General features: G+C 40.9%; 1 protein-coding gene across 1 annotated transcript; it reads right to left on the reverse strand.

The window, feature by feature from the left end:
* CD28 (CD28 molecule) lies at window positions 23,590–59,672 on the reverse strand. The gene is made up of 4 exons (XM_005676403.3): window positions 59,519–59,672; window positions 32,158–32,511; window positions 31,782–31,906; window positions 23,590–25,703 (listed from the first exon to the last, which is right to left on the reverse strand). Exons 1-4 carry the CDS (start codon window positions 59,571–59,573, stop codon window positions 25,575–25,577), a joined length of 663 nt encoding a protein of 220 aa, XP_005676460.1. The 5' UTR covers window positions 59,574–59,672; the 3' UTR covers window positions 23,590–25,574.

A 72,089-nucleotide genomic window follows, 5' to 3' on the forward strand; every position in this document is an offset into this window, starting at 1 on the left:
TGAATAAAAGTTGATTACATTACTATATATCAGTAATAAAACATCAGAAAAATATATCTATAATAAAGGTTTATATCTCCTTTAAGTTATTATATTGACTATTTTCTCTAGATTTATTCCTGGATACATTTTATTTTTTAAAATGGTATATTTTAGGAAACTTACTATTATAAATATGCTAATTCTCCCCAAACTGACCTTTAAATTCAATGAAACTGCAATCCAATTCCTAGCAAGATTTCTCATAAACTTGACAAACTAAAATTAATATAGAAGACCAAATAGCTAAGGTACCCCTGACGAAGAGGGTCAGAAAGCAAGATTATAGAGCCATTATCATTAGGGGCGGGTAGTTTTAGCTCATCAAAATAGACAACTGGACAATTGGAGCAAAGTAGAGAGCCCATAAATAGATCCATACCCATATGGAAGCCTGATGAAAAGGCAGTGCTGAATATCAGTGTAATAATCCTGGGACAAATGGGATCTATTCAGAAGAAAATAAGATTGTATCCCAGCCTCATGCTATTTTCAAAAATCAATTTCAAATCAATTGTGAACTTAAATGTAAAAAGCAAAATTTAAGAACTTTTAGAAGAAAATATATTTGTGATCTCAGGTGAGAGAAAAAATTTTTTAATGAGAAAAAGAAAACACAAAACTGAAGGGAAAGACTTATAAACATAAGTTATCCATTTTATCTTAGCCAAATTTATAAGGAGACACCATAAAAATCAGGCAGAGGTAAGCTACAAGATGATGGGAGAATATATTTATAACACACATAAACAATGGAGAACTGGGATTCAGAAAATATAAAGAATTTTTTTTAGATAAATGAGAAAACAACCCTCCAAAATTTTTTAATGGAGCTATTTCACAGAAGGAAAACCAGAAATGGTCCCCCAAATCGAAGAAAATGTGCTCAGTTGTAATCTGAAAAATACAAGTAAAACACATTAAAATACTATTTTATACCCATAAGACTAGCAAAAATTAAATGACAATGGTGTTGGCCATGGTATGGAGAAACCGAAGTCCTAAACATTGCTGATGGGAACGAAAATTGGCACAATAACTGGAAACATGTACCACTATTTGAAGAAAATTAGTATAACCAATAACACAACAATTCCTCTCCTAGGTGTATATATTTTTGGAAGAAAATCTTACATGCACACACAAAAAGATAATAGCCTTATCCTTAAAATGGGAGGGGAGGAACTCAGAAAACAACTTAAATGAGAGACTGGGCTGATAAATCGTCAAGACAATAGAAAAAACTGTAATTTAGTGAAAATGAATAGCATAAAAATGGAGAAATATCTCATCTAATAATGAGCAAATTGCACTATGAAACATACAACATGACTCTAAATAAAGGCCAAAAACATAAAAAATTTAAAAATATATTGTTTAAAGAGGCATACATACATGATAAAATTAAAACAAAACAAGAATATGACAAAAACACAAGCCAATATTTTTCTCTGGCAAGGAGAGACAGAGGTAGAAGAGGAGGGATACAGGAAGCTTCCAGAATACTGGTCATGTTCTAGTTCTTATTCTAGGACAGCTACACACAGGTCTTCATTGTATATTTTAGTTTGAACCACATGTATTGTGACCCAGAAGAATGTGCCTGCAGCCAGGCTGGAATTAAATGCCAGGTGGATCGCATGTCCTTTCCATGTGGCTGCTCCCTGGATGGCTGTGGCAACATGGCTGGGCAACACGGATTGAATTGAATCCAGTACGGGTCTGGACTCATTACCTCCACACCATCATGAAGCTGGAGCTGGAGAACAAGCGGCAGGTGAGCCGCCCGCCAGCCCCAGACGAGGAGCCCTCTCCCACCACCAGCTGCAGCCTGGCAGCAGCACAGGGTGCGGAAACACGAGACTTCCAGGAGTTCATTACTGAGAACCAGACGACGGTGATGCACCTGCAGAGCGCAGAGGAACTGGAGCAGCTCAAGGCGGAGGAGGACTCCAGCGGCTCCAGTACCAGCCTGGACTCCCGCATCGAGAGCCTGGAAGTGTGCATCCCACGTGTCTGTATATACGCAGACACACACATACTGCATTTACATTATTTGAACACTTTTGTAAGTATGATGTATTTCACAGTAAATACAACACTTAAATAAGACAGGAACTTCCCTGGAAGTTCAGTGGTTAAGACCTCCCCTCCAATACAGGAGGTATGGGTTCAATCCTTGGTCAGGGAACTAAGATCCCACATGCCTCCTGGCCAAAAAAAAAAAAAAAAAAACAGAAGCAATATTGTAACAAATTCAATGAAGACTTTTAAAATGAAAAAAGAAACACTTGAAAGACAAGCTCATGAACGCTTTTGCCCCTTCAATCTTCTTTCAGAATATTACACAAGCATGATTCAAGAAATGAAGCAAATAACATAAAACTTGGAGACAACAGCCATGTGCTAAAGATGGTGGCACAGGAGGATAGAATAAGCCTGGTTTTGAACACGTGTTTGGGCTCCTGTACCATCCCTGCACAGCCTAGGAAACTTCTGATGATGGGAGCAATTTGTTATTGAAGCAGGACTGTCTTTCACTCACAACTGAATGAAATCTTAGGAGATAGAGTATTAATGAAACTCTGAGAATTCCAGTGCCTACTAGAGTCTTCAGTCTGGATGCTCTGATCACATTCATGTCAAATAAAAATGTTTTAAAAATAAACAATTTAAAAAATAAATAAATAAATAAATAAAGTTTTCAGTCATCTTCCCAATAGCAGAGGAAAAGATGTTTTAAAGGGAACTACATTACTACATTTAGTATTATAATACTAAATACATATATACATAATATATAATATTAAAAATGATCAGACTGACTTCATATGATGCCTTTTACATATTATTATTAAATTATATTCAAATTCAAAAAAAAATGTGATATATGGGCTTCCCAGGTGGCTCAGTGGTAAAGAATCCACCTGCCGTTGTAGGATACATGGGTTCAATCCCTGGGTTGGGAAGATCCCCTGGAGAAGGACGTGGCAACCCACTTCAGTATTCTTGCCTGGGAAATTCCACAGACAGAAGAAACTGGTGGGCTACAGTCCATGGGATCGCAAAAGAGCTGGACACAACTTAGCAACTAAACAACAACCACATTCTTGTATCAAATCTGACAGCACACACAAATTACAACATATCCCCAGTTTCTCTTCCCCAAGTTCCATTTTAACCCAAACTTTCTAATTCAACCACTTGTCTAGTTAACTGTGTCTCTATTGGTATAGTTCATTATACTCCTGAATGTTATTACATATATTCCATGCAAATGCTGAAAATTCAGAAAAACTCAGCAAAGCTTGTATAGAATACATTTTAGAATATTATCTTCAAACTATCTCCTAGGAAAGACCTCCATAAAGTGGTTTTTATATGTATAAAGATGATATTTTTAAAGATCTCCTTACCTGAGGCAGGAAAAACGTGTGGCTTCTGGGCTTAGTGTGACCTGAATTTCTCTCCTCCATTATTCATAAGTCTTTTCCTTTTTATGGTTGTTTTTTGATTCATACTATGAAAATTCCTCCCACCCTTGAATTCAATAGGTTGACCTAAAAAAGTATATTTCTTGACTCATGAAGATCCCATACTCTTAACTTATCATGCCTAACACAGCTATAGAAAGACATATTCACATTTGCACACACACAGAGGCACATGCATATGTATTAAAGATTAAACTTTTGATTCTTGAGAACACTATTATGCAACTTTAAGTTTCACATACCATTAAGAATTTTTGTTCAAAATGTTTCGCTCTGACCATTCAGAAATCCTACTGGAACCTAACAAACATTACTGTCCTTGTTTTAGCCATCATCTAATTACGGTACGGTGGTAGAGAACCCTCCTGCCAATGCAGGAAATCCTACTGGAAACTAACAAACATTACTGTCCTTGTTTTAGCCATCATCTAATTATGGTACGGTGGTAGAGAACCCTCAGGAGATGTAAGAAAGGCAGACTGGATCCCTGTGTTGGGAAGATCCCCTGGAGAAGGGAATAGCAACCCACTCCAGTATTCTCTGTTTTTCACTCCAGTATTCTTGCCTGGAGAATCCCATGGATAGAGGAGCCTTGTGGGCTACAGTCCATGGGATCCCAAAGAGTTGAACACAACTGAAGTGACTTAGCACATACAATTACCGAATATAGGAATAAGACAGTCTGCAATTCAGCAGCAGTTCTTGGCATGTTCTTTCTTCCCAATGACTAAACTGTTTAGATTTTAAAATTTAAGATTGATTAATTCAAATCATAATAAGCATGGAGTCATTATGGAATCCATGTTAATGTGCGTGAGTCACTCAGTTGTGTCTGACTCTTTGCGACCCCTGAAGATTGTAGCCCACCAGGCTCCTCTGTCCATAGAATTCTCCAGTCAAGAATACTGGAGTAGGTTGCCATTTCCTTCTCCAGGAGATCTTCCTGACCCAGGGATCGAACCCACATGTCCTGCACTGCAGAATTTTTTCCCATCTGAGAGTTTAAGAAATTGTTTTAAATTAAGAGAAGAGTAGGCTGGGCTGCTCCGGAAGGGCTGACCAAAGGACGCAGAGTCTGCCCATCTTCAATATCTCTTCTCTCCTTAAACTGTTAAACACTTTGGTCTTCTTCAAAGCAATTCCCCAAAGGTGGATCCTGACCTGAGAAGGACAAGAAATCTCTAGCTGGGAGTGTTGATCATCCAAAGAGAGACTGGGCTGTTCACTGATATATATGTAGCTACACACTTCTCTCTCCTATCTCTCATCAATCTCCACCCAAATCAGTTACATTTGTTTAATCAGGTTAGTAGATTCACAAGAAACATTTTCAATAGCATGGCCAATATGGGCTTGTCATTTAGATGCAGAAGACTAGGGTTCAGCCCTTTTCTCATCTGCGTGTGTTACCATGACAATTTCTTAAACTCTCTATGCCTTGGTTTCCTGGGCTTCCCAGGTGGTGCTAGTGGTAAAGAACCCACCTGCCAATGCAGGAGACATAAGAGGCCTGGGTCAGGAAGATCCCCTGGAGAAGAGAATGGCAACTCACTCCAGTATTCTTGCTTGAAGAATCCCATGGACAGAGGAATCTGGCAGGCTATAGTCCATAGCATCACAAAGAGTCAGACAACTGAAGCGACTTAGCGTGAATGCCTTAGTTTCCTCACCTATAAAATCAAAACAACAACGTCTACCTCAGCGTGTTTCCTTGAAGATCAACAGGGAAAGTGTATGTGACAGCATTTCACAAACTAAAAAATGCAATATGACATTATTATTATTATTATATTAATAATCAGCTTCAAATAGAGTAAGACTAGCAACCTTCTAAAGAGGTCAAGGGTAGAACCAAAGAGAGTCCCAGACCAAAATCCCCAAATACGGTACAGAACACTAGTTCCATGAGTTATTAATAGATATTGTGTATGTGTGTGTGTTTTAAGTAAAAGAATCAAAATTAGATAGGAAATACTTGTTTAAAAGATAAATCAGGGTTTTTTTTTTAATTACAGGACTTCTCAGAACCTTTAATATGCAATGTACGCAGTGATGCTCTGAAAGAAATATCATCTGTAGTGTTTACTCCCAATTTTTGCACCCTCCCCATTTTCTTTTTGCAAAATGCAAACTTTAGGAAGTACAATTTTATCTTTTGCCCACTCTCTTCCATGTCTGCACTCCTATTTTCTTTTTTTATTTTATTTTTATTTGAAATATAAATTTATTTATTTTAATTGAAGGCTAATTACTTTACAATATTGTATTGGTTTTGCCCTACATCAACATGTATCCACAGCAGGTATACACGTGTTCCCCATCCTGAACCCTCCTCCCACCTCCCTCCCCATGCCATCCCTCTGGTTCGTCCCAGTGCATCAGCCCCAAGCATCCTGTGTCCTGCATCGAAACTAGACTGGTGATTCATTTCTTATATGATATTATACATGCTTCAATGCCATTCTCCCAGATCATCCCACCCTCGCCCTCTCCCACAGAGTCCAACAGTCTGTTCTATACATCTGTGTCTCTTTTGCTGTCTTGCATACAGGGTTATTGTTACCATCTTTCTAAATTCCATATATACGTGTTAGTATACTGTATTGGTGTTTTTCTTTCTGGCTTACTTCACTCTGTATAATAGGCTCCAGTTTCATCCACCTCATTAGAATTGATTCAAATGTATTCTTTTTAATGGCTGAGTAATATTCCATTGTGTATATGTACCACAGCTTTCTTATCCATTCGTCTGCTGATGGACATCTAGGTTGTTTCCATGTCCTGGCTATTATAAACAGTGTTGCGAAGAACATTGGGGTACACGTGTCTCTTTAAATTCTGGGTTCCTCAGTGTGTATGCCCAGCAGTGGGATTGCTGGGTCATGTGGCAGTTCTATTTCCAGTTTTTTAAGGAATCTCCACACTGTTCTCCATAGTGGCTGTACTAGTTTGCATTCCCACCAACAGTGTAGGAGGGTTCCCTTTTCTCCACACCCTCTCTAGCATTTATCGCTTGTAGACTTTTGGAATCCAGCCATTCTGACTGGTGTGAAATGGTACCTCATTGTGATTTTGATTTGCATTTCTCTGATAATGAGTAATGTTGAGCATCTTTTCATGTGTTTGTTAGCCATCTGTATGTCTTCTTTGGAGAAATGTCTATTTAGTTCTTTGGACCATTTTTTCATTGGGTCTCTTATTTTTCTGGAATTGCGCTGGAGGAGTTGCTTGTGTATTTTTGAGATTAGTTCATTGTCAGTTGCTTCTTTTGCTATTATTTTCTCCCATTCCAAGGGCTGTCTTTTCACCTTGCTTATAGTTTCCTTTGTTGTGCAGAAGCTTTTAATTTTAATCAGATCCCATTTGTTTATTTTTGCTTTTATTTCTGGTATTCTGGGAGGTGGGTCATAGAGGATCCTGCTGTGATGTATGTTGGAGAGTGTTTTGCCTATGTTCTCCTCTAGGAGTTTTATAGTTTCTGGTCTTACGTTTAGATCTTTAATCCATTTTGAGTTTATTTTTGTGTATGGTGTTAAAAAGTGTTCTAGTTTCATTCTTTTACCAGTGGTTGACCAGTTTTCCCAGCACCACTTGTTAAAGAGATTATCTTTAATCCATTGTATATTCTTGCCTCCTTTTGTTGAAGATAAGGTGTCCACAGGTGTGTGAATTTATCTCTGGGCTTTCTATTTTGTTCCATTGATCTATATTTCTGTCTTTGTGCACTCCTATTTTCTGTTTCTTAACTATTAGAGCACTTTCTCTAATTTCTGTTTTGTTGGATTTCTGTTAGCAGGTGGAGAATAACAGATTTTTCCAAAACAGTGTTTTATTGGAGCAAAAACCCCATGGCTAAGCCCACTCTATATACTACAGTTACAGGAACTCAAGGGAACAAAATATTAACAGGAAACCAAAGCCATCAAAAACATGAATTGTACTGTAGCAATACCCACCCCTCTCTGACCTACAAAGCAGGTTTTTGTAAAGGTAATTAATCAACCATCACTATTTATACTTAATTATTCTTTCCTATGAAGCAATACTATTATATGAAATCTTCACATGTCTCTTTATGCTAGATTTTTAAGACCTACCATCTCAGCTACATGTTTTCAAGTTCCATGGTAATTTTAGGAGCTTGTACTGTTTGACATGGAGCTCTTACAGGCACTGGTTTTACACTAATATAAAAACAGAGTGCAGAGTAAGTTTTTTCACATGGCATATTTTAGGCCTTAGCATAGCCTAAGTGACACTCACTTCCTTATTTGGGGCATGAAAAGGTTCTAGCACACTGTCAAAGTCATCAACTTGCTGTACTCTGCATGCATTCATATCTGCCTGAAGCACACACCTTCCTCTGCTCTCAAATGTTTTCACATCTATGAGTCAGATCTCAAGTTCTTGGGCCAAACTCAACTCCCCTACCCCTCTTTTTTTCCTTTTGTATCATATTTAGTATTACTTATAATCCTTCCCAAACACCCAGAGGCCACCCAGGTGTGGAGTGTCTCTGATCGTGGCAGTTGTCTTTCTAAACTTCACCTACACCTCCCCCAGTGCGACCCCCACACCCCCACAGACCCTCATGGCTCATTTTCTCCACTCCCTTTAGGGCAGCCAGACACAAGCTCCACCTAATTTATAAATGACTACATCTGCAAAAGTCTGTCTAGAGTCAGAAAACAACTTGGGTTTGATTTGAGTGTGAAAACCAATGTACTCACTTGTTTGTTAAAAGATTTATGAAGCTGTATTAATCATTTCAATTTCTGGACCCCCCCTACATCCCCTAAAAATGAAGGAAAAAACAAGTGGGAAGGAAACCTACAGTATTGTTTCATCTCCCTTTGCTACTGTGCCTTGACACAAAAGTTCACAGACTTGTAGAATCTCTGAATGAGAAGGTCAAGATGGTTTAAGCACCTAACCCACGATGAGATCAACATGTGTACTAGTGAAAAGAAAGTAGGCCTTAAAGCCACACAAAATGGGCTGGCTTTGCTGCTTCCTAGTCAAATGGCCTTAGACAAGCTACTTAACTTCCCTGAGTCTCAACTTCCTCAAATGAAAAATGAAGAAAGTAATGTGCAAAGGTTATAAGGAAAATATGAGGTTACATACTTGAGATGCTTAAAGTTGTGCCAAGCACCAAACAAATGGTAGCTATGATCTCATTTATTTAGCTATTTAATTTCTACATATTTGATAAATGATCATCCTGCTGTCTTAACTTCAGAGATGAGAAACTCTGTGCTTCCTTAGTCAGCCCATTCCATCTTTGGAAAGTCCTCCAAGAAATACAAAGTAGCTCCTTATTGTTGGGATTGCCAAATTTCCAAGGAAGAAGAGATTGGGGTAAATGGTAGAGAGGGCTACATTAAAGAATAGCAGAGGAGGCTGTGGATTCAGATTGATCAGAAAAGAAAAAAATTCAGGCTCAGTCAGGTCAGTGTGTTCATTAACTCTCCTATTTGTGCATGCTGAGACACTGCAATCATGTCCGACTTTGTGTGTCCCTATGGACCACCAGGCTTCTTGGTCCATGAGATTCTCCTGACAAGAATACCGGAGCGGGTTGCCATGCACCTTTCCAGCTCTCCTACACATGTATGCGTACCTATCTCTCAAGCCCCAAAGACTTGTTCAAAGAAAGTTCACTCTCCAGCCGTTTCTGTGTGGATGGATTGGAGGGGGAAAGGCAGCTTCAATTAAAGCTGTTTAGTCACTCAGTTGTGTTCGACTCTCCATGGCCCCGTGGACTGTAGCCCACCAGGCTCCTCTGTCCATGGGATTTTCCAGGTAATAATACTGCAGTGGGTTGTCATTCCCTCCTCCAGGGGATCTTCCCAACCCAGGGATCAAACCTACATCTTTCATGCTCCTACATTGGCAGGTGGATTCTTCCCCACTAGCGCCACCTGAGAAGCCTCAGCAAGGAATCATTATTTCCCATACTGCCATCCGAGGAAGTTTTGAAGGCATTTAGGAGATACTAGCTATTTGTCCCTCTTACAAGGCATGAGTTTTTAGCCAAAGCTCTGATGTCAAATAGGTGAATACTCATCCGAAGTCATTAGTAAGATCAGGCGACTTCCCCTATCACTTTGGCTTGGAGTAAGGAATTTGAGGACCTTGCATCCTGGTCCCACGTATTAAACAGATTACCTCTCCTGAGCCCAACCAAACCACCACATTCTTGCTTTAAACAACATATATCTTTTGCCATTTTGGAATGAAAGGGACAGAGGCTTCAATAATCTTTCTGAATTTAAATTGATTCCTCTAGGATTTCAACTCATTGGTCCTTATTCTATTTAGCCCCTGGGTCACACGCACAAAAAAGTCGAAACTCCTTGGCAGAGCTCATTCTCTAGGTAAGTGGGGGAAATTATCATATTCTTGCCTAAGAACAATTACAAATTACTACAAGACATGGGCCTTGATGGTTCTCAACAAGTTGAAAGAAAAAGACCATGTAAAGCAAAATGATTAAAAATGTGGCTCTGGAAAGATTAAAACTTTAATCTTTAATTTAAAAGATTAAATGATTAAAAACTCTGGCTCTGAGTTTGAATCCTTGACAAGTCATTTAGATTCTCTAAGTCTTAGTTTCATAGACTATAAAATAAACAAAATACTCTAATAACAAAGCCAAGTGCATAGATGAGTTGCAATGATTGGATAAAACCCTGTGTGTAATGCACATGTTATGGTGCTTCTCTAAACATGGACCATAATATTATGATGGAAGCTTCAAATGTTTGCTTCTTGAATGCCAGGATATGAAAGCTATACTTATATACATGGCATTTGAAAGGAATTTAGAATTTATAGGAGCTTCTGAATGCCAGTGAAGGGTTTCCAGCCAACACTGACTTTTATGTTGTCTTTTGACATCTCTCCCTCCAAGGTTTAAGGCATGGAGAGTGTTAAAATGATCTTACACAGCAAATTAGTATCACCAAGTTAAGTCCTCTGACTCCAAATTCTATGACCTATCTACTTTGCTTGTTTCATGGCACTGTTGTTGATTTGGGATATAGCTATTTAAAAATTCTTTCCCCCTCCTTCCATCTTGAGCTAGGGACTAATTCTCTTGCTTTTGAATATGAGTTGGTCTTAGTGACTCAATTCTAACTTCTAAGGCAAACTACTTCTGTCTGGATCTCTCAAAGGATCCTTGCCCTTAAATCCCAACTGCCATACTATTAGGAAGCCCAGGGCTGCCGGAGAGGCTCTACATAGGCCAACAGCCTCCAGCTAACAGCATTCTCTGAAACTCCAACTGGAAGCCAACATCAGCTGCCAGATTCTACAAAGAATCTTTCAAGATGGCCCCAGAGACCCAAGAGAGGATTATTAAACTGAACCTAGTCAATCCTCAAACTGTAAGACACAGTAATAATATATTGTTGTTGTTGTGCGCCACTAAGTCTGGGATGGTTTGTTACACATCAACAGTTATGTAGGTAACAGAATGGAAACAGTGGTGCAGAGGGAGGAGACGGCACTCACGCCTTCGGGTACCATTTGTAGATGTAGGCAAGAGCCTTCAAAAAGCCAACTGATCCCATGAAGGGAAGGCTCCACTGCTCTTCCCACACGTAAAAGGAATATAGTGCAAGCTCTGATGGTTTGTCTTTGCCCCTGTAATATCAAATCACCCTGTGCGCTTTGCACCCAGAGAAGAATAGAAGAGCTTGCTTTGCAGGAAGCAAATCCCCCACAGTCCATTCATTGCCTAGTTCAGCAAAAAAATAAAAAAGAGTTGAGAGCAAATGAATGCAATAGCCTTTACCCACATGCTAAAAGTAATGATGCCCACTGCACCTTGCCTATATGTGTATGGGTAAGAAGGAGACCAGCAACCCTCTCCAGGCCAAGATTCTTATTCCTCCCTCCCTACTGTCTCACCTTCTCCAACTCTACCACCCCACCTCAGTGCTCAAGAGTCTTTTTCCATCTGTTATTTTCTCTTATTCTTTCAGCTTTCATTTCTCTGTTTCTACTAGACGCCCCCTGTCCTTAGACAGCTTAAATATTTGCCTTCTAACATCAGCAAAACTTTCCTTCACCTTATCATTTTCCTCTTGCTCTCCAATCAACAAATACTTGTAAGCCTACCATGGCCTCCGTTATTGCATCGTGTGCTAGACTTTGGAAATACCACCAAGGAGTTCCCAGACCAATAAAGGTGCCAAGAAGCTTCTCTTCACAAAAAAATGTTTTGCCATAAGTTCTGCTCTTTTGACCTCCTGTTCTTCATTGTCTGATCACAATTTTCCCTGCTAGGACCTCACTTCTAGCCTCACTATCCCACTGAAACCAGTCTTGCCAAGGTCTTAGTTGCTAATTACAAGAGCTGATTCATCGCTTATCTCACTTACCTAAAGTGTTGAGCACACTCTCAGATTTAGGATTTTCTTCTTTTTTTTCTTCTTTACATTGAACTACATGAAGTAACAGTTTCAGTAAATCAAAAACAGTCAAATAGTCAGGATTTGGGGGAAAGAAAGGATGAGTAGGTGGACCATGTGAATTTTTTAGGGAAGTGAAACTATCCATATATTATAATGATGCATGTGTTCAGTCATGTCTGACTGTTTGCAGCCTCATGGACTATCGCCCACCAGGCTCTTCTGTCCTGGAATTTTCCAGGCAAGAATACTGGAGTAGTTGCCATTTCCTGCTCCAGGGGATCTTCCCAACCCCAGGATCAAACCTATGTCTCTTGCATCTCCTGCCTTGGCAACTGGATTCTTTACCACTGGCGCCACCTGGGAAGCCCAATGTTGCATACATATCACTATTTATTTGTCAGAAATCTGTGGAAAGTATAAAGGCAAGAGTGAACTCTAATATGAACTATGGATTTGGCTGGTAATGATGTGTCAGTGATGGTTCATTGATTGCAATAAATGTACCACTCTGGAGGGAGAAGCTGATGATGCAATAAGCTGTATGGGGTGAGGTAAAGCAGGGGTGGGGAGAATTTATGAGGACTTCCTGTACTTTGACTCAATTTTGCATTAAATTTAACAGTGCTTTTCAAAGTGAGTCTATTAATTTTTTTAAATAAAAGGTCAAATGTCAGCAGTTTTACGTGGTTCAACCTAACAGTTCTACTTGCTTCCTCTGGCTACTCCTGCTAGGTCGTTTTAGGCTTACCTCCCTCAGTTCCTGTCTTAGCTGTTGGTGTTCCCCAGGGTTCTGTATTTTCATCTCACTATGAAAACCCCCACGGGAAAAAGAATTCTGGCCTGAGAATTCTGCATATCAGGCTCCAGAAAATGCTCTTCCACATCTCTTGACCTATGACCTCAAAATACTGGGCAACTGCCCTCCAAATGCCATAAATTCTGTAGTTTGCCCCTCTGCCAATCTCAGACAGAAGTTTGGGGAGGACCGAGAGCCGGAAACTTTTCATCAAAGGAAAGGGAAAAGTAGCCTTTTAAATTCTTCCTCTCAGATAGCATGAATGCAATGGATTCTTTTACGAGAAGATATCACTTCCCACTACTGCTAAACATCCTTTTTCTTGTTTCTCTTTGGGCTCCAATTTGCAGTTCCAGAGGTTCTCACAAAGTAGCACAGTGTTTGCTACAGTTTCACGTGATATTTTGGACCATTTTGCAATATAAAGCCATTTAAATGATCTAAAATATGTAAATCTGTAAACCTAGAGAGCATACACGAAAGCTGATGCTGGTTTTTTACTATCATAGGTTTAGTTTCCTGGGACCAAACTCTGAGAGCCTGAAATTTATTAGAGTTTTTACAAGGAAAAAATGCTCAGTGGAAAAGAGCAGTGAAGGAAGCAGGATGGGGCCCAGGGAGAAATTGAACTGTGGAGCAGTCACTGTTAAAACAGAGCCGTGGTCAATACTATCACAAGTTTCAGAACACTGGGGGCTGGTCCTTTAGCATTATCCCAACGGTGGTACCGCCAAACCGACCTAGCACTGAATAAAGTCTGCTCCCAGGAAGAAGGCATAACTCAGGGTGAGTCAGGTCCTTGCAGGAGAGAGCAGTTCTTGGAGAGGGGACCATCAGAAGCAAACACAGCAAGCCGCAGAAATGAGGCCTCAGTCCTGCATGGGGTCTGGATGGCACTTCTTTGTGTCCATCATGTTGACATGGCAACTAAATGGAAGTTAGATGGAAGAATTGCAAATTCTTATCTATTTAAATGTTTAAATTTAAAAGTTTTTGTGATAAAAGTCATATAATATAAAACATACTGTTTTAGCCCTATTTAGCTGTACAATTCAAAGGCACGAAGTGTATTCACACTGCTGTGCAATTCTCGCTATTGTCCAACTCCTGAAGTTTTCACCCTCCTAAACTGAAACTCTGTCCCCATGAAACACCAAGTCCCCAGTTCCCCTTTTCACCACTCCCCTGACCCCTGACATCTACCAGTGTACTTCTGATGCTATCAATTTGGCAAGTCTATGTATCTCATATAAGTGGAATCAAACACTATTGTCTGTACCTAATGTATATGGGAATACATTTTTAAGGTTAACTTAATATATGTCCTGGAGGAGGGCATGGCAACCCACTCGAGTATTCTTGCCTGAAAAACCCCATGGACAGAGGAGCCTGGCCAGCTACAGTTTATGGGGTTTCAAAGAGTCAGACATGACTGAGCTACTAAGCACAGCACAGCACAGTATATGTCCTACAAACAGATTTTTTCCCTGTGCTGTATGGTAGGTTCTCATTAGTTATCTATTTTACACAAAGTATATATATGTGTGTGTGTGTGTGTATGTGTATTATATATACATGTTTATTTAAATCTTCAAAAAATTAAACAATTTTAGCTTTATTTTGTTCTTTTTTTTTTATTGTAAAAGGAAAGCCTAGGAAAGTGACACTAACGAGGTTGAAAATAAAAATGTATACAAGCCAGAATTTTGGCCAGAAATACAAAAGTCACATATGTCTCACTGTTTATATTTGGCACTGTGAGTTGTGAGTTCAAATGTGTGGAAAATAATGACATTCTTTGGAAAAACTCAAAGATTATGCACAGTGTTATATGGATCTTCTAAAACAGAGAAAGTGAAAGTCTCTCAGTTGTGTCCAGCTCTTTGCAACTCCAGGCTAGAATACTGGCATGGGTAGCTGGTCCCTTCTCCAGGGGATCTTCTCAACCCAGATCTCCTGCTTGACAGGTAGATTCTTTACCACTGAGCCACCTGGGAAGCCCTCCTGGAAAGGAGAAGGGGATGACAGAGGATGAAATGGTTGGATGGCATCACTGATTTGGTGGACAAGCTCTGGGAACTGGTGATGGACAGGGAAGCCTGAGGTGCTGTAGTCCGTGGGTTTGAAAAGAGTTGGACATGACTGAGTGACTAAATTGAACTTATAAGAGAGAAATCTTGGTGAAATACATAGCAAATTCAACCTTATAACTGCTTTGAGTATTTGATGAGAATGGCAACAAAATACTATTAATATTGCACTGAAGCAAATAGACTTAGATAAGTCTCAAACAGGTAACACATTAGAAGAATTATGTGAAACAATAGAGATCCTCAAGTAAAGAGCAAATTGTGGTCTTTGTTAGAAAATGAAATTAATTCTGTACTTGTTCTGGTTATTTGGCATGAAATATTGCCTATCATTTATTACAAAAATAAAGAAATCTTAATGTGGATGTTTTATTTTTAAAACTAATTTAAAGTATTTTCATTTTAGAGTAAATTATTTTTCTAGATGAAAAGAATGCAAATGTGAAAAAAGAGGCATTTTAACAAAATATAAAGAAACTAGAACAAAAAGCAAAACTGTTTGCATGGACATGAAGGAAAAGATTCACATATAAATAATCCTGAAGCTAAATTCTCTAGGGACTACTTTCTGGCCATTTGAGATAAAGACACAATCTCAATTGAGACTAAGAATGACAATGAATACAGATAAGTTATTTCATTTAATCAGAACCCCAAGGAAAATGAGTATTGCCTGGGGATCCAGTAAGAGTAGCTAAGAGAGACTGAAAAGATGAGGGGCCAGGCCTGTAAACTGACTGTGACTTTCTGATAAGATTATATTAGGAGAAAAATGGAGATAAATTCTGCCACTTGGAAAAAAAAATATAATTGGAGGACTTCCCTGATGGTCCAGTGATTAAGAATCCACCTACCAGTGCAGGGGACCTGGGTTTGGTTCCTGGTGAGGGAACTAAGATCCCACAGGCCTTGGGGCACCTAAGCCTGTGCACCACAGCTACAGAAGCCCATGTGCCCTAGAGCCAATGCTCTGCAACAAGAGAAACAACCGCAATGAGAAGCCGGTGCACAGCAACTAAAGAGTAGCCCCCAGTAGCCTTGCAACTAGAGAAAACCCACTCACAGCAGCAAAGAGCCTGCGAGCCACAGTGAAGACTCAGTGAAGCCACTAGAAAACGAAAAGGGAAAGAAAAGTTTAAGCCACTGATCTAGATTAACAATGTGATTTTTTATTTTATATTTTCATACATTTTTAATTTTAAAATCTAATATATTTTTAAAATATTTATTATTTTATACTTTCTAAGGCCTGTCTTTCCTACTTATTTAATAAATTATTAAATTTAAAAGTTATAGGAAACTTTAGCTTTATTCCAATAAACCTGATTGACAAATATCAAACATAAAATATTTATATCTATAAGACTTAGGAATGTGATGATGGGAGAAAAGCCAAAACAATGGCATTTATTTTGGGGAAATTATCCTGGAAGAGTTATAACAAAAAATTTGAAAACTCATCGGAATTAAATTTGAGGTTATTTGGTCTAGCCCCTTGACCTACTACTGATAACCATGAAACAAGAGAAGACTCTGCCATTAAGTGAAAAATTTCAGGGACATCCTAAGAGTAAACCCCAATCCTGATACTCTCCAGGTCGCAAAAATTTGTTTTCCTCTGAAACCTGAACCAGGAAGTTTCTTCTCACATTACTCCTAAAAGACAACCCCACCAGATGAATGTCAAGAAAAACCAACCAATTGAATTAAACTCTGTAGAAATGCAGGAAAGAAAAGACTATAGAGAAGGGCCCCCAGAGAGAAGTTGTTATGGTATGCCAAGTTTTTTTTAACTATTGTTCATCCTGGATCATTCCTGTTTTGAGATAAGGATCTAACCTATTCCATAAAGAACTCAGTAATCAAGCTTCAGAAAGTCAAGCATTCTATTAGGACTTCAATAGCCCTTCAGTTTCAGTTCAGTTCAGTTCAGTCGCTCAGTTGTGTCCGACTCTTTGCGACCCCATGAATCGCAGCACACCAGGCCTCCCTGTCCATCACCAACTTCCGGAGTTCACTCAGATTCACGGCCATTGAGTCAGTGATGCCATCCAGCCATCTCATCCTCTGTCGTCCCCTTCTCCTCCTGCCCCCAATCCCTCCCAGCATCACAGTCTTTTCCAGTGAGTCAACTCTTCGCATGAGGTGGCCAAAGTACCGGAGCTTCAGCTTCAGCATCATTTCTTCCAAAGAAATCCCAGGGTTGATCTCCTTCAGAATGGACTGGTTGGATCTCCTTGCAGTCCAAGGGACTCTCAAGAGTCTTCTCCAACACCACAGTTCAAAAGCATCAATTCTTCAGCATTCAGCTTTCTTCACAGTCCAACTCTCACATCCATACATGACCACTGGAAAAACCATAGTCTTGACTAGACCTTAGACGTTGTCATTACAGAAAAGTGCCCTTTTCAGGTGGGCATAGCTCTTCTAGGGGAGTAGCTTATTTTGTTGTCCTTCAGTTGCTAAGTAGTGTCCAACTCTTTGTAACCCCACGGACTGCAGCATGCCAGGCTTCCCTGTCCTTCACCATCTCCCAGAGTTTGCTCAAACCCAGGTCCACTGAGTCAGTGATGCCATCCAACCATCTCATCCTCTGTCATCCCCTTCTCTTCCTGACTTAATCTTTCCCAGCATCAGGGGCTTTTCCAATGAGTCTGCTCTTCACATCAGGTGGCCAAGGGATTGGAGCTTCAGTTTTAGCATCAGTCCTTCCGACTGATATTTGAGGTTGATTTCCTTTAGGACTGACTGCTTTGATCAGACCCTGACTGTGTCTTAGCCTCCTCATCCCTTTGGCTAGAGTCCTCGCACAGGGCATGCAGCACATAAGAGTTCACGGTGGCCCTGTGTGCTGGAGAAGAAAACTCTTGGAATTCCTGCAGCTATTCACCCAGACCCAGAACTTGAATGCCATGTACGAAGTGAGGATAAATCCATTCTACCAGAATCTGTTTTCATTGCTGGCATCCTTGACTGTTGGCACAGTCATCTTAATCATCTGACCTTTTAGAGGCGATTTCCTCATCTTGGCTGGATAGCTCAGGCTAAATGCTACATTTGGCCCTATTTTTAAATTGCCCAGATGGTGTGAATGGGTGTGTGGCTCAGGGTCCACACACAGGCTGGGGCTACTTCCAAGGACTATTTGTACCTTGGGTGTAACCAGCAGCTGTAGACAGAAGGGAATGGAGGTGAGGGAATGGTAAGGGTCAGGTCAGGGCCTTTCTCATCTGAATACAAGTGATTTCACCAGTTACTTGGGAAATGCTGAGTCTCAGTTTGAATTTCAGAGGGATCACTCTTGGTCACCCATTAAATGGCAGCCAAGTGCAGACTGAAAGAACAGACAGAAAATAGGAGGCCAATGTTGTGCCAGCTGCTTCTGATCTCTGTCATTCCCCCCCACCCAAGTTGGATTTGAGGGGGCTGGGTGTGGATGAATTAACAGGAAAATGGTCAGTCCCTTTCATTACATAGGACACAGGTCATTTTTTGCCCCTTCGTGCTGTGACTCAAAATGTACTTTGTTTCCCTGGAGATTAAACTGATGTGATGCTGAGAAAAGAAGAGAAAGAGCAAACAGGACAAGAGAGAAGAGGAGCCACAGTTCCTAAGATTGGTAAGCTTTTAGCCGTAATGTCCAGGGCCACTATATCCCCAACTGGCTTCTCTCCCTGTTTATTTATAATTTCCTATCTCTATCAAAAGTTATTTTCCCTCAGAGGAAGTTTCTTCTTCTTCTTCCACTGATCCAGGTCCTTGTTTCAAAACAGATACTTACCATTCACCACTCCCAAGTTCACACATATCCAAACTAACTCCTTCCAGCTCCAAAAGTATGGAGAGTGACTGGAACTCAAAGACAAGCTTGTAGCTAAAACTATGGCTTGGATCCAAGTCCAGAGGCAGCAAAGGCCAAATCCAGCCCACCATCTGCCTCTGAGCAGCCCCTGAGCTAAGAGTCGGTTTTACATTATGAGTGGCTGGGGGTGGGGGTGGGCAGACTCAAAAGAATATTAATATTGCGTGATGTGCAAAAGTTACATGAAATTCAAATATCCACAAATAAAGATGAGAACATAGACATGTTCACTAGTTTCCATATTGTCTGTGGCTGCCTTTGGACTCCAGTGGCAGAACTGACTGCAAGAGACCGTATGATCACAAAGCTTAAAATATTTGCTATCGGGCCATTTCCAGGAAAAAAATTTGTCAATCCTGAGCTAAGATGTGAAACACGTTTGAGATGGGAAATAAGAACATCTCAAAAAAATGTTTCAAGCAAACCTCAAATCAAATAGCCACATTCAGGTCTGAACACATAGTTAAGAATAAGTGGTATTATCCTGATTAGGGTATTTTTAAAAAGAAGAGACATACAACATCTACACTCTGTACTTGGTGAGCATCGAGATAGTAACATTGTGTTGCCTGCTGCCACGTGCCCATCCTAGCCTACTTCTTAGAGCTGGGCAAGTGCTCATTAAATAGTTATAAAGTGGATGGGGAAAAAAGAGAAGAGGAAGAGATACAGAACAAGTGAAACAAGAGTTGCATAGGGTTGGGAATACAAAGGGAACCCCAAGAAAACCTCAGATTTGTCTACTTGTCCATATTCATGGAATATGTCACAGGTTCTTGAAAGTTAGCAAGAATGCACATTTTGGAAGCTAACATATCAAATGCTAAGTGTGTGCCCAGGAGACCAAGATATGACTAAGTAACCATGGTAATTGTCATGACGCCTACTCAAGCCCACCTTGTCCCACCCCCTTCCTCAGTCACCAGACACTCATCTATTTAGTCCACAGACTAAATTCAGACTTGGAGATTAGCAAGGGGAAGGAAGTCAAATCTGACGCTCACGAAATAAACAGCACCACTTGTCGCTGTTGATCTTTGATTAACTGGCTCTTCTTTCCGAACCAAGGCCTTTCTTTCTCTCTCTCTTTCTCTGTGCTTGCAGGTGACACCCACACATATCCTTCAGTGTTGGCAGAGATGCTCACTCAGATAACAACTGGAGTTCATGCTGCACATTTTCATCGTCGTGTGTCATCATCACCAAGCAAAACCACAACTATAGGAAAACAAAGCTGTTTGCTGCTCTTCTGTCTCAACTGACATTTCCACCTAGCTCTCACAATGTGTTCTTTGGAGCTAGAGGAGTGTTTCAATCTGCCACTGAGATAGCTCTGCCTGTTGAAGTGTAAGTAGAATCCAATCCACCCTTACGCAAAGATAAATTCACCTTTCTGTGACATTTTGTCCCCTCAAATTCCCAGCATTCCAAAACTTTTCACCGAGTTTACACAGGCAAATAAGATAAGGAAATGGACTTAGGAAGCACACATTCTGGCCTTTAGAGTGGCCTAAATAATGAGATTAGCTCAAAACAGATGACATATTCTTGGATCACCCATATTTCATCCTTAGTGTTTTTCAAGCATGGAGTCCAGTGTCTGTACTCTGAAAGGAACAAAAGTCACCCTGAGGAAGTGAGCTCCACATTGCCCTGGACAGTGGCCTGGATCTCTAAGTGCTGAGAGCCTGGGAATCTTCAAAGAGAAAGCCACACATTCCTTTGGGATGCCAAATCTGAGAACCACCCACTGAGATTCATTCCAGAAGAGCTAAACTTCTGAGCACCACTGCTGAAAAGCTAAGAGTTGGTGCCTCAGCTAAAGAGACACAGATAACATGACCAGCTAGTTTCTGGTAACTCCCAGATCATCGCATTTACTACTGCTTAAGTTGGTGGTCAAGCCACCAGAGAAGCCCAGGGTAGGGGTTAGGGCCCCTATGATGATTGATCCAGAAGTTTCTTTGATTTTTTTCTCACTCATCCATTATCTCTGTTCCGCACAAGGAGAGGAGAAAGTGTTCTGCTTTAAAAGGAATCAATCTCTCTTATCAGACTGGATTTTAAAAAGTGAATTCAGGGCTGTGGCACACTAGTTACATAGTTAGAACAAGGTGGGAGGTCTGTTAGGTAAAGTCATAAAAAGTTTGCAATTTATTTCATTTTGTGCTTGAGTTACAAAGGGCTGAAACCTTTTCACAGAACCAGATTATACTATTTTTATTAGCCCAGTAAAGGAATATTTATTAAGTCTATTCATTTAATGCCTGATTTTCTTTTACCAACTTATCCTTTTCTGGTTGATTTGGTCTGAGTTACTAGCTAAGTTGAATCTTTCTTGGAGTAGGAGATTTTGGTTATCTTAAAGTTTAATGAGCTCCATTTCCACAAAGAAAATAGTCCATTTGGAGATGAAGTCATAGCACACCTAGGCCACACTCAAAGCACAATTTGCAATCAAGTAGTGGTAGCTATTACATGAAGTAATAGCTTGTGTCTCTTGTGCAAGGGCCTTTCCCTACCCCCAAGAGGGTAGCACTGTGTGTGGTGATTAATATACTTATTTGAATTTTTCAACTTGCTCCAAATGCCACAATTTTGTTTATTTTTCTACTTTTAAACTATTGCATGCCATCGCCTGTTCAGTTAAGACAAGAGTATGACAGGAGAAGAAGCTTAAACTGTCTGTCCTCAGCATCCTTGAGTTCTTTTAGAATCATAGCCAGGCAAGGCATTTATAGAATTTAGTGGGTCAAGAAAAAAGGAAAAGAAAGAGCAGCGATTTTGTAGTAGGATGAGATTTTAACAGCAAAGCCAACATTTTCAGATTATTTATACTGAATGCATGTTTAAAACATAGTCAGTACTCCATTAAGAGGCGATTTGGAGACTTCAATGAGAAATCGACTTAATCTCTAACTTAGCGTGACTTTTTAAGATGACTCTAACAGTATTGGTTTTTCTCACTGCACAAATATTTCTAAAATGTAAATGAACTTATAGCTATCAGGTTTTCTTTCACCAGGTTTGGCTGTGTATATGTTTTACTTCCTGTCTCATGAATAAAGTAGATGTTTGAGCTTACTAATAGGAAAGTGGAAAACAGAACTGGCTCTCTTCTTCTCAGAGTCTGATTACTTTCTTTAGACTGGCCGTTAATTTATGAAGGCTGGTGAAATTCATTCATTCGGTCAATCAATATCTGTTAAACACCAGGCTCTGTTCTGGGCACTGGAGATATGACAACAAACAAAACAGTCAAAGCACCATCCCTCTTAGATCTAGTTTGGGGAAATAGGCAGGAAACAAATAAGTTTAAAAATCATGTGAAAGAAATCGTGAAACGCTATGGGAAAAAAAACAAGCAAGAAAAGCAGGTGTTTCTTGGAGGGATTTCACAATGGTAGAAAGTGACTCTTGAGCAGGGACCTGAAGAAAAGGAAGGAGGAAGCCAGGTAGATATCTGGGGAAGACGTTTCAGACAGAGGAAACAATATGTGTAAAGGCCCTGAGGCTGGAACGTGTCTGTGATATTTGAGGAGGAGTGCATCAGAAAGTATACATATACTTATAAGAAAGAGATTTCCTGAGCCTCAAGTGCCCTTACAGACACCAAGCCCCGTATAGTAACAAGTCTACAGCAGTGATGCCCTTGGTTCCAGGTTCATCACTGCCACCATCTCAACCTCCAGCATGCAGTTAAATTTAGCGCTGTGGAGTCAGTCCCCAGGCCTGCCATGGTTCCTGTACAGCAGTACAGAAGGCTGAGATGAGGGATCTGATATCCATTTAACCACCAACATCCCCATTAAATTAACCATGAGAACTAGTGGCTCAGTTAGTTAACCTGAGGAACAGACAGAATCAAGGCTGAAGTTTGATCTTTCTGATTCAGCATTTACATCACATAGAATGCACAGGTAAGCCCTGCCTGACATCTCAGAGACATAAACTATTGCTCTGATGAGAAGCTGTGACTAAAGCCATGCAAATAATCCAAAAGTGTACTTCCCTTTGAAGTAAAACTAATATTTAAAAGTCTGGATTTTTTTTAAAGGTTAAACTGGAGATTTACTAGAAGGGTTTATCCCATCCTTTTTTTAAATAACAGATTTTCTCCAGATTCATCACCAAAAGTAAAGCATATCTGCTCTACCCAGTTAAAGCACAAATTTTTTTAAAAAGCACATGGTAGTTCAGTAGTTTTATCACTGAACACAGAACATCATGTACACTAAGTCTCTTTAAATTGGCATGTTCATCCCCAAATAAGTGAGCTCACAATCAAAAATTACAGAAACATTGTTAATTATAAGACTCTTACAAAAATAGCAGCAAATGGCATTGTTTTCTTCACAACTGCCATATCTGAAACTGTAAAAGCCTTGCTCCAACCACTGTTTTTAAACCATTTCTTGGTTCATAGTAATAGTGAAAACGGACTTCCCTGTTAACATTTCTACTCTGGTTCTGTTCAGAGTGAGTAAGAGAAATCTAAAGTATGATTCACCTTCAGTAGACCTATTTTTCCCATCAGAAAATAAAACCATGTATTACCAAAGAGCAAATCTTTCCATTTTTTAATTTATTTTTTGCCATTGCCCTTTCTAAACATTCTCTAGCTCTGTCCTTTTCTAATTCAATCTGATAACTTGGATTAAGGAACTCTGTATGCCAAGAGCCTGGCAGTGTGTCATGTGCATCACATAAATTCAACAGTTCTTCATCACCCAAGTACCGCTAGGTTTGACCTTCTTTAAAAATAATTAAACTCATGGAATGGAAACCCATTTTAAAATCAACCGAAGTAGAATATCCTCTGTCTGGAATTATAAGATTTCTATTCTTCCATATGTTACCAAAAAAAGTTAGAGGAGACCTCTTTATATACATAAAAGTGGGAGGCAGAACGCTGTACATTTTTATTACAAGCTAAAGTATTTTGAAAGAGGGAATGCGAGGGAGTTTAGAGGCTCTCAAATTTTGTAGCACCTCATCCCTGGGTAGTGGGTTTAAATTTGTGTTATAACAGTCTCTTCTTTCTCAGGTCATTGCCCGGCTTAATTTTTATACATAGGTTATCTACACGACAATAATAATAATAGCTAACATATGTCAGGCATGGTACTACGTGTCAGGGACAAGCAGGAAAAAAAAAGACAAACTTGGGACATGCCCTCATGGAAATGATAGTATAAAAACAAACTTTTTTGATCATTATCTTCATTTTATAGTTGGGGAATCAGAGTTTTAGAAAGGCAGGGACTCTCCTGAGGCCAACTAGCAATAGAACTTGAACCAGGTCTGCTGCTGCTGCTAAGTCGCTTCAGTCGTGTCCAACTCTGTGTGACCCCATGGACTGCCAGGCTCCTCCATCCATGGGATTTTCCAGGCAAGAATACTGGAGTGGGTAGCCACTGCCTTCTCCGTGAACCAGGTCTACCTGCCTCTAAAACCTGGACTTCTCCAACATCTGAATGAATCAAAGCACTGAACAAATTATAACGGCAACAGTAAAGCTGTTCTTCAAGGTCCCCAGACATACTCCAGTTGACCCAAACTGGAACCAGAAAAATATCCATAGTGTGTCCAGGGTCTGGCCTTGCAGAGTGTCTTGAGAACTTTGATGCTATCTCAAAAGCATCAAATATTTTTCCATGTTGAAGGATCTCCAGGGTAAACAGGCAGCCGAACCACAGATTTCTGGAGCTCTGAGCCCTAAAGCCAAAAAATCCCAGAAAGGAGCTCTCATCATGGCTCTTTCTGCGTGTTGTTTCTGGAAAACTCCCACCAAATGCTGGCCATCCCTTCAGCACATGGCAAGAATTGTGTCATTCCCTTCTGTTCTCCCTCCTTCAGAGGTTTCTCAGGACTCATCCCTCCTGTTCTAATGGACGCTAACATCCTTCTTTCACAATATCTTTACTTCTCTCTCTGGACACGCCCTCTGCATCCCACCTTAGATTTCATGCAAACAATAAAGAAACCAACTGTGCAGATCTAAAATACATGAAACAGAAGAGGCCCCTGTATGATTGGACTGAAATGAGCGGCTGAATAAATAGCCCTTCATCATATTCAAATAATTTTTGACCTAAAGCGACCTTATTTCCTGACACATTCTTCCTTGGTGTGGGAGGACTACTTTATTCTTTCAAAATCATATTGTGAAGACTACATTGAGTTCCCATCATAGGGAGTAAGGAAAGCAAGTTGGTTTGCCTCCCATGACTCTGAAGAAAATCTCTTGGTCAAAATGACCAAATAGGACCAGAATTCAAAAAGAGTATCTACATCTTTACAAACTAAAACAGCATTAAATAGGAACTAAGTGGCTCATTTCATGAGTGAGAGACAGTGTTTTAATGGTTTTAAAAATGTTTACGTCTCACCACTCCCTCCCCATTTCTAACCTATCCCCACCTTAAATCCCCATTTTTTCAAAGGGAGTGATTTCCTAACTTCTTCTCCATCTAAAATGTCTTTCAATATCACACTTCGCTTGACCACAACGTGTGGGTGAGTTAGAAAGGAGTGGAACTGGAGGCAGATTTCAAGGCTTAACAGAATGCACTCACTTTTGGTTTTCTACCCTAACCTCTCAATCCAGTCAATAAATACACGGTGAGTTTGAATTTGGACTGTGGCACTAGGAGATAGAGACTGCCACAGTAGTCTTCCTTCACTTCATCTCAGAGTCTCAAAATGACGTTCTTCGGTTTAGCCATTCAAGAAAATTTGGCATCAGTGGCCTAACAGGAGGCCACGGTGGCTGGCTGAAGACAAGGCAGGCCTTTCCTATCCAGAGCAGTGGTGTTGAGCAGGTGAAGAGGGGCCAGCCGGCTTGCATCTGGATAGGCGTCCGTGTCAGGAGCGGTAGGCCGCAAAGTCTCGTGTTGGCGCATAGGGCTGGTAGTGCCTTCGGGTGGGCCCTGGCCTGCGGGGGGTCATGTTCATGTAGTCGCTCTGATGCATCCTGTTTCTCTTACTCTTCATCTGTGAAAAAAAAAAAAGAAGTGTCAATGTGAAGGGGGCAGGACACAGAGAGAGGTGTCTGGGGAGGAGTTCTACGATTTGGGGACAACCACTCAGAGCATGGCCAGTCAAATGAAGCCATGAATTCACTGAGCACCTTGGAGTTCGATGGTTAATCCAACCCAACTACTTTGGACTCTTCCAAATTAACTTGAAAATTTTGAATCGAAGAAAGTGTTTTAGAGAAAGGCACCCCTGTTATTCTCAATGCAGCCATGTGGATGAATTCCAAAAGCATGTCTAATTAACATATCAACCGTTGATATGTGAATATTCTTAAAGGTCCTTCCTCCTTTGAAAAGGTTAAGCATCCCCATGGCAATCTTCTTATGTTAACCATTTGCTTAAATAAGCTATTTTTCCCCATAATTAACCAGAGGAACTTCAGCCCTCCAGAGTCTGGAATAGTCACAAATATATAGCAGTGGAGTCCAAATTAATTGAGTGTCACATTCTAGGCAACTAGTGACATTCCTGTTCCTTTATGTGTATGTACATTTCCATTCGGGTTTCCCTGGTGACTCAGGTGGTAAAGAATCCACCTGCAATGTGGGAGACCTGGGTTCAATCCCTGGGTTTGGAAGATCCCCTGGAGGAGGGCATGGCAACTCACTCCATTAAAGACAATGGCATCATTCATCTCCATTCCTCAGACTCAGCTCCCTCTGGATGAATTTCTACCAGGGCTGGGGGAAATAAGGGTGATACTAACCCTGGAACAAGAGCTATATACACCATGAACCTTAGCAAAGTTTTGGCTGAGGGTTAAGAACATCTTTTCTGGATCAATGTGCTGGTAAAATTTACTTGTTTCATAAAAGACCCATAAAAATTCTAAAAATAGAAAGCCATCCAGATTTCTGGATTTAGAGTTCTCTAAAATGAAAAAAAAAAATGTCTATTTCTTGGCATATAGGCCTGATGCAAAAGTGAATACATTGGACAGGAATGTCATGAACACTTGAATAAGTAAGCAAAAGACTGGCCTTGTTTCCATGCACTCCTACCTGAGCCCTTCCCATCTTCTTTGTGAAAGGGCCATGAGTTAAGTGCTGAAAGTTGGCAAAACACTTGTTTTCAGGCCTCATCTTTTGAACTCTCAGCTGCATTCTAGATGATCCATTATTCTCTCCTTTCTGAAACGCTCTGTGAGATGGTACTTCCAGGTTTCATCCTACCTTGAAGAAGGATGGCCACTGTCTCCTTGCCTCCTTTGCAAACTCATTCTTCCTTAACTAGACATTCAGTGTTAGAGTTCCTCACGGTCCTAGGCATTCTCCTCTACTCATCCTCTCTCCTAGGCAACTTCATGCATATTCACAGCTTCAGTTATCACCTATTCACCTGAATTTATATCTCTGGATTAGACCTCAAAGGTGCTTTAAACTCAACATGTTCAAAGGCATGAAGGCTGGTCCCTTCTAGTGTTTCTCATCCCAATGAGTGACACTGTCCTACGTATAGTTGCCCAAGCTAGACCTCCTAAGCTTCATCCTCGATACCTCCAGTTCCCTTATCCCCTGTTCCAGGGGACATCTGACAACATCTGAAGACATTCTGGGTTGTCACAACTAGGATGAGTGCTACTGGTCTCTAGTGGGTCGAGGCCAAGGATGCTGCTCAACATCCTACATTGTACAAGGCAGCTCCTGACGACAAAGTCTTATCCAGCTCAAAATGTCAGTAGTGCCAAGACCAAGAAATCCTGGTCTGAAGAGTCTGATCATGAAAAAGAAAGGAATGAAAAGGAAGCAATGGATACAAATACATCATCAAGTTAGAGTGAGTTTTGTTAGACTGTTCGGGTCCTCCTTCTTGCTCATACTCAGAGATGGCTGATGATCGGAGCCCGGGTGACCAGAAGGATAGTGTTTCATCCACAGGTATAAGGCAAGAAGAGAGGTGAAGTAGGTTTGAGAGTGGCTCTCAATTCAGTTTCTGTTATTTGGGATTTGAGATGATGGATGGATTATCTAGCTGGAAATAAGAAGAGGACAGCATTAAACAGACATAACTGGGGGATTCATTCAGAGAGAGATAGCTATGGAAACCAAGCGTGTGAGGGAAGTTGCCCTTGAAACATCTTGGTTCTACATCCTTTCGATAAATAAAAGAGTAGAGTCCTCTTGAGCACAGGGTTATGGCAGGGAAGGAATGACACAAGAACTGCCCTGAAATAAATGTGAAAGGCTACTGCTGATATCGTGGGAGGCAGGATAATACTTAGTAAGTTAGTACTTACTCTAACTCTGAGGACTCCTCTTGCCAGACTTCTAAGGACAGTTTTTGCCTCTGGACACTCAAATTAAACTATAGCCAATTAGAAGGATCCCCATAATGAAGATGTCTTGATTCTGAAGTTCTCTGGAGTGCACCAAAATTATGAAAAATCTGCTTCAGTCTGCTCCCATGCTTACCCTCTTGCTGTTATCAGATAGAAGATTTAGTCATTTTCACCCCAACTGCAAATACAACAGTGGGGTAGAAATGACACATGCATGGCTGGGAACAGCAAACAGAGCCCACAGTGTCCCTGAGCATGTAGCATATGTGTATGTGTGTGCAGAGCACTCACTTTACATGCCTGGGTGACTAAGTCATCCAACCCTTCACCATTCACTCTATGCCACAGACATGTGATTTTTATTTCAGAACCACTCCTCCCTTTCTCTTCCTCCTATCCCATCCTTACCCATTCATTTCTTGGAAGCAGCAGAAAGACACAGGTAAACATAAGACAATATATTTAAAAGACATGGTCTTCAACAACCCACTGGAGGGACTTCCCTGGTGGCCCAGTGGTTAAGAATCCACGTTACAATTCAGGGGATACAGGTTTGATCCCTGGTCAGGGACTGAAGATTCCACATACTGTTGAGCAACTAAGCCCAGGTGCAGCAAGTACTGAAGCCCAAACTACAGGTCCATGTGCTGCAATGTAAGATCCCACATGATGCAACTGAGACCCATTGCAGCCAAATTAATTCATTATTAATAATCGATTTTTAAAAGCATATCCACTGGATTTAAAGACAGATACTACCGTATACACACTCCCCACATTCCCCACAGTGTGATTTATAGAGGAGAAAACTGTTTTTTAAGTGTTCCTTTAGACTAAGAAGGAGAGTGGGTTTACCAGCTCCATGGAGCAAATGGAGGATTGAGTGAGGGTGACAGGTGCTGGTCTGTGGCCGCCTGGCAGAGGAGAGCTCTTTGTTTACTCAAATGTCAGCAACAGGTCAAGAAGTGAGATAGCATCTGCAGCTGCTCCCAAAAACCCACTCAGCCTAGAACTGCTTAAGGCAGTACATCACAGGTCCTCAGGAAGTTCCGGAAAACAGCAGCTTACACCAAGGCACAGTGCAGACCAGCCAAAAATAGGATCCTAGAAAAGTACCCCCGAAATGGCTAAACTCTAGGGATCCCTAATGATCTGCCTGCCTATCTCAGTAAAGTGCTGGTTGCTTGAGCAGTAACAGTATTGGACGAGCCCAGGTAAAAATCCTGTGTTATTCAATGAAATATGCATGTATATTTATTCCGTCCCCTTTTGGTCAGAGAGTACAAACACCTATGTTTGAGATGAGAATAAAGGGTACTTCTTATTGAGTAACCTCATTAACCACAAGAGGCCACAGAAGAAGATAAGGTATACCAAGCACTGAGACTTCCCAATTTTCAGGGAGCTTATGAGACAGAAAGAGACCAGAATAGGTTTGCTCAAGACAAAGCAAGATGACCCTCGCTAGGAGTTAGTGTTAGTCAGTCATGTCCGACTCTATGTAACCCCATGGACTGTAGCCCATCAGGTTCCTCTGTCCATGGAATTCTCCAGGCAAGAACACTGGACTGGGTAGCCATTCCCTTTTCCAGGGGATCCTCCTGACCCAGAGATCAAACCCAGGTCTCCCACACTGCAGGCAGATTCTTTATCATCTGAGCCACCAGGGAAGCCCTAGGAATTAGTAGTGCTGCCAAAGAAAAATGTATTGCATTATGATATTTCCAAGTTGAAAATCTACTTTTTAAACTCATTAAAAATGAGAAGCCACTTTTGTCCGTTTGGGTAATTCGAGCCACTTAGTATATTAGTTATATAATATATAACTGCTTATATATTATATTATAATATATAATTATATTATAGTTATATAATATATAACCAGTTATATATTATAGTTATATAATATATAATTAGTTATATAATATATAACCTAGTTATAATAACTGATACTCTAGTGCATATTGACAATACATTTTAAATGGTGAGTAATACCCTTCTGGCCTCAAAAAGTTAAAACAGTTTCCAAAATTACTTTTCACAAAGCTAGGAAAGTACATTGACCTAGGTCAGCATGGTACAGGGGAGTACCTGTCCTAAAATGTACCCCCAAAAGACACTGCACCTGGATTTTAATTAAGAAGTTGTTATTCTAAGGGGATCAAGATAAAAACAGGAACTGAGTTTCTAAATTATATCATTGACAAACTCCACAGAGGTTCAAAAATAGAAGGTATCTTGGATGAAGATAGCAAGATCCACAAAGATGAAGGGACTCAACTAACATCAGAGAAAGAACTTGGGCAATATTTTACTACATAAAAGGCCCCCATCAGGGCTGGGCAACTTGCAGAAGGCAAGGCAGGCACATTCTCAAGATAATATCTGGTATAAAGGATTTCCAGGAACAAGCAGCCACTTTGGTGCTTACAGATCTTGCTGGAGGTACAGATTAGGCAACAGGCTGCCTAACAAATGTCCATCTGTCCCTTGGTCTCCCCAAACGGGAGAAGCATGCGGGAAACAAGGGAGAGGCAAACTTTGGCCATAGACCAACAAGAGTTTAAAAGGATTACAGGCTGAATTCATCCTGGGCATGACTGTGAACCCAACTGCCCTCCCCGCCCCACTCATGCCCTGCCCAGCACCAAGGCAATAGTAAATAGGATGGCTTCAACATGACATGACTCCCAGAAATCACTGATTCATGTACAAATCAGATGTATGGACTGTGCCTTCAAGAAGAGTATGGTGCTCCAAGCATACTCATTTAAGTCCTTAGTTTGGCCTCTCTAGGGGTTATCAATTCATAGGTAGTCTATAAACACTAAACTAAGTGTATTTAATACCAGAGGGATGGTGAATATCCAGAGAAATAGTCTTTATCCTTGAGGAACATACATCTCTTGTTGAGGAAATGATTGATGCATGCATCTAACTACTAGAAAAAAAAATTCAAAGACAATATGGAATGAATGCCATCCTGTGTACATAAGAACAGCAAGCTTCTGAGTAAGAAAAAGGAAAGAAAATAAGGAGGTCCCTGATTCACAGTATATATGGTTATCAATATGTGTTCAAACCTAGGCCGAAACTTCAATACTGAAGAAGATAGAGAAAAACACTATAAGTTAATTGTGTGAACAATTGCAAAACTTTGTAAACTCCAATTCAGCAGTGAGAGCTCAGAACAGTCTAACTCCCATTATAGTTTCATAATGACAGCACCATACTTGGCCTCACAAAATTTAACTGCTTCAGAAGAGATAAAATATGACTCAGATAAACAGACCTAGTTTCTTTGCTAGGTTTGAATGTGTAATTTCAGTAGTCAAATTTCTCATGATTTTTGACCATGAACAAAAATTATTCATTGGCTTCAGTTGCTTAGATTCCCAAGTCACTTATGTTTTTATACATATTTTATATGTCATAATGACATTGCAAAATGGCAAGAAGAAAACTAACTTTCTACCTTACTTTGTCCCCCACCCTAATTTGCCTGTTTAGCTTCTCACTTGCCTAGCCACCTAATCAATGGCTTCTGGAACATAAAACTCACATCAGATTTTTATTTCAGGTAAAACTGAATAGTCTAAAAGAGAATCTAGCAGGGAAACCTACTCAAACCTAGCAGAGAAAAAGAAAATAATCACATGTTAAATGGAAAATAAGCCACATAGGCAAAATTCTTGAATATGTCCAATTGCTTATGCAATAGAAAAGTTACATGAAAGCAATGCTGTTTCTCTTACCCAGCAGTTAGAAAGAGCCACTGTTACTAGCAAGCTATAGAAAACTAGCACTCCGTTTACCACCACCAAGGCCCAAAATGGCTTAGAAGACTCAGGAGACTGGGGAGATGGACAAAGATGTTTCTCTGAAAAACAGAATAGAGTAGATTAAATGATATGGGAATGGCATTTGAGTACGTTTCCTTCCTTCTTCCCAGGGCAGAATGTGAGATGAAACAAAATACGCAAAATATAACTAGCTTAACATATGTAGACCTCCTCTCTGGTTTTCCTCTTTGAGAGTTAGCCAACCCCCACCACTGATCATGACCTAGTTTTCAAGACTGTAGTTGAAAACTGTTACTTGAGAGCAGACATTGGCCAAGTGGTACATTACCTTTCACATGGATAATGGTGCCATTACTCTTCTCATTGTCTATGTAAGGAGGAGGATAAAGAACCTCAAGTTTGCAGAAATAAATATCTGTTTGGTTGACATACAGATCCTGGAGGTAGAAAGTCACTGTTTCATTGCCTACTTTCACGGTGCAGTTGAATTCCTTATTTGTTGACTGAAGTGGATGGGAGTGGTTTCCATTCACAGCACAGACCTCCACAGCGCTATCTGCTCCCTTATAAAGGGATGCCCGGAACTCCTTTGAGAAGAGGTTGTACGTGTACTTGCAGCTGAGATTGACCTCATTGTCGTTTACCACAAGCATGGGCGACTGCTTCACCAAAATCTTGTTTTCTGGAGGGGGAGAAAATTATTTGCTTAAAAAAAGAGTATGCTAAGTCACTTCAGTCATGTCCGACTCTGTGCGACCCCGTAGATGGCAGCCCACCAGGCTCCCCCGTCCCTGGGATTCTCCAGGCAAGAACACTGGAATGGGTTGCCATTTCCTTCTCCAATGCATGAAAGTGAAAAGTGAAAGTGAAGTTGCTCAGTCATGTCCGACTCTTCGCTACCCCATGGACTGCAGCCCACCAGGCTCCTCTGTCCATGGGATTTTCCAAGCAAGAGTACTGGAGTTGGGTGCCATTGCCTTCTGCAAAAAAGAGTATAAAGACTTAAGAAAGATAAAGAGAGAGATAGGGATAAGAGGAGAGACAGAAGGGGAGAAGAAAGCACTGATAGTTTGGACTCCATCCTAAGTTCTATTTGTTTGTCACTAGCTTGCTTCATGGGCTTCTCAGGTGGCTCAGTGGTAAAGAATACACTTACCAACATAGGAGATGCAGGTTTGATCCCTGGGTTGGGAAGATCCCCTGGAGAAAGAAATGTCAACCCACTCCACTATTCTTGCCTGGGAAATCCCATAGGCAGGCTACAGTTCACAGGGTTGAAAAAGAATCAGACATGACTTAGCGAATAAACAACAACAGCTTGCTTCATAAGTTGCTTCCTGTCTTTAGTCTCAATTTTTTAATACACCGTGACTGCTGAGCAAAATAAAAATTCTAGGTTTATTAACTTTCTCTAAGTGAAAAATGGGTGAGAAATGGGATGTTAAGGTTATTCAAAAGTTAATATAGGTAACATATATAACTACTATTAATAATTAATAATAGTATCTTTGTATGATTTCTTAGATTTCAAAGCACTTTTCAATATAACATCTCATTTTTTTCTTCCTCCAGTTCCACAAGGAAGGAGGGCATGTATCATAAGATGAAACTGAGAACCAGGGCTACTTTGTAGTAGAATTGGGACTTAAAGACTAGCTCTGACTCTAACAAACCATGCTAAATTTCTAATTTGTAAGTAATTAAAGTAATGGAACACACCAGAAAAAAGAATATAAGGACTTTTTTTTTTTTTTTCTGAAATCAAGATATGTTAATTAACAAACAGATCTCCAGCAAAGACTTTCTCTTGGCAGACAAAGACACAGGAGCTCTTTGGGAGATAATTGTACTGAATGTTTACATTTTGATATTATTTTCATTCTCCTTCGAATGGAACAGTGGAGTAAGTTGGAAGGCACTTGGAAGACAGAAAGTGGCCTTCTGTTGCTACTGAACACCACAGCTATGCATTTGGAATTTTTTAATCTATGCTGAGATTTCTAACATGCTAATCATGCTTAATTGTATTAATTTACTAATCAAGTGGTTTACTTGAAAGTGGCTTTTAACACCTGACGTAAATAAACAAGTAGATTTGTATTGATATTTTAAGCTATGATTCATCCTTTTATGAAGGAATTTAAGTGTTTTGAAACATTTTTATTTTATTGTCCATTCCAAGAATAGGATAAAGAAGTAACAAAAATGTTACCCAATGAATTTATCCTCCATAGCAAATTCTGAAGGCAACCTTCCAAGACACTTGCATATTTATTTCTTTAAATCACAGAAGATGGAAGAGGCCCAAGAGGCCCACAAGTTATTTCTCTAGTCTGTCTTCTACCTTTATGTTATCCTCAGTAAATGATCAAAGAATTTGGAGACCACCTAGTTCAGTGTCTTCACTTTTAAGCAAAGAACCTGAAATCTGCATAAGGGAAGAAAGCGTATCTATTCTATCTTGTTTTTTCCCCACTATATCCCCATTCCCTAGTACATGACATTATATTCCCTTTTGGGGTAGTGACTACATGAGGCCTAGAAACACTGGATGATCTACCTAATATCACTGAGCAGATGGTGAGCAAAGTGAAGACTAAATCCCAAGTAAATTGCAATCACTTGAAAAATAGGCCACTGAGGCACTGAGAATCAACTTTGCAACCAAGACTTTCCAAAATTATCTAAAGCAATAAATCACTTGGTGTCTTTGATTCAAATTTCCACACAAAATACTTTCTTTTTCCTATTGCTTTGAGGTATACTAACAATTGTCTACCTATTTGCATTTTTTGAAAAGGGTTATTTGAAGCAATACACCCACATATCCATACTGAAGGGTCAATAAAATAATCTCTTACAATGAAATTTACAGTTGAAACTGGATTTGAATCCTTGAAAGTTATGACCAACCTAGATAGCATATTCAAAAGCAGAGACATTACTTTGCCAACAAGGTCCATCTAGTCAAGGCTATGGTTTTTCCAGTGGTCATATACGGACATGAGAGTTGGATTGTGAAGAAAGCTGAGTGCTGAAGCATTGATGCTTTTGAACTGTGGTGTTGGAGAAGACTCTTGAGAGTCCCTTGGATTGCAAGGAGATCCAACCAGTCCATTCTAAAGGAGATCAGTCCTGGGTGTTCATTGGAAGGAATGATGCTGAAGCTGAAACTCCAATACTTTGGCCAACTCATGTGAAGAGTTGACTCACTGGAAAAGACTCTGATGCTGGGAGGGATTGGGGGCAGGAAGAGAAGGGGACGACAGAGAATGAGATGGCTGGATGGAATCACCGACTCGATGGACATGAGTTTGGGTGAACTCCAGGAGTTGGTGATGGATAGGGAGGCCTGGCATGCTGAGATCCATGGGGTCACAAAGAGTCGGACACGACTGAGCGACTGAACTGAACTGAACTGAACTCAAGTATTTTGTTTCTGCTTTGGGGAAAACAAAGCTGCATAGATCACTAATAGATTTTCATCTCCTACACGTGCCTGCATGCTCGGTCATGGCTGACTTTTTGTGACCCCCATGGACTATATAGCCTACCAGGCTCCTCTGTCCATGAAATTTTCCAGGCAAGAATAATGAAGTAGGCTGACATTTCCTTCTCCCAGAGGTCATCCCAACCCAGGAATTGAACTTGCATCTCCTGCATTGGCAGATGGATTCTTTACCACTAAGCCACGACATCGTTCTCAGCCCTAGTTGTACACCAAGAATCTGTCCCTGGGGACTTCCCAGGGAGAAGTGGTTGAGAATCTGCCTTGCAATGCAGGGGACTCTGGTTTGATCCCTGGTTGGGCAACTAAGATCCCACATGCTGTGGAACAACTGAACCCAAGTGCCCCGAAGCCTAAACGCCACCGCTAAAGAGTCCATGTGCTGCATGGAAGATCTTGCCTGCCCAACTAAGACCCAACACAGTCAAATAAACAAATAAATAAAATTTGTCACAAAAGAAGAAAAATATGTGCCTGACTCCCATTCCCAGAAATTGTAATTTAATTGGTTAATGCTGGTGGAGGATAGATTGATTTTTTCATTTTTTATTTTTTATAGCTTATTAAGATATAATTCAGCTTCCCTGATAGCTCAGTTGGTAAAGAATCCACCTGGAATGCAGGAGACCCTGGTTCAATTCCTGGGTCAGGAAGATCTCCTGGAGAAGGAATAGGCTACCCACTCCGGTATTCTTAGACTTCCCTTGTGGCTCAGCTGGTAAAGAATCTGTCTGCAATGCAGGAGACATAGGTTTGATCCCTGGGTTGGGAAGATACCCTAGAGGAGGGAATGGCTACCCACTCTAGTATTCTGGCCTTGAGAATTCCATGGACTACAGTCTATGGACCTGCCTCTTGAGAAACCTATATGCAGGTCAGGATGCAACAGTTAGAACTGGACATGGAACAACAGACTGGTTTCAATAGGAAAAGGAGTACTTCAAGTCTGTATATTGTCATCCTGTTTATTTAACTTATATTCAGAGTACATCATGAGAAACGCTGGGCTGGATGAAGCGCAAGCTGGACTCAAGATTGCCAGGAAATATCAATAACCTCAGATATGCAGATGATACCACCCTTATGGCAGAAAATGAAGAGGAACTAAAAAGCCTCTCGATGAAAGTGAAAAAGGAGAGTGAAAAAGTTGGCTTAAAGCTCAACATTCAGAAAATGAAGATCATGGCATCTGGTCCCATCTCTTCATGGGAAATAGATGGGGAAACAGTGGAAACAGTGTCAAATTTTTTTTTTGGGGGGGAGGGCTCCAAAACCACTGCAGATGGCGATTTTAGCCATGAAATTAAAAGACGCTTACTCCTTGGAAGGAAAGTTATGACCAACCTAGATAGCATATTGAAAAACAGAGACATTACTTTGCTAACAAAGGTCCATCTAGTCAAGGCTATGGTTTTTCCTGTGGTCATGTACAGATGTGAGAGTTGGACTGTGAAGAAAGCTGAGTGCCAAAGAATTGATGCTTTTGAACTGTGGTGTTGGAGAAGACTCTTGAGAGTCCCTTGGATTGCAAGGAGATCCAACCAGCCCATCCTGAAGGAGATCAGTCGTGGGTGTTCATTGGAAGGACTGATGCTAAAGCTGAAACTCCAATACTTTGGCCACCTCATGCAAAGAGTTGACTCATTGGAAAAGACCCTGATGCTGGGAGGGATTGGGGGCAGGAGGAGAAGGGGACGACAGAGGATGAGATGACTGGATGGCATCACCGACTTGATGGATATGAGTTTGGGTGAACTCCAGGAGTTGGTGATAGACAGGGAGGCCTGGCGTGTTGCGATTCATGGGGTCACAAAGAGTCGGACAAGACTGAGCAACTGAATTGAACTGAACTGAACTGAACAGTCTATGGGGTTGAAAAGAGCTGGACGTGATTGAGAAATTTCATGTTCAAGATATAGTTCATATACCATAAAACTCACCTTTTTTAAAAGTTCACCCTTTTTAAGTATATAATTCAATGACTTTTTATTACAGTCACAAAGTTGTGAATGGATCATCACTATCTGATTCCAAAATACTTCATTACTCCCCCAAAAAATCTCAAACCCATTAGCTGCCCCTCTGCGTTCCTTCTTTTTCCCAGCCCTTGGCAATCACTAATCTATTTTCTATCTCTATGGTTTACCTATTTCCATATAAATGGTACCATGCAGTCTGTGTTCTTTTATGTCTAGCTTCTTTCACATAGCATGTTTTCAAGGTTGATCTATGTGGTACCATGTATCAGAACTTCATTCCTTTTCATGGCCAAATGATATCACACTGTATGGATATACCACATTTTTCTTCATTGATCAGTTGTTTCCACTAGTTGGCTATCTTACAAAGGCTGCTATGAACATGTACAAGTTTTTGTGTGGATGAACATTAACAATTCTCTTGGGTGTATGCCAGGAGTGGAACTGATGGTCATGATGGAAACTCTATATTTAACTTGTTGGGGAACTGCCAAAATGTTTTCTAAAGCAACTGCACCATTTTACATTCCCACCAGCAGCGTACAAGGGTTCCAATTTCTCCACATGCTTTCCAACACTTGTTGCTGTCCATCTTTTTTATTATTATTATTATAGCCATCTTAGAGATGTGGAGTGGTATTTCTTTATGGTTTGATTTGCATTTCCCTGATGACTAATGGTGCTGAGCATTTTTTCATGCACTTGTTAGCCATCTGTATATCCTTTTTAGTGAAATGTCTATTCAGATCATTTGCCCATTTACCTGAATTCTCTTGTTAGTATTGAGTTGTCGGAGTTTTTTATATATTTTTGATGCACGTTCCTTTTATCAAGATATGTGAATTGCAAATATTTTCTCCTGATTCTGTGTGTCGCCTTTGGCATTAGTTTATTAATTCCCCCAGGTGATTCTAATATTCAGTCAGGATTGAAAACTGCTATAGCCTAAGAGAGTTCTCAAGCTGACAGCACATTAGTCACCTGGGAGCTTAAGAAACTCTTGATTCTTGGGCCAATTAAATCAGAATCTCTGGGTATAGGACCCAGACATCAGTCTATTTTAAATTTCTCAGGAGATTCTAATATGGCTTAACAGTTGAAACTCATTTCTTACCCCCAATTCATGGGCTTCCACAGGCTTTTCCAACCTCATTTCCTCAAACCAAAACCCCCCAGGTTAGCCAGATCACCTAAGGTACCTTCCCAGGACACACTGTGAGTGCCTCTCTGTGTACTTTTCTCAGTGACTCCTTGGCCTACAGCGTCTCTCTTTTCTTAGGTCTCAAAACTATCACTCTCTGTTCTACCTTTTGAATATCTCTTGTTTCAGAGGCTTCCAGTTGTTTAGCTTTTGATCTGCATGTATTTTCTCTACACCCCTAGTTTCCAAGTCTCCTTTGAGCAAGGACAAGAGGTTACACTTTTTTGTACACTACTGTCTGAATAAGGGAGTCTCATTAAATAATTGACAAGTGAAAGATGGTGATAAGACTGTACCATTCCTAGCAGCTAACTCTGCCTAGTATCTCATTAAGTCCTTATTCGAAATCTGTGTCTCAATAGCAACTTTAACTTCATTTATTATTCACCCTAACAAATCCTCACTAAAAGCACTGAGAAGTTAACACGTAAAGACTCCAAAAGTTCAGCTTGTCTTGATAGGAAAATCCAACTCATCTTTTGTTTTATCTTCCATGGCCTTTTTCTTTGCTTACTTAGAAAGAATCACTGAGTTGGTTCTGACTGGAAGAATCAACCCCAGCAAGAAATGCTAGCATTGCCACTCATTTTCAGGTTAGGTATCTGTATTTCTGCCTATTGAGGACCCCAGGAAGTGTGTTTCCATGACTAATTACTTGAATTTTGTTCTAATGAGCATTCAAATTCTTCCTGATATTCCTTTGAAAGCTGATGTAAGAAAAAAACATGAGAGTAGAATTTCTTTGCAGAGATTTTTTCAAAGGAGGGTGCAGAGGCGGGCGCATGGGCAAGACAACTGAGTAAGGCTAAAGAGAAATCCTGGATCATTGGTCAGTTTGGCTTCCTCCTCCCAGCACCCACAGTGACATGGAGAGGGAAGGAGGGAGAGAAGCTCATGCATCTACACTCCAGGAGTTTGCTTAGTGCATCTTGATAACTCAGGTGTGACACCCTTCCAAGATGCACTGGGAGAGAGAAACCAATTTCCCAAAGGGGAGCAGGGCTCAGCTTCTATCCTTGGGCAGCTCAGAATCTGGTGGGGAAGAAAGATACATGAACAGACAGCTCCTTTTTTTTTTCTTTAATTGGAGGATAGTTGCTTTACAATGTTGTGTTGGTTTCTGCCATACAACAATGTGAATCAGCTCTAAGTATACATATTTCTCCTTTCTCTAGCGCCTCCTTCTCACTTCACCTTCCATCCCACTCCTCTAGGCCATCACAGAGTACAAAGCTGAGCTCCCTGTGCTGAACAGCAGCTTCCCACTAGCTGCTGTATTTTACGCATGGTAGAGTATATATGTCAATACTACTCTTAATTCGTCCCACCCTCTCTTTCCCCCATTCTGCCCACAAGTCCATTCGCTATGAACAGTCACTCTAAAAACAGTGGCACAGTGATCTGCATTAGTAGGGGCAACGAGGGAACCAGCTAAAGATTTCCGGACGAGCTGACTGCTGACCTGAGTCTTCTAAGGATTATGCAGATGTTGATTCAGCACATTTTTATTAAGTAAAAGTTTCCTAGCTGAGTCTTTGTTTTAGGGGATGTAGGTGAGGTAGGGGACTGTGGGAAAGATAAAGACAAAGAGAAAAATACAGAGTAAGGCAAGTGTTGGGAATTGCAGCTACCTCCATTTGCTGGACCTGAGTTGTTAAAGACAAGGTTGGCAAAGTGAGCACAGTTCATAGCTTGGGCTCTCTCCTGCAGATGATGAGGACCTGCTGAAGGAGTTTAAGCAAAAGAGTCATACATACAAGTTTTCATTTTATATAGGTCCCTGTAGCATAAATGTGGAAGGTAAATTTAAAGAGAACAAGAGTGAAAATATGGAGACCAGTTAGGATGCAATTGCAGTAGTCTAGGATCACTTTCCTGCATTGGAGAAGGAAATGGCAACCCGCTCCAGTGTTCTTGCCTGGAGAATCCCAGGGACTGGGGAGCGTGGTGGGCTGCCACCTATGGGGTCGCAAGGAGTCAGATATGATTGAAGTGACTTAGCAGCAGCAGCAGCAGCAGGCAAGAGATGATAAGGGTCTGAACTATGGTTACAAAGAAGTGGGAGAACTCAAGAAATACTTACAGGCTAAAATTGGCAGAACTCAGCATGGGCTTAGATGTGGTGAGTGAGGGAGTTAAAAATGCTGTCCTCAGACCACACAGACCAACCAGTAAGTAACCCTGTTTTCCTTTTGCCTATGTCTTCATTCATTACATGACCAGAATAGACAACTCAATAACTGAGGGGAACTTTGGACGTCTGGGCTGTGAGGAAGACATTCTTCCAGTGTAGGGGATCATTGCAAAGAAAAAGCAAATTCCCTCAAAGCTTCCCAGGCCCACAGTCAACTCCATGGAGCTTAGTCAGTATTTGCTCTTTTTCAGAAGGGAGAAGCAGTGGTCATCCTCTGCTTTCCTTCACAAAGCATAATACAATGAGAGAAATGAAAGATAGATTCTCTTTCTGTTTATCATGAAACCTCCAATTCAGACCTCAGCGGTGTTATTACTGATCAATGAGATTTCTCCTGAGCCCACTCTCCTCCAATACTACTTCAGTTCAGTTATGTCCGACTCTTTGCGACCCCATGAATAGCAGCACACCAGGCCTCCCTGTCCATCACCAACTCCCAGAGTTCACTCAGACTCACATCCAGTACTACTTAGGGAAGAGCAATCCAGGATCCTAGTATTTAGGCTGGCTGTTCCCGTCAGTATTCTCCTGGTTGATGGCTTATCCAGCAATTGAGCAAGGGAAGGAAAAGTGCCTTCTTGCATGACCCTTTGTACCAATATTTTGTTGAGAAAAAGCTCAAAAAATGGTTAAATGGCCATTTGAGGGAAGAGAGATATCCAGTTCATCTATCAAGGTTTACTTTCCTCTCTCTTCCATATCAGCACATATCTTTTAAAGTTAGCAGCTATGCTTGAAGTAGTTCATTTAATATGTGCTGGTGTGGACAACAGCCTCCCAGTTTAAGGTTCAGGTTGAATTCATTCTGGCCAACAGAACCTCTTGTTTTTCAACGTGTATAGCCTTATAGTACTTGCTCCCACCTCGGTTCATTCATGTCCATCATTCAGAGAAGCCTAAGTGAGAAACCAGTTCATAGGACTTCAAAATCTACATCTGCTTTAGAGAAACACTAAAGGAAGGAGATTACTTTTGGTGGTAGAAAAAGACAATCAGTTGTTCTAAGTGATATTGAATATATGTCATCACTGTGACTTCCCGTAGACACAATAATTCTGATTCCTCTTACTTTTTTCTTAAAACGGAGCATGTGTAAAAAATGCACACCCCTTACTCTGTGATACTAAAGTAATAACATGGATCCAGCGAAGCAACCAAAAACCAGAACCCCAAATGATATTTGGATTTGATACACATTTTGATTCTCTGAGTTTTAGGGATTCCACAGTACTTCAAATAATTTAGGACATATTGTAAAATTCAAGGACCTATCTAGACTCAGAAGAAGAAACCAAAGAAATATTTAGCTTCCCCATACTAAGTTCTGTTTGATTCCTTTTTTCTTTCCAGTTAGTGCTAGGAGTGGAAAGCATCCTTCTCAGGTTAATTTTCTCTTAGCAGATCCACCTTTTTCCCTGGAAAATAGTTGGTTTTCCATCTTGTGAGTAGTTAGATAAGGTCTACCAAGGTCAAACCTACTAGATTAAAAGAGAGACATTGTCAATCCATCAGTTGTATTGGCTTCTGATCTCAAAAGATTGGCTTGATTGACATGTCTCTAATTGAATTGGCAAGTTGTTTTGATGATGAATTTAGTGCTTTGCTTTTCAAAGCCTTTCCTAGCAGCTAACCCAGCTAAAGGTGTGGAGACAGGAAGCAGTAACCTCAAACCTCTTTCCCTCACAACTCCTCCTTGACAACAGGCAACATGAAGAGTAAGATGGGAGGTGAGAAGGTACTTATCTGCTGCTTATGAGCAGGGCAGTGAGAATTGAAAGATTTCCCACAGATAATCTGTGAATTTTGTGATATAGCTGACTTCTGGAAAATTGAAAGTTGCTTGTGCTTCCATGAGAAAGAGGGGAACAGAGCTTGGTTACCAAAAACAAACCAAACAAAACTTTCCCTTTTGGCCTATTGTAAATGGGCCAATTACTATAAAAATAAACAATGCTCTGAACAGGTGGAGTGGATAACCATCTCTAAGGTGTGGTTCCAAACACCAGGGAAGGAGCCCTGACCCTAAAGGACACTCCCCACCTGTTCAGTTAATGCTTTGACTTCAAAATAAAGTGAAGCCTAAAATGCAATGTGGGAAACACATTGACAAATTAGTACCTAAGATCTATATTCATAGAGCTACAAAGTGCTTTCTCCTATTTTATCTCATATGAGCTCCAGATTAACCTGTGAAATACAGGACAGTCATCTTCACACCCATTTCATAGATGAGGAAACAGGTCCAGAAGGCCTAATTCTTCCCCAAGGTTCCTGGACAAGTATGTGACCCTTAGGACTTGGTTCATGCCTCAGGACTTCTAGTTTTGTTTTTTGTTTTTTTTTCTTAATTGAAGGATAATTGCTTTACAGAATTTTCTGGTTTTCTGTCATACCTCAACAAGAATCAGCTATAGGATTCTTGTCAGCTATAGGAGCCATGTCCCCTCCCTCCCAAACCTCCTTCCCATCTCCCTCCCCATCCCACCCTTCAGCCTGTCACAGAGCCCCTGTTGAGTTCCCTGAGTCATACAGCAAATTCCCATTGGCAATCTATTTTACATATGGTATTGTCAATTTCCATATTCTATTCCCTCTACTAGTTTGCATCAAAATTTCTACATAATTTCAGTGACTGTTTCTGCTGCTGCAGCTGCTGCTAAGTCACTTCAGTCGTGTCTGACTCTATGCGACCCCATAGACAGTGGCCCACCAAGCTCCCCCGTCCCTGGGATTCTCCAGGCAAGAACACTGTAGTGGGTTGCCATTTCCTTCTCCAAAGCATGAAAGTGAAAAGTGAAAGTGAAGTCGCACAGTCATGTCCAACCCTTTGCAACCCCATGGACTGCAGCCTACCAGACTCCTCCGTCCATGGGATTTTCCAGGCAAGAGTACTGGAGTGGGTTGCCATTGCCTTCTCCAGTGACTGTTTCTAGACCTTTTCAAAGTTGGACCTGATAGTTGGATGGCACATAAGTGAGAATTAGGGAGGAGAATACTGTTGAGTAGAGGAGTCGGTGGAGGGGGAAGAGGACAGGACCAAGATAAGTTTCATTTTCTACCCTATTTTCCCGGAGCACCATCCTACAAAAAGTGCTCAGCTGGAAGGAAAGCTGGAGGTGATCTCAGCCAATCCCTTATTTTCAGAAGAGGCAACTGAAAACCAAGGAAGGAAATGGCTTTCTAAACAAGGTCACACAAATTCTAGAAGAGCTAAGATATAATTTACGTATTCATGATTCTAGGAGTAATGTATTAAATCATGAATGAATAGAAAACCAATTTTGTACTTTTAGCAAGACTGACTTGATTTCATGGTCATATTTAGAAAAAGTCTGTCACCAAAGTCACTTTGTCTCTACACAAAAGATCTTGCTTACAATGTCAGAGATTACCTAAAGGTCATAGATAGAGCCCAGACAAGGCTTACAGACAAGATTGTCACTGAAATGTCTCTTAGCAGTTATTTCAGATCCACAAGCAATAATTATGCCATGAAACAATTCCATTTCAGCTTGCCCAAATGTCCAAGAGAGTTTGAACACAAACATTATTAGTCAATACGCAAAGTCACTTTCAGTCTATACTTCCCTGGGCAAATCCTAACTTCAAGGCCTTTGTGAATTATACTTATTTGTCTTATTTAATTTACAATATTCCATCTTTCCATTTCTTTACCATAGCACCATAGAGAAATCCACTGGCTTGCAGAAGCTTGTGAACCAAAATGGGAATAGACAGCACTTAAGACTGAAGGCTGTAAGGAAGCACTAAAGCAGATAGAATACTTGTTGGGTTTTTTCTTTTTTGGTCGTTTGTAAATAGTGCATTCTTTTCACTTTTTTTTGTTGGTGTATAAATGCTTCACAATGTTGTGTTAATTTCTACTGCACAACAAACCGCATCAGCTATATGCATACATATATCCCCTCCCTCTGGAGCCTCCCTATCTCCCAGCTTCCCCCGCTCCCCCACTGCAATCCCACCCCTGCTGCTGCTGCTGCTGCTGCTGCTGCTGCTGCTGCTGCTGCTGCTGCTAAGTTGCTTCAGTCGTGTCCAACTCTGTGTGACCCCAAAGACGGCAACCCACCAGGCTCCCCTGTCCCTGGGACTCTCCAGGCAAGAACACTGGAGTGGGGTGCCATTTCCTTCTCCAGTGCATGAAAGTAAAAAGTGAAAGTGAAGTGGCTCTGTCGTGTCAGACTCTTAGCGACTCCATGGACTGCAGCTTACCAGGCTCCTCCGTCCATGGGATTTTCCAGGCAAGAGTACTGGAGTAGGGTGCCATCGCCTTCTCTGACCAGGCTCCTCAGTCCATGGGATTTTCCAGGCAAGAGTACTGGAGTGGGGTGCCATTCCCACCCCTATAGGTTTCCAAAGAGCACAGAGCTGAGCTCCCTGTGCCTTACAGCATACATGTTTCTTTACCAACATCATTTTTCTTCAGAACTTCTCAAGAACTTCATTGGGGCCCATTCTGTCAGGAAGATCCGCTGGAGAAGGGAATGGCAACCTACTTCAATATTCTTGCCTGGAAAATCCCGTGGACAGAGGAGCCTGGTGGGCTATACAGTCCATGGGGTCACAAAGAGTCAGACATGACTGAGCAACTAATACTTTTCTTCTGAACATCACAATCAGAGTTTCTTCTGCCATTCAACAATCAGATTGTAAAGATCTTAATCACCTTGTTTCCTTTTTAAAAATTTTAACTGAACAGAATTTAGCATGTTAGGCAGGAACCAAAAAAAAAAAAAAAAAGAAATCCTTCTCTTCTCAACCATCTTGCCCTGTGATGTTTGTGAACACACTGTGAAGGTGACGCTGGTTCCCCTGGCACAGAACACCTCCCCCTGACCACAGAGCTGGTGAAGTTACCGTAACTTTCCTCTAATCACATTTCCTGTTCATGCCAGGGATACCCTTCCACACGTAGCCATCTGACCACTGACTCCTTTTTCAGGCTCCACAAGGGGCAGGTGGCTCACAGTCCAGCCCATTATTTGCTCAGGAACTTAGAAGACAAACTGTGCTTCCTTGGAGGTCAGGGACCCAGCCATCTGAGGCTCTGGTAACTCTAGCTGGTGGCTTGGTTTCACACAGATGTGAGAAAGAACACAAAACATTCAGACTACAGCGTCTCTCACCATCCTTTTCAGTGAAAACAAAGAGGAAAACAAAGCTATCAAACTTTGAAAGGCTCCAGACTCTCTGAAATCCATATTAAAACAGGGAAATAAAAAAAGGGGTAATTCACATGATGTTTCAAAATAACTTTGGTGTCATTTCATCTAGTTTTCTATTGATTGTCATCTTGAAACTCTCCTCATTTTCATAAGGAATAAATATTGATGGGAAGCCCCTCCCATCAAAAGGGCTTTGAAAAAGCATAGTCCATGTATGTATACTTTGTCTCATTCAGAAAACAGCACACTCAAAACTGGGCAATAAGAGGTGAGTAATTTATAATAATAATAGGAAAAGACTGTTGACAAAGGTTTGGAAGCACAAGATATAGTATCAGTTTGGCCAAAACGTTCACAGCTTACAGAAAAACCCAAATTAACTTTTTGGCCAACCCAATACTAGAACCTGTAGCCAAAAGCGGCCAAGTTATAACCACCCCCATATCTAAAGGGACAAGGGGAGGGCAAGGTTCCCAGAATCAGAAGGAAAAGAGAGTCACGTAAAGGAGGCCACCATGACAGAAGCAATGACTTCTGTAGGGAAAAACAGTCAAGCCAAGCCACCAGCCCTGCCCGGGATTGTGTAAGCATCACTGTCAATTATATGTGTACATTAAGTCTTACCAAGAGCAAGTGTGACTTTCAAACAAAACCTAAAGAGACCTTAGTTCAAACAAGTACCTACAATGACAGAGGATAATAGAAACAGAAATAGAAGCTTCTATTGGCCCTCACCAGTCTAAGCACCACCTTTAGCCTTGATCTGTGTTTTCACACCGCCAGACACTGTACTGTAGAGGACAGTCGTCCTTGGCCTTTTAAAACCTTGCTGTGCTCCAGGCAATTGTCAGAAAGTAACTCAGAGGTCAGAGAGGGACAAAAAGTCCCATCCAAGCACCTAGATCTAAGGCACTAATTCTTGAGAGAGAAAAATTATCAATACGATCAACGAATACTTTCTGAAAAGAAATTTTGATGTGTCAGAAAATTACTCTTTGGTATTCTGACTTCTCCTTTGACAATGTCAAGCTTTCACTCAGCAATAAAGTAATGGGGCCTACTGTACTAGGTTTCTGGGAGATGGGAAGATGTAAAGATGCAGTCTCTCCCTTCTAGGAGAGATACTAAGGCAGCTTCACAATTAGCTACGCTCCAAAGCCAGGTACAGTGTGTGAGGCCTGCAGAGGGTCACTAACAGTTGTGCGGGAAGAGCCCTTGTTTCCAGACATGAGTCTGCTTTTGTGAAGACTGGGGTTTAACTGGGCCATGAACTTCTGGGCAAATTTAGACAGGCTAAGGTGAAGGAAATGCCCTTTAGTGTAAGGGGTTATTGGGGATCAGCTGAACATTGTATCTACATAGAAGGAAAATAAGTGAAGATGCCTGATGCATCATGGCGAGCTTTTGATGCCAAGAAAAAGGCATATGGATTTTACTAGAAAGACAATGGGAGACACTGAAAACACCTGAGCTGAGACTAAGGTAGTAAGCGCTGCTTTGGCAAGGTTAGCACAACAGCAGGGAGCGCATTAGCCAGGAGGGAGGATGGAGCGGAGGCAGAGACGGGTAAGATCTAAGCCAACAGCATCACTGTGAGCTCCTAGGGCCTGAGGCTCAGAGGCAGCAGCTGAGATAGAAAGGGTGGGCGAGGTGTTGGTACTGGGTTATGCTTGGTGATGGTGAGCAGGAATCAAAATGACGTGTAGCTCATGGACTAGAGAGACCAGTGACAAAATTAGCTAAATGAAGAGAGGAAATTTGTTTGGAAAACAGCTGTTGGGTTTTACATATGTTGTGTTTGAAGGGCAGGTAAGGCATCCTAGGGGAAAAGTCCAGGAGTTTGACGAATTGGACTAGAGCTCAAGAAAATCAAAGATAGACACATACATTCAAATGTCATCTATATTAGGGCAATAGTTATTATTAAACCTGCTAAATAAACACTGCCTGTACCATAATCCATCCCCACCATTCAGAGACACTACCCAGCCACATACATACAAAGCAACAGAAACTTGAGTGGTGGGACTTTTCTGGCAGTCCAGTGGTTAAGACTTCACCTTCCAATGCAAGGGGGTATGGGTTAATCCCTGATCGGAATGCTAAGATCCCACATGCCTCGCCACCAAAAATCCAAAACGTGAAACAAAAGCAATATTGTAACAAATTCAATGAAGATGCTTAAAAAATGGTCAACATCAAAAAATCTTAAAAAAGAAAAAACTTGAGTATGATGGGACTCAGGCCCCACCATCAAGGCTTTGCATTATCCTCTCAGCTCCTAATGCTGGAAAGATCATCTAAGAGGACAACATGACAGGGCATCGTAATTTATATAAAAGAGTTACTTATGACAAAAGTTGGAGCTTCCCAGTGGCTCAGTGGTAAAGAACCCACCTGCCAATACAGGAGACACAGTTTCAATCCCTGGGTCAGAAAGCTTCCCTGGAGTAGGACATGGCTATCACTCCAGTATTCTTGCCTGGAAAATTCCATGGATAGTGGAGCCTCGTGGGCTGCAGTCCACGAACTGAGCAACTGCGCATGGATGATACCAAAAGCCACCAGACCAGTCTGAAAGTCAAACTTTGTTACTCTAAAATGTTGCTTATAGTTCAGTGGTAGGTAACCAGGATTTTATAACTTTCTACATAAATAATATGGCAGTAATTCAGTTAACAGATGCCCATAGGTGTCAATGAACTGGCTGTATTAATATATTGCATTCTAAATACATATTTTAATCCGGTAACCAAATCTTGGAACCTTGTTTTCCTCCTGAGCCACCATCATTCCGAGTCCTCATTCAAAACAACTCTGTAAAGAAGACAACAGTAATTTTTTCCTGTTTCTTTCTCCCTAAATCTTTGGGTGTGTGTGCTCAGTTGTGTCCAACTCTTTGTGACCCCATGGACTGGAGCTCACCAGGCTCTTTTGTCCACGGGAATTTTCCAGGCAAGAATACTGGAGTGGGTTGCCATTTCCTACTCCAGGGGGTCTTCCTGACCCAGGGATCAAGCCCTCATCTCTAGTGTCTTCTGCACTGGCAGGCAGGTTCTTTACCACTGCGCCGCCTGAGAAGTCTACACCTTTGAGAAGTCTGCTTAGGGTCACCTTGACTCATTCAGAATCTTCTAGGTAAGTCATCACCTGGAAGTTCGGAAAATAATTAGTGTTAAACCTTAGCATATGTAGGAAGACGGGGAGAACAAAGGCAATATTGTTCCCCAAAACCCTGCTGTCATTTCTAAGCATATTAGCATCTAAGACCCTGATTCACAATCTCTCCAATTTCCAAGGTGACCAGTTACAGTTCTTGTGTTTTCTCTATTATAAGAGCATCCACAAAGGGGTGGGGTGATCTGGTTGCCTTGCTAGAGCTAATAAAAGCTAAACCTTTTATCCCATTTAAGAAGAATTTTTAAGCCAGAAATAGACCTGAAATGTCTTCTTGTCCCAATCCCGTTGTATATCAGATGAGGAAATGAAGGCCTAGAAAAGTTAAGTCATAGTGTAACAAACTAAAACTCTTCATCATATTCCCCTCTCTTGATAAATCAGGGGTTTTAGCTTTTGAGTTTGGAAAAAGAATAACAGTCACATTCCCCCTAAAGCCAAGGGCAAGCCACCATGTCCTTCCTCTGAAAAACACAACAAACAAACAAAACACAGATGCCAAGATTAACATCCCTGGCTGGAAACTGGAGCCCTGCCCATGATGCTGGGGAGGCTTGGTCTGAACCTTGTGATACTGTTATCAAAGCTGTGAGCTGAGGCCAAGTCTAGCCACATGTACAGTTTTGAAGACTCAAGCAAATTTATGGTACAAACCAACTAACTCTTCAAAGTTAAGGTATGTACTGTCCCAGTCACCATTGTTGAGATAGGTTTAACACAATGACCTATCTTGAGAGAAATCAAATATATATATATATATAATTATATTTATACACATACACACACACACATACACACACACATATATATCTATTTCACAAACGTTTTCCATGTCAGGTTTGCCAGTGTGGAATCACTCGTCTACCCTGGCTTCATCCTCACACATCTCTCCCTCTGTAAACCTCTTCCCTTCCTCCCATTCTTCTTAGACCATTCTTCTTAGTGCATTCTTCTTTCCTCTCCTCTTTCTGATGCTCCCATTCTCCAAATCTCCGTCCCCATCTCCTCAAAGAAAATTGCCCCTATTCTCTTGCTTTTCTCTCTCTCTTCCTCTTTCCTTTCTTAATAGCCTTCTCTCCCTACCATCCATGCAACGCACACACACATTCAAGACCAACACGTGGCTCCTTCCGCATGTCAAATGTAATTAAGTCATTTGGCTTGGAAACATTACATGTGGACTATGTACAAATTACTATGATAAACTCTATAGGTGATATAAGTTCCTGATGGTCTTCACTTTATCTAGAAATTTCCTCTCCTTTTCACTATCTCGTTTTTATCCCCCTCCATCTCTTCTCAACCCTTTGAAGAGTTATCTTCCTTCACCATCTCTGCCTAAACTCAAAAAACCCCAAATGGCCTCCTTTCAACCAAAATCAATAATCTTTCCAGGGCTTCCCTGGTGGCTCAGTGGTAAAGAATCCACCTGCCAATTCAGGAGACATAGGTTCAATCCTAGGCTCAGGAGGATCCCCTGAAGAAGAAAATGGCAACCCACTCCAGTATTCTTGCCTGGGAAATCCCACAGACAGAGGAGCCTAGCAGGCTACAGTCCATGGGGTCACAAAAGAGTCGGACATGACTTAGCAACTAAACAACAGCAATGACTTTGTGCGTCTATGTGTGTGTTATTCACTCCTCCTTCCCTTATACAATCAATGTATTAACCATTGCCTCTATTTGAAACTCTTCTTCTGGCTCTAGTGACATTCCATGAGCCTTGTTCCCCTCTTCTCTCTCCAACACACTCTCTGTCCCCTTCACTAGCTCAGCCTCCTCTTCAGCTAAGCCCTAACTAGGCCTATTTTCCAAACTTCATTCAACTCTGTTTTTCTAGAGTTGTCCCCACTCCTTTCTACTAGCCATCAATTTCCGTCACTTCAATTTTATTCCAAAGTTGAGGATTCCTAAATGTTTTCTTCTTACCTGGTTCCCATATCTTCAGCTATGTACTGGACATTTTTCTGATATCTCAATTCTTTACTTCAAACTCAGTACATCTAAACCTAAACACTGTTTTCCTCCAAAACTCAGCTGAACAACAAAATCTTGGTTTCAGGTGGTAACACCACCATTCCTCTTAAGTCAAAATCTTGACATCATTCTTTATCCCTCCTTCCCTTTCACAAGCCAGGTACTAAGCCCTGAAAGATCTACTTTCAAAATATCTCTCAGAACAGTCACTTCTTTCTATTTTCACCTTTGCCCAAATCCTATGACCCTCTTCCTGACAAAGTGACAGAGTGGCATGATCTCCTGGTCACTAGTCTCCATACATTCTAGATCATCCTGCTTCTGCAACCTGTCAGCTGCTTCCCAATGTCTTGAAAATGAAGTTTGAATTTTCATTATGAGCATTCAATCTTTTTGACCTGACTCAAACCCATCACTCCAGGCCTCTATACCTTCAGACTGGCCATCTGTTCCAAGAACATGGAGTGATAATCCTGGTATAATTTCTTCATTTGTATTTCTTCTCCTTCCTGAGGCAACATAGCATTGGTAAGAACATGAACCCTGGAGCAAGAGTGCCCGGACTGACTCACTGATTAGCTGCGTGACCACAGATAAGTTGTTCTATCCGCTCCATGCTTCAGTTTTCCCATCTTACAGACAAGATAATCACTGTAACTACTTCAAAGGATTTAGGGAAAGAATAAATGATTTAATACAGAGAAGGCCAGATAAAACAGTGTATGGAACATTATAAGTGTAAAATAAATATTAGCTAGCAATTATTATTAATAACATCATGCATTCACATCTTATCTAGCTTTAAAGTCCAGCTTAACTCCCAGATTTCCATAAAAGCTTCAATATTAACCTTACTAATTATTTTACAGGCTTCCCTGGTGGCTCAGAGGGTAAAGCGTCTGCCTGCAATGCAGGAAACCCGGGTTCGATTCCTGGGTCGGGAAGATTCCCTGGAGAAGGAAATAGCAACCACTTCCTCTTTTTAGTTCATTCGTTTCCTTCTTCAACCAATATTTGCCCAACACCCACAACACATCCTGCACTATATATAGTTTTGAGGTTATAAGGATGAATATGATACAATCCTATCTGTAAGGAGCTCACAGTCTAGAGGAAAAACACAGATGTACCAGCACACAATAATAATTTTAGGAATCCTGATGAGGAAAGAAGTCCCTCACTTTGCCATGTAGAGTCTCAGAGAACTTCTTAGGTGAGAGGAGTAGGGAACATAATGGATTACAAAAATAATATATGTAAATCCATTATAGCATCAAATAGCATGATGAAGTAGGAAACTGCCAAGTTTTATTTATCTGTTTCCAGCTGTTATATCCTGTTATATATAGTCTTTCCAACTAGAGCTGAAGTCTCTAAAAGCACAGAGAACTACTTAATTACAGAAGCAATTCTTGTGTGCCAATTAAGTCTATATCTCTTTTCCTGTTTTTATATTCCTTCAGATCCCAATAGAAATTGAAATATAAGAGATGTTTAACAGATATGTTAAATTGAGTTACAGTTCCATTGGGAATCATCTTACAAGACCATAGGAAAGACTGAATACCAAGGGAATGCTTCCTCGGGGAGATGGATCTTGCACTAAAGACTTAAAGTGAAAGTTGATTAGCGTTTGGATGCATGGAAAGGAGGCATGCATGCTCAGTCGTTAAGTCACTGCTGACTGTCTGCAATCCCATTGACCATAGCCCACCAGGCTCCTCTGTCCATGGGATTTCCCAGGCAAGAATACTGGAGTGGGTTGCCATTTCCACCTTCCATTCCCTCTTCCATGGAAAGGAAGAAGGAATCCAAAATGGAAACAGCATCAGAAAGGTCATAAACATGGAGTACAGGTGTGTGAGACAGTGAAGAAAGCCACAATATAAGAAAGGGTTAAGGATCTTTTACTAGGGTATGAAAGGAGATAGATTGGGTAAGTAAAATAGGTCCAGTCTAAAAGCATCCCAAAATGCCAGGAAACATTGCAATGTCATCTTCTAGTAGCATCTTCTAGGAACCATCAACACAACTTCCTTTTCTATAAATTGAGAGATGTCTAAGTTTCCTCTTATCTTTAAAAAAAGTCTGTGGTTGAATTCAGCAATTCTATGGATGCTTCAGCTTATACCTGTTTTCCTTAAAATCTATTAGTATAGATAGGAAATCATTCACAGTGTTCCTAAATTGAAAGAGAAAAGAAAATCTGGAAAGATTTCACAATTTTAATTTTTAACTTCACTGAAGCTCAAACTGGGTTTTGTATCAGTCACATAACCTAAAACAACATGTTGTTATTGTTTAGTCCTTAAGTGGTTTCCAACTCTTTTGCTACCCCATGGACGGTAGCCTACCAGGCTCCTCTGTCCCTGGGGTTTCCTGGTGAAGAATACAGGAGTATTCTGCCATTTCCTTCTCCAGGGCATCAATCCAACCCAGGAATCAAACCCACGTCTCCTGCATTGGCAGGTGAATTCTTTACCCCTGAGTCACCAGGGAAGCCGTAGAAGATGTTAATAAATACCTGTTGAATGATAACATGAAGATCTGTCTTCCCAAGGCGTAAGAAGGAGCAGGCACTTCAGAGAAGAGTAACTTACTAACACCCATGTTAGTCTCCCCAAGAGCCTTATGGTGGGAGGAAACATTCTTCTCCTAAGATTCCATTCTGACCCACTTTCTATAGGATAGAGTCTGTGAATCAGAAATGGAATCCTCCTGGACTCAACATTCCTGAAGCTGGTCTAAATTATGTACCCTTCTTACTAGTCCTGTTCAATTTCAAAGCAAGTCATCAGGGTTACACAGAAGCTGCAAATACAGCCACAGTGATGTTCCGACACTTCAGTTCAGTTCAGTTCAGTCGCTCAGTCATATCCGACTCTTTGTGATCCCATGACTTGCAGCATGCCAGGCCTCCCTGTCCATCACCAACTCCCGGAGTTCACACAAACTCAGGTCCATCGAGTCAGTGATGCCATCCAGCCATCTCATCCTCTATCATCCCCTTTCCATCCTGCCCCCAATCCCTCCCAGCATCAGAGTCTTTTCCAATGAGTCAATTCTTCACATGAGGTGGCCAAAGTACTGGAGTTTCAGCTTTAGCATCATTCCTTCCAAAGAACACCCAGGACTGATCTCCTTTAGAATGGACTGGTTGAATCTCCTTGCAGTCCAAGGGACTCTCAAGAGTCTTCTCCAACACCACAGTTCAAAAGCATCGGTTCTTCGGCGCTAAGCTTTCTTCACAGTCCAACTCTCACATCCATACGTGACTACTGGAAAAACCATAGCCTTGACTAGACGGACCTTTTTTGGCAAAGTAATGTACACGTCAAATATCCCTAAGCAATGAAAAACTCTATCTTTTCAAGTTAAAACAAAATCACCCACCTAAGTTCTTAGCAGGGGAATATAAGTCATTGTTAAAAATGTATCATGTGTCCATAATTAATATTCTTGTTTGAGTGAGTGGGTAATGACTAGGAGTTACTCTTATAATCAATACATTACATGGTAGATTGTGAACCAACAAGGTGACTCAGATATGCAGAAAGGGGCTCACGATTAGATTAGAGATCAGAGTGAGCTGCGAGTGGGTGACTCTTACGACACCATCAGGAACTATAAACCTGGTTACCTTGGCAACCAGAGTCCCCAAGATAATGAAGATGATGACAAATGAAAAAGATGACGGTAATGGTGATGCAGAGATAAAGTCGCAGCTCAGTTAAGTAAGAAATTCACCACCACCACTCCCTTCTCAACAATGAAAATATAAGCTAAAATAACCTGAATGGTCACACACAGACTGAATTAAGATGCCTAGGAAATTAGTATTGAAATCTTAATGTCCAAGAAGTCTAAACTCTTTCTCATATCCTCTAACAAGCGGCTGAGTAGCCCTTGAACGTATCCAGCCCACCTCTCTTCTAGTGCTGAGAGTCATCAAAATGAGAATTTAACAAACAAGCAATTAGATACCTACTTTCCATGGGGCCTGGGTTACCTTACTTCCGGCTTCAGGGACCAATTCTCATACAACGATTCTTATACCGAAAACTCTGGGTACAACTTTTTTTCATGACAGCACCATGTCATTGACCAAAAAAGAGTCAAAGAAATTACCAAAAGAGACACAGATTCCTTAACACTTCTTAGAAAACCAAAGACCCCTCAGTCTGTCACACAGCCACCTAGCTGTTAATTTTTTTTCTCAAGTTCAGCATAACCTTCTACTAAGAAGAGAAGTCCCAGCCTCTGTGAACTTTCGTAACCAAGAAATTTCTTTTAGAAAATGGCAAACAAAGATTGAACCAAGATGAAAAGGAAAAAGGATAAATAACTGTGCTTTCAGAGGGCCTGCCCTCTGATTTTTAGACAAGAAAGTCTGCAGTGAAAATTGTGTATCGTTATCAAAGCCGATACGTGTGAATAAAGAGCTATTGTTTTAAAGATGATAAACCACAAACGGCATTTTCTTCTGGGATGTTGGTGGCATAATAATTTTCATTTTGTAAAAGTCAGCACATTGCAAGCAGGAAATACTTGGAGGAAGATAGCCACACATGATAAAAGCTGAATGGTAGCCATGGGGCATTTTGACACGAGAATAGAATAAGGATATTAAAAAAGAGGATGGTGTATGTTTAAAGGAGAGACAGTGAGGTCCTTCCCCTCCCCATAGTAAAGGTTTGAATGTGGGAGCTTCAGAATAACCATTACAGATTCATTTCTTTTTCTAATCTACCTGTGAAAATGACTCATCCTATTTCCTGGTATTGATATATTGGCATTAATTTTACAATCCTTGCTGTAAAAGTTCTTTCTGTATGGCTGCCTTTAAAAAAAAAAAAAAAAGAGTATCTTTGGGTGTAAGAACAGAGTAAAACAAATTTTTTTTTTAAATTTTTAGTTGGAAGCTAATTGCTTTACAATGGTGTGTTGGTTTCTGCTGTACACCAACATGAATCAGCTATAAGTATACATGTGTCCCCTTCCTCTAGAGCCTCCTTCTCACCCCGCCTCACATCCTACTCCTCTAGGTGGTCAGAGCACTGGACTGAGCTGCCCGTGTTATATAGCAGCTTCCTACTAGCTAGCTATTTTATACATGGTAACGTGTATGTTTCAGTGCTACTCTCTCAATTTAAAGCAAATTCTTAATTGCACTTTGTAAATGTCCATTAATTTTACTTGAAATGACAAAAATCACAGTCAATTTTTAGCAGTCAGAATAACTGGCTACTATGTATTGGTTGCCATATAGACACAGCAGGCTTGCATTTTCCATGTCCATCTTTCTCCCTAACTTCCCCAAGTCCAGCCTCAGAGCAATACTTTCCTGAGAGAAGTCAATGACTTTTGTGTACAACTACCTCGAGAGGTCATTTGCTGAACTAAAAATAAAGTCTTTAATTACCTTGTTTTGCTGATGGTTTTTCATTAAACACCAATCATTTTCCTGCCTTCTGCGCCTCTCTCAGAAAAAGAAATGCTGTGGGGAATAGAGCAGCACCAGAGAAATCAATCGTGTTCAAATTGGCCATTTTGGACAGCTTCCTTGCTAAGGTTAGGGAAGAAATGAAAAGAAACGCTCTCATTGAAAAAAAAAAAAAGTGTCGTCCTGATTTTTGCCTTCATATTGGATGATTGGCTTGCTGGAAACAATAACCAATATTGACTGAAAAATCGATGAACAATACTATGTATTATAGGTACCCTCCTTCTATCGTCAACCACAAATTGTTTCCCTTTCAAGGGCCTCCAGTTCTAAGCTGGATTCATAATACAAAGTCAACAAAATCCTCTGTTGTGGATCTCAACTGCACAATTATCCAGTAAAAAAGGACATGCCATGTTAGTAAAGAAATTGTGTTGGTTAAGGTTTTCTTATGCTTCCTAAGTCACTCTTCTTTAATTTTACTCTAAAGATCTTTTGTAGTGTCATTAAAATCATGAAGAATCAGGTTCAGGTTTGACCTTCATAGGATAAATATTTAAAGCTATGCTGTGAGACAAAGAGTTAGAACATTAAAACTGGTCAAAAAAACTGTCCTTCACACACGGACACATCCACACATCTCAGCACAGATATAGCATTAGTCTTTCACAGTCCGCAAGAGGATGGCTACACTTTGAACAGAGGATTTCCTTAACTATAACTTTTTCATGGAAGGTAAAGAAGAGAGAAACAAAAGCACATGGAAGATTTTGCACCACTGATTAGAAGGGACCAGACATTTTTGTATGTTGTAATTATTTTTTCTCATAAGTTTTCTTACTGAAAGAGGCATTTTGTTGTTGTTTTTGTTGTTGTTGTTGTTGTTGTTGTTGTTTTACTTTATTTTACTTTACAATACTGTATTGGTTTTGCCATACATTGACATGAATCCACCACGGGTGTATACAGGCTCCCAATCCTGAATCCCCCTCCCACCTCCCACCCCATATCATCTCTCTGGATCATCCCCATGCACCAGCCCCAAAGAGGCATTTTGAAAGTACCTTCTCAAAAAAAAAGAGAAAGAAAGAAATTGCCTTCTCTACCCCTTTCCTACTTCGTTAGATGGCCACTCAGCACCAAATGTTAAAAGTGATTTTGGGAGGTGAACTGGCATTTGAAACATAAATGTACCTCAAGTCAAAGACAGTTTCCATGGGTATGATCTTTTCACGGCTTCTCTCGCTATCCCCCTTTTAATAAATGTGCTAAAGGAAATGTATAAAGCCTTGAGTCTTACAAAACACATCTGCAAAATAGAGTGAATGAATTGATGATGATGGCTGTGCACAAAGAAAAGTGTTTTGTAGACAGTTACCAATTTTAAATAATTTTCCATTAGAGTGAGGCTTCTCTCTCCTTTCTGCCCATTCTTTATGGCTTAATAAACTATAAGATTTTAAATAGTCTTTAAAAATAAATTTTAGGGATCCTTTAAAAAATAGACATTGAAGATTCTTTAAAAGTATGTTAGCTCTCAGTGCTGGGTATTAACCTATCTCATCACCAGCTCATGTCTTTTATTATATCAACACCTTTCATAAATACACAGAATTTTTAAGGTGCTCACTGGCACCTCAACAATGCAATGGATGGGTGTATTGCACAGGTTGGGTAATTACACTCTTTGGAACTCAGGCACATGATATTTAAAGGACAGCAAGAAATCATGCAATCCCCATACTACTAACATAAGTGAGAAAGAAAATGGAAGATGCTGGCCTTTCATTATATCGTCAATGGAAAAATAACTATCCTTACTTCAATATGCCGATTAACCCCTATCTGTCTAATTTTTGAGCCAAGTAGGACCATTTTCAAACTCTGAGAACAAGTTGAATGAACACCTGACTCCAGCCCACCCAAGTAAGCAACAAACTCTTTCTGTTGGGAACTGTGATTTACCAAAGATGATCTAACCGTGGACATATCTGGAGCTAAGAAATTGTAAAGCACACCCTAGTAGGTGGAGTAGCAGAAAAGCACAGGCCCTAGAGTCAGACAAAGGTGGTTCAGACCCTGGTTCCAACAGCTCCTACATGTAGATCTTTAGCCAAACTAACATTCCTTCCCCCAACTCTTTATCTGAAATGGGGTTAACTGTGATCACATCAAGTTTTTCATCTTCATCCCCATCATCACTGAAAACTTAAAGAATTTCAACCACTTGAAATAGACATCAACCAATTGTTTAAAAAAAACTAATTTATTAGCATCTGTATGGCACCAGCTTCTGTGACAACTCCAGAATTCATTTTGGCACCCTTTCAATTTCAAGTAGACACAGCAAAAGAGTCAGACAGGACTTAGTGACTAAACAACTAGACATGATAATTGTAGCCAACGTTTATCTTGCCGGCCAAGCACTGACTATGCTAAACATTTCACATGGTTTGTTTCATTTCATCCTCGCAATGACCTTGAGAAGAAGTTATTATCATTCCCATTTACAGATAAGGAAACTGAGGCTTAGAGAGTTTAAATACTAGTCTAAGCTCAGTTATCAAGAAATAGATCTGTGATATGAACCCAGGCAGTCTAAATCCAGAGCTTTCAGAACCAACATGCATACAGCAATTTCCTTATATTTAAAAATATATATGTATACACAAATGCTAAAAATTCTTGGGACATTACCAACTAATAGTTAAATAAATCTGATTTCATTCAAAGAATGCTTATTTAAGTATTTTGCTGGCTATAGTCTGAGAATCAATGAGTTTCTTCAATAACAGGTTGCCATTTCATAGCAAAAACTACACTTCAAATGCCCAAATGTCCTGAGATCTTTGAAATTTAAAATGAACCATTCACTGATAAATGAAGAAAAGTATTGCACCTTTTGAAATATACCAAATAGAGGGTGCATGATTTTAAAACATTTTTTCCTGAAAATTAAATGAAATTAAATGAACCAAAAGCCTCAAAAGAAAATGCTGGAGGAGGAAAGAAATCAAAACTGTTTACCTGCTACTTGAATGGAGGGGAAGAAATTGAGAGCCAGGAGCAGCCTGAGGATCATGGTGCTGACGGTGGGCCACGGCTCCAGCCCCTCCTCCCTGAGAAGCCCAAGTGTGAGGTGAACCGAAGACACACTTGAGTGACTCGACTCGTCATCCACGGCCACCACCGCCAACTTACTTGTCTTGGGGCACATGATCAAGGGACTCAAACCTCAAACATTTCACACAGGATATTACATTGTTTTGATGACTTCTAACTTTTCCTCTTCTTTTAAAGGTAAAGCTTTTCTTGTCACTGAAAGAGTATCAGTCACTCTATGATGGTCTCATGGAAATCATGCTCTGTAGAGGGATGTCGGAGCTGTGAAAAACAGGTGCTTGAAATCTGTGCTTGAAATCTAAAATGTAAGGGTAGACAGATGAGACGATTCTAAGAGGAGAGCTTTTCATAAGACAGGGGTAGACTGTGTCCAAAAGACACCAGTAAGAATTATACTGAGGGACTTCCCCACTGGTCCAGAGGTTAAGAATCTGCCCGCCATGGCAGGAGACATGGTTTTGATCCCCGGTCCAGGAAGATCTCACCTGCTGTGGAGCAGCTAAGCCTGTGTGCCACAACTACTGAGCCCACATACCGCAACCACTAAAACTCACACCACACTGAAGAGTAGCCCCCGTTCACAGCAACTAGAGAAAGCCTAATCACAGCAATGAAGACACAGCATGGCCAAAAATAAGTAAATAATTTTTTAAGGGTTATATTGAAGATTTGGGAAATAATTGTTATTAGCATTGAAATGTATAAATATGAGGATTTGAACGTTTGTGTTGGACGTAGGCAGCCCCATGGAGCATGGAACATAAACTGTTTAGTTTATGCCAAACCTTTCCCAACTGACTTCAAGGAACTTTGAGAGAGACACCCCACTTGCAAGCACCCCACCTACTGAATATCTGGAGGAGGTTCCCTAAGCAAAGAGGGAGTCGAAAGTATCCTGTGTCTTTAGAGGGCAATGAGGTGACAAAAACCTCTTGGTGTCTTGTGGTCTATATGTTCCTCAAGGAAATTAGAGGTTAAGTGGCAGGCATGAAAGGAGGCTCCAAGCAGCCTCCCCGAGGCTGGTGACCAAGCCTCTGCAGGCCTTACCTTCTGAGAAAGTCTTCTGTGTTTAGGGGCCTTCCCCTGTCACGGCCAGCCCCGCTATCCTCTTTTGGAGCCTGGGTCTCAGGATCTTGTAATCCACAGCTTGTTAAAACACCTTCCAGGAACTTTTTTCTGCTTTCCTGAAAAATCTAAGCTTTATGTGATTAACTTAGTTTGAAGTCTGTGTATATGTCTTAAAAATAATAATAATGTTTTGTATATTGATTTTTATTCTGACTATAAATGATCAAACCAATCAATCCTAAAGGAAATTAATCCTGAATATTCATTGGAAGGACTGATGCTGAAGTTGAAGCTCCAATACTTTGGCCACCTGTTGTGAAGTGCTGACTCATTAGAAAAGACCCTGATGCTGGAAAAGATTGAGGGCAGGAGGAGAAGGGGATGACAGAGGATGAGATGGTTGGATGGCATCACTGACTTAATGGACACGAGTTTGAGCAAGCTCCAGGAGATGGTAAAGGATAGGGAAGCCTGGTGTGCTGCAGTCCATGGGGTCACAAAGAGTCAGACAGGACTGAGCGACTGAACAACAACAATTAAAAGAGGACACATTTCATATAGAAAATTTAGAAAAAGATACTTTTACTTTTGTAAATGTCAAAAGAATCACTAAAACAAAATTCACCTATGACCTTACCACTCTGATATAAACACTGTTACCATTCTGCTGCTGCTACTGCTAAGTCCCTTCAGCCGTGTCTGACTCTGTGCGACCCCATAGACAGCAGTCCAACAGGCTCCAATACTGGAGTGGATTGCCATTTCCTTCTCCAAAGCATGAAAGTGAAAAGTGAAAATGAAGTTGCTCAGTCGTGTCCAACTCCCAGCAACCCCATGGACTGCAGCCTACCAGGCTCCTCCGTCCATGGGCTTCTCCAGGCAAGAGTACTGGAGTGGGGTGCCAATTCTGGTCCTTTTCTATTAAGATTTTTACATATTTATTATCTGGTTTTATTTATAGTTTTCAACAGATCTACACTATTATCTGTTATATACTGAACATTTTTTCCATGTAAGCATACTTTATAAACATTATTTGAAACTGATAAATAATGTTTCACCCTATAATCACCTCATAAGCTGTCTGTGTGTGTTAGTTGCTCAGTCATGTCCAACTCTTTGCAACCTGTGGACTGTAGCCTGCCAGACTCCTCTGTCCATGGAATTCTCCACGTAAGAATACTGGAGTGGGTTATCACCCTTCTCCAGGGGATCTTTCCAAGGATTGAACCCAGGTCTCCCACACTGCAGGCAGATTCTTTAGCATCTGAGCTACTTGGGAAGCCCATAAGTTGTCTTACAATCCCCTGATGGAATTAACAAGCTTTTGCTATTTTCAAGTACTACATTGAACATCTTTCATGATTCAGCTATAAGTGCAAGAAGACTTCATGTCCTCCCTTCTTCTTGTCTGGCAAATGACAAATCAAAAATATTTCCTCTACACAGAAAACCCTAAAGACTCCACCAGAAAATTACTAGAGCTAATCAATGAATATAGTAAAGTTGCAGGATATAAAATCAACACACAGAAATCCCTTGCATTCCTATACACTAATAATGAGAAAGTAGAAAAAGAAATTAAGGAAACAATTCCATTCACCATTGCAATGAAAAGAATAAAATACTTAGGAATATATCTACCTAAAGAAACTAAAGACCTATATATAGAAAACTATAAAACACTGATGAAAGAAATCAAAGAGGACACTAATAGATGGAGAAATATACCATGTTTGTGGATCGGAAGAATCAATATAGTGAAAATGAGTATACTACCCAAAGCAATTTACAAATTCAATGCAATCCCTATCAAGCTACCAGCGATACTTTTCACAGAACTAGAACAAATAATTTCAAGATTTGTATGGAAATACAAAAAACCTAGAATAGCCAAAGCAATCTTGAGAAAGAAGAATGGAACTGGAGGAATCAACTTGCCTGACTTCAGGCTCTACTACAAAGCCACAGTCATCAAGACAGTATGGTACTGGCACAAAGACAGAAATATAGATCAATGGAACAAAATAGAAAGCCCAGAGATAAATCCACACACATATGGACACCTTATCTTTGACAAAGGAAGCAAGAATATACAATGGAGTAAAGACAATCTCTTTAACAAGTGGTGCTGGGAAAACTGGTCAACCACTTGTAAAAGAATGAAACTAGATCACTTTCTAACACCGCACATGAAAATAAACTCAAAATGGATTAAAGATCTAAATGTAAGACCAGAAACTATAAAACTCCTAGAGGAGAACATAGGCAAAACACTCTCAGACATAAATCACAGCAGGATCCTCTATGATCCACCTCCCAGAATTCTGGAAATAAAAGCAAAAATAAACAAATGGGATCTAATTAAAATTAAAAGCTTCTCACAACAAAGGAAAATATAAGCAAGGTGAAAAGACAGCCTTCTGAATGGGAGAAAATAATAGCAAATGAAACAATTGACAAGCAACTAATCTCAAAAATATACAAGCAACTTATGCAACTCAATTCCAGAAAAATAAACGACCCAATCAAAAAATGGGTCAAAGAACTAAATAGACATTTCTCCAAAGAAGACATACGGATGGCTAATAAACACATGAGAAGATGCTCAACATCACTTATTATTAGAGAAATGCAAATCAAAACCACAATGAGGTACCACTTCACACCAGTCAGAATGTCTGTGATCCAAAATCTGCAAGCAATAAATGCTGGAGAGGGTGTGGAGAAAAGGGAACCCTCCTACACTGTTGGTGGGAATGCAAACTAGTACAGCCACTATGGAAAACAGTGTGGAGATTCCTTAAAAAATTGCAAATAGATCTACCTTATGACCCAGCAATCCCACTGCTGGGCATACACACAGAGGAAACCAGAACTGAAAGAGACACATGTACCCCAATGTTCATTGCAGCACTGTTTATAATAGTCAGGACATGGAAACAACCTAGGTGTCCATCAGCAGATGAATGGATAAGAAAGCTGTGGTACATATACACAATGGAGTATTATTCAGCCATTAAAAAGAATACATTTGAATCAGTTCTGATGAGATGGATGAAACTGGAGCCTATTACACAGAGTGAAGTAAGCCAGAAAGAAAAACACCAATACAGTATACTAACACATATATATGGAATTTAGAAAGATGGCAATGATGACCCTGTATGCAAGACAGCCAAAAAGACACAGATGTGTATAGTGGACTTTTGGACTCAGAGGGAGAGGGAGGGGGTGGGATGATTTGGGAGAATGACATTGAAACATGTATACTATCATGTAAGAATCGAATCACCAGTCTATGTCCGATGCAGGATACAGCATGCTTGGTGCTGGTGCACGGGGATGACCCAGAGGGATGTTGTGGGGAGGGAGGTGGGAAGGGTGTTCATGTTTGGGATTGCATGTACACCCGTGGTGGATTCATGTCAATGTATGGCAAAACCAATACAGTATTGTAAAGTAAAATAAAGTAAAAATAAAAATTAAAAAAAAATATTTCCCATTCTAGTAGACCCTCTTTGTCCATATTTTAATTTTCTCACACAGTTTTTGTGACCTTCCCTCTCCCATACCAATATATCTTTCTGCCATTTGGAGTAATCTGTCCTTGGAAATGATTCTCTTATACCTCTGAACTAAAGGTAAATGATGAAGTCATGTCCCCAGTCATGAGGGGGACATCTTCAAGAGAAGATTCATTTCTCAAATTTGACCCAGTATTCCTAGTTCCTCGAAGATATAGAGGAACTTCTAACTTACCCTAATGTCTTTCTAGCAACAATTTGTAAAAGGCAGGATATGACTTCCCTGGTGGTCCGGTGGCCAAGACTCTGCTTTCCCAATGGAGGGGGCCTGGTTTCAATCCCTGGTCAGGGAACTAGATCCCATGAGCCACAACTGAGAGTGTGCATGCTGCAAGAAAAGACTGAAGATCCCAGCACCACAACTAGGACCCAGCACAGTCAAATAAATAAATAAGTCAAGATACCCTTCTCCAAAAGTTTACCCCTATGCTGGAGTCCCCACACCACCCAGATCCAGAACAAGAGACTAAAATTCAGCATAGAGATTAAGAATGTGTACAGTAGAAACAAAGACTCCCCCATATTTTCTGTGATTGATAACAAAAGGTTAAAGAGCAAATTAATAGCTGCATAGAAAAGAAATATGCTTCAAGCATAGAGCATCTAGTTGATATTATGTATGTAGTAGTGCTTAATTGAATCAATCTTAGTTGGCAAGGTGTGCAGTGATGTGGACTGGCTCCTTTATTTTGTGAAAGAGGATATTGATGCCCAGAAAAGTTAGCTGATTTACACAAATCCACAAAATAATAGTTAAGTATACTTGATTTTATTACTTGACTAAGGGTATTTGATGTTCACTCTTTAGAATATAAAGAAACACAAACTTTGGCATTTGCCTTCCCAGTTCCCTGGTGGCTCAGAGGGTAAAGCGCCTGCCTGCAATGCAGGAGACCTGGGTTCAATCCCTGGGTCGGGAAGTTCCCCTGGAGAAGGAAATGGCAACCCGCTCCAGTATCCCTGCCTGGAGAATCCCATGGGTGGAAGAGCCTGGTGGGCTACAGTCCATGGGGTCGCAAAGAGTTGGACACGACTGAGTGAGCTCACTTTTTTAACATACTAAAGAAACAAATCATTTCATTACAGACCTTTCACATTTACTCCTGAAATTCAATGGCATTCACATACACTAAGGAGAAACGATAGAGATGAAATAAGAGGCTTTCAATCCATCAATTCATGGAGTACTGAGACCATCCTTCTTGCTATTGTTGTTCAGTAAGTCGTGTCCAAATCTTTGCGACCCCATGGAGTGCAGCACACCAGGTTTCCCTGTCCTTCACTGTCTCCTGGAGTTTGCTCAAACTCATGTCCATTGGGTTGGTGATGCCATCCAACTGTCTCACCCTCTGTTACCTGCTTCTCCTCCTGCCCTCAATCTTTCCCAGCAGGAGGGTCTTTTCCAGTGAGTTGGCTCTTCCCCTCAGGTGGCCAAAGGATTGGATGACATTTCCCATAATAATAATAGCACTTATGAGCCAAGCACTTTACACACCTGATCTCAAAGTACACTCACACAATCTATATAAGAAACATGCTTTTATATCCCCATTGTACCGATAAGAAGACTGACTCTGAGAGCAGGTTAATAAGTCTCAGGAAGCAGTGGAGCCAGGATTAGAACCTAGACCTTTCTAACTTGAACTACCATGCCATAATCACAGCCCTGTACTGCCTCCCCACTGTCGGCCCCCTCCAGGACTGTAAACTCCTTCAGGACTAAAGGATAGGGACTATGCATTGCCTTTCTGGTGCGTGCATGCTCAGTTGCTTCAGCTGTGTCTGACTCTTTGCGACCCCAAGGACTATGGATTGCCAGGCTCCTCTGTCCATGGGATTCTCCAGGCAAGACGAGTGGAGTGGGTTGCCACTTCCTCCTCCAGGGGATCTTCCCAAACCAAGGATTGAACCTGATTCTCCTCCATCTCCTACATTGCAGGCAGATTCTTTACCCACTGAGCCACCTAGAAAGACTTAAAGAAGACGTGGCATATAAACACAATGGAATATTACTCAGCCATAAAAAGGAACAAGTTTGAGTCCACTGTAGTGAGGTGAGTGAACCTAGAGCCTATTATACAGACTGAAGTCAGAAAAACAAATATCATACATTAACACATATATATGGAATCTAGAAAAGTAGTAACAAGATCTCTTATGAGACATGTGTGACCAGAGGGTGGAGAAGAAAGAGAATAGTGACCCAAGATGGCACTGCTGCTGCTGCGTCGCTTCAGTCGTGTCCGACTCTGTGCAACCCCATAGACGGCAGCCCACCAGGCTCCCCCGTCCCTGGGATTCTCCACTGGGAAGACTTAATTAAACAGTACTTCATAAAAATTTTCATAAAAATTCAAGATTCCTTAAACCCACATACACTCTTGCAATTCAAGGACATATGCTCTATGATGGGACAAATGACCTTAATAAATCAACAGGTGTACTAAAGTCCACACTACATGGCTCATCAGAGAAAAACACAAGTGACCAAATTCTATAGGCTGTTTGAAACATAATAGGAACTAACCCTACGGGTAAGATCCTTTAAAAGAAAAAAGTCTCAGGGTACGTAATATTGTGATATAGTAAGAAATATGTATTTTGGTCTTCATCCCTGGCTCCTACCAATAGCTCCTAAAACTTTTTCAATTCCCTAATCAATAAAAATGCTAGGAGGATCTTTTGTTTCAATATTTGGTCTTTGGCCCCAGTTCCTGACACAGAGCTCCTAAATCCCTTGGAATTTCCTGGATAATAGGAACATTTTTTTTTTCTAATGAGGTAACTCTTGCTGGGTCCCTGGAGAGCTTTCAGAAGCAAGTTGGTGACCAAAAAGTTCAAGCTATGATCAGAAGCTTGGAACTTTTAGTCTCATCCCCTATTCTCTGGGGAGGAGAGAAGGGCTGAAGATTGAGTTAAAAGTTAATCACACCTAAGTGATAAAAAAAAAAAAACTTCATAAAATCCCTGAACTACAGGTTTTGGGGAGTTTCTGGGTTGGTGACCACATCACAAGCAGGGAGGGTAGGGCACCCCAGTTTCATCGGACAGAAGCTCCAGCACTTGGAATCCAGAATCACTCTACATCTGTCTCCTCCCGTGGCTGTTCAGTTACCAAGTCCTTTATTGTGTAATAAACACTCAGGAAGCATGAGTATTTTTCTGAGATCTGTGAGCCACTCTAGCACATTATTGAACCTGTGGGGGCATTGTGGGAACCAAATTTGTAGCCAGTTGGTCAGAAGTACAAGTGACAACAGGGACTTGCAGTTGGCTTCTGAAATGGAGGTGGTCTTACTGGACTGAGCCCCTAACCTATGGATCTGACGCTGCTGCTGCTGCTGCTGCTGCTGCTGCTAAGTCCCTTCAGTCGTGTCCGACCCTGTGCGACCCCAGAGACGGGAGTCCACCACACTCCTCCATCCCTGGGATTCTCCAGGCAAGAATACTGGAGTGGATTGCCATTTCCTCCTCCAATGCATCAAAGTGAAAAGTGAAAGTGAAAGTCAAGTAGCTCAGTCACGTCCAACTCGTAGTGACCCCATGGACTGCAGCCCACCAGGGTCCTCTGTCCATGGGATTTTCTAGGCAAGAGTATTGGAGTGGGGTGCCATTGCCTTCTCGGATGGATCTGACACTAACTCCAGGTAAATAGTGTCAGAACTGAGTTGAATTATAGGACACCCAGCTGGGAGTAGGGGGCGGGGGGCGGGACAAGAATCACATATTTGGGAACTCCAATGGCAAAAAGCAAAGGATGTGAAGTCCCACAGTCATAGGAGTCAAAGCCCAGCTGGGTCACCTTGTAGCCATATAATCTTAGAAAGTCATAATGTCAATTCCTCTTGTGTAAAATGAAGATCAAAATGCCTCCCTCATTAGGGTGCATATGTCACACAGAGTGAATCTCTCCACTCTTAAGCCCATCAGGCTCCTATCTGTCCATGGAATTCTCCAGGCAAGAATATTGGAGTGGGTAGCCATTCCCTTCTACAAGGGATCTTCCCGGCCCAGGTATCGAACCTAGGTCTCCCACGCTGCAGGAAGATTCTTTACCATCTGAGCCACCTGGAAAGCCCACTCTAAAGATAGAAATAAGATTTAATGAACCTCCATGTCATGTTTATTACAAGAGATGAATAAATATTGGGTCAACCAAAAGATCATTGAATGTTTGATCTATTTCTGTGGATTCACTTTACTTCATAGCAACAGTGCCACCAGAATCATTTCAGAAATTAGCATAGTATTCCTCCTTGCCAGGCAATTCTTTAACAATAACATAAACCAATATAAACTATATGAATTATCACTGAAGAAACTTCAAGAATCAGAGTTGCCAAGTCAGTCAGTGGGAAACCCTTGGCAATCTCTAACTCGTATAAAGCAAGCCTACGAGGATAAAATCTTTGATCTGAATTCCTGCTAGAAGCTTATCTTTCATATTAGTTTCTAATTTTTCCCAAACATCTGCCTCACAGAGGTTCAAATGCTCAAATGGTGGGTGTAGGGAAGTAATGAGGCCTGAGATTCTCCCTTTGAGCTATGGGGTATCACTCCAGCTGTTTGTATGAAAATCTTATTCAAAAGAGCAGATAAAAATGAGGTTTAAAAACCTGTATATTACCACAAGCCAGCAGAACCAAAGCCTGAAAAAAATTAGGCTGCCACTAAAAGAAATTAAAAACCACTAAAAGAAACAAAAACCAAGAAATAATTGCCATATTGATGGACTAATCCCAAGTAAAGAAATATTAAAAATGATATATTTGCAGAAAGAATCTGGGGGGCTTTATCAAGGACTTCATGAAAAATACAGTGAAAAGTAACTTAAAACAATTATCTAGGGACTTCCCTGGCAGTCTAGTGGTTAAGATTTCACCTTCAAATGCAGGGGGTGCAGGTTTTCAATCCCTGGTTAGCGAACTAAGATTCTACATGCCTCCCAGTCAAAAAACCAAAATAGAAAACAGAAAACATTCTAGTAACAAATTCAATAAACACTTTAAAAATGGTCTACATCAAAAAACTCTTAAGAGAGAAAGAAAAACAATCACGTAAAAATCTTTTAGGGGCTTCCCTGGTGACTCAGTGGAAAAGAACCTGCCTGCCAATGCAGGTTCAACTCCTGGGTCAAGAAGATTCCCCAGAGGAGGAAATGGCAACCCACTCCAGTATTCTTGCCTCATGGACAGAGGAGTCCATGGGGTCGCTAAAGAATCAGAAATGACTTAACGACTAAACAACAACAAAAATCTTTGGACCACTCGGCCTGGGTGGGAGGGGGGTTTGGAGGAGAATGGATACATATATATGTATGGCTAAGTCCCTTCACTGTTCACCTGAAACTATTACAGCGTTGTTAATCGCCTATACTCCAGTAAAAATAAAAAGTTTAAAAGAATCTTTTGACCAGTAACAGAGGCAGGCCTGTCTCTCCACGTGCAAAAGCAGTAGCTAGAATAGCATTTCCTGGGAGCTGCCTGCTAGCAGGTATGTGCTCAGCATCATGCACGCATTATCTCCTTCAATCTCCACAACAACCCGAGGTGGTTGGTACTATTAATATCTCCATTTTATAGGTGAGGAAACAGAAGTTTAGAGAGTTAACAATCTACCCACAATAACACAGTAAGTAGCAAAGCTGGGATTTGAACTAGATTCGAACATCATGGGAGAAGATACCATTCCAAAATAAAAAAAACCCAACAGCTTGAATCTATTACTGACAGGGCAGTGGCTAACAGCAAGGTTTTTAAAGAGGCATGCATCTTCCTGATGGACACATCTATGCTTCAGCAACAACTTCATAAACGTTCCGCAAGAATTCTATAAGATGTGCAGAGCCTTCCTTCAGTCAGCAGCATGGGGTTCTCTTATTTCTCTGTGCTTAGTTGCTCAGTCACATCTGACTCTTTGCGACCCCATGGACCATAGCCTGCCAGGCTCCTCTGGGGCTTCTCCAGGCAAGAATACTGGAGTGGGTTTCCATGCCCTCCTCCAGGGGATCTTCCCAACCCAGGGAGCAAACCCAGGTCTCCCACATTGCAGACGGATTCTTTGCCATCTGAGCCACCGTGGAAGCTCATATTTTTCTGCTGATCCTTTATTCAAGCAGACCCAGTCAAGAGGAAAAAACAAATTTTGTGTAGTTGTGACATCATCCTAGAGGATTTAATCCTGATGAGACCTGGAATTTGTGTGCTGTCAACAAGGATACATCACAAGCCCAGGCAATGCTGATCTAAGCTTTAGGACGGTTCTGTGACAACAAGCTCATCCACTTGGTCATCTGAAAAAAAGCAGAAGGGGAGGGGTAGCTACTGAAAGCATCATCACTGTCACTAAAGATCGAGAAACTATTGCCAATCAGACCCAGGGTAAACCACTGTGACAGTGTGACAAATGGCAGTCTTAGGATCCACAGATACTGTTATCAGGGAAGTCTACTGTGCCATTCTCCAATCCTCTCATTCTGGGAATCTAATGGTCTCATGAAGCCGTGTTCCTTCGGCCTCAGAAGACCAGCGCCTGCCTATCGCAGTCGTTATACAGAGTTACCGAGGGCCCTGAGTCGGCCAAATTTTTTATTTTTTTGGAAGCTGCTGGGACATTTTGGATATTTTCTAGAAAGAGGAATGTTAATTAAACACGATTGGGGTTGGGAGGGCAAGGTGAGGAATGTATTTCGCTTCACATCTTGTTTTGAACCTGATCTGACCCTCTTCTATTCCCTGCTGTGCAATCAGAGGGATGGTAAGGAGATGACCTCTGACCTCTCCAGGAAGTGCGATCTTGTCTGGGCCTTGGGAAAACTGTCATGCCTGGTTTTCCTCCTTTCAGAAAAAACGTAAGGACCTTCCTCCCCCTCACATGTGTTTTACCACAGACCCTCCAGGAAACAGAACTGTTAACTTCAACATTGCTTTCAATGCTCTCTCATATTACTGGGCCCCCATGGGGACCTTCCCACCCTCCCCCTTGTTTTATCTCCCTCCCCCCTACCCTTTCCAACCGTTCCCACACTCGGTGAATAAGGAAGGTCAATCTGAATACATTTGTCCCCATTTCTGGAAGCCACAGAGGAGAAACAGCTGTTGACCTCTGTTCAGAACACATGATCTGTTTGTCCCAAAAGTAGCTTGGGTGAACTCCAGCTAATATATACAATCTCCACTTCCTATGGAGAAGGTAGGTCCAGGGCAGTATATTCCCCACACTTGCTTTGTTATAAAGACAACCTGCTTCCAAATCCTGGGTCCTATTCCTACTAAGAATAATACTGATAATTATAAAGAGAACTACAGCTAAAATTTATTAAGCATCTGCTATATTAAAGATAAAGAACAAAGTTAGATGCAACCCAAGGTTTAGGCCTTAATTTTTCTTGTAAGTTTCGGGAAAAGTAGTATTTTTCTCTCTTTCTATACTTGCACATCTTAATACACACAAGAGAGACTAAAAACCTGTACTAACCTCCTGTGTGTATAGGCAATGAAATTGAGGAATTTTTTCTTCTAGAAATATTGGAAGGGAAAAAAAGAAAGTTGAGGAGGGAAGGGGAAAAACTATAACTGGGATATTACAAGAAGCCCAGTAGTAAGAGTGCAGAGCAAGAGTACAGAGGCTATGGCCCAACATCCAGACAAATCTAGGATTTGTCTAGAAATTCATCCACTAACACCGCAATGCATCTCATGTCTTATATTCACCGTCTTGAGGAAAATTCTAGACTGAACTTGTCCTCAGAGCATTTAGCTTCTGTTATAATACAGGCTTGAGCAAACTCCAGGAGATAGTGGAGGACAGAGGAGACTGGT

The sequence above is a fragment of the Capra hircus genome, chromosome 2 (assembly GCF_001704415.2).
Source record: "Capra hircus breed San Clemente chromosome 2, ASM170441v1, whole genome shotgun sequence".
NCBI lineage: Eukaryota > Metazoa > Chordata > Mammalia > Artiodactyla > Bovidae > Capra > Capra hircus.

What these genes read in the sequence shown, in the direction of transcription:
- CD28 (XM_005676403.3), bottom strand. Translation starts at nt 59,573, where the DNA reads ATGATCCTCAGGCTGCTCCTGGCTCTCAATTTCTTCCCCTCCATTCAA. An exon ending in CCCCTCCATTCAAGTAGCAG is followed by an intron (nt 32,512 to 59,518) that starts GTAAACAGTTTT and finishes CTCCCCCTCCAG; the next exon opens with AAAACAAGATTTTGGTGAAG. An exon ending in TGGCTCTTTCTAACTGCTGG is followed by an intron (nt 25,704 to 31,781) that starts GTAAGAGAAACA and finishes TTTTTTTCACAG; the next exon opens with ATGAAGAGTAAGAGAAACAG.